This window comes from Aegilops tauschii, chromosome 6 (assembly GCF_002575655.3).
Source record: "Aegilops tauschii subsp. strangulata cultivar AL8/78 chromosome 6, Aet v6.0, whole genome shotgun sequence".
Taxonomy (NCBI): Eukaryota; Viridiplantae; Streptophyta; class Magnoliopsida; order Poales; family Poaceae; genus Aegilops; species Aegilops tauschii.
Genome location: NC_053040.3, coordinates 76,327,843 through 76,399,931, shown reverse-complemented (window position 1 = coordinate 76,399,931; position 72,089 = coordinate 76,327,843). Strand labels below are relative to the sequence as shown.

Sequence of the window (72,089 nt, the reverse complement as noted above, 5' to 3'; positions counted from 1 at the left end):
TATGATCCAAGAAGAGAAAGTATGTTAGCTTATGCCTCTCCCTCATATGAAATTGCAATGACGACTACTGGTCTTGTTAACAATTGCCTAGGACAATTCCGCACAGCGATCCATCATTATTCCACACTCGCTATTTATAATATTTAGTAGTATATTCTAACTTTATGATAACAGCAACTACTTTTATATTTTAGCTCTCCGATATCACGCAAAGTTATCCTCTTCATACCCACAACATAGTTTTATTTCTCGTTTCTAGTTGGAAGCAAACGTTCGGTGTACGTAGAGTCGTATAAGTGGCAGATAGGGCTTGAGAGAATATTGATCTTACCTTTAGCTCCTTGTGGGTTTGACACTCCATACTTATCACTTTCACCTTTGGAAATTGCTATGATGATTCCCTACACTTGGGGATTATCACACCCCTCGACGGGCTACTTTTCATCTATCCATCCACCGGCTACTGCTCAACTAGCCCTCCACGGGGTCTTGTTCATCCACCCCCAACCGGCTCGATCGGGGTCCTGTTCATCCAGCGGCAACGACCTCTACTACCACGGGGTCCTGTTCATCCACCCCCCACAAGGAACTGTTCATCCACCCCCCCCCCCCCAACAACACTCACTGTTCATCAAGAGGCAGCATCGATCGGCTTCAGTTAGCAGGAGTAGCAAAGGTATCACTCGAGTTCAGTTAACAGCAAGGGATCGATCGGGGTTCAGTAACGTAGCTAGTGCAATCGCTCGGGTTCAGTTAGGGCCCAACGCCTCGCTCGTGTTCAGTTAGAGCACAACGGCTCGCACACATGCGCGCACATGTACGAGAGAAACACGCAAACCCCTGTGCATCGCCCGGCCCCGACCACCCACCGTAACCGGGAAGTCCCTGATATTTTCCTCGCCCTCGCTTTTACCATGGTTTTTTCATCATGGACGGCCCAGAGAATGTCATGCAGCTGCGTCTCTGGCCCGCCCAGGACGAAAAGCCCATTTTCTGTCATGTTTTTTTGTCGTAGAAGTAGGAGCCCACCACATCTATGATGATACCGGGTTTTGTCGCAATTATCGTCATAGAAGTGTCATAAGAATGACAGAAAAAAATCGGCCCAAAATGTCACGGATGTATCTTTTTTTTGTAGTGAGGCGTTGTTTTCAAGCATTGAAATATCATTTGTGCTCCGTTTTATCACTTGCTACCTGGATGTTTTTTATATATTCAGATTACAAAAACCTATATCTACTATCCATACTACACTTGTATCACCATCTCTTCGCCGAACTAGTGCACCTATACAATTTACCATTGTATTGGGTGTGTTGGGGACATAAGAGATTCCTTGTATTCAATTGCTGGGTTGTTTGAGAGAGACCATCTTCATCCTATGGCTTCGACAGATTGATTAACCTTAGGTCCTCCACTTGAGAGAAAATTTCTACTATCCTACAAAACACTACGCTTGGAGGCCCAACACGAGTCTACAAGAATAAGTTGTGTAGTAGATATCAGAGGCCGATCTTGGATGCAACCCCCTAGCCGCGTCCATGCACACATGTGTAGTATATTCTAATGAACCATAGTAGGCCCATTACCTAGTGTGAATCTAACTCCTCCCTAGGCTATAGTTACACCATACGAGATAAGTCTTCCTGGAAGAGACATTTTCTATTTCCACGTGGTTTACACTCTTACGTTTCCTGGTCTCATGCAATTTATGCTCGTACATTTTTTCATTTCTCATGATTTATACTCCTTTTATCAGTCTAAGTAGAGTGGCGACACAAATTTATGTGTTGATCCGTAGCGTAATTTATGCATCAACCAACCCAAAAAGACTGCTCCGAAGTTACTTTTTGCCATTGTTAGCTAGGATACAATGTGGTAAACCACCTAATATGTTAAAATTTCTTAGATGTTATTAATTTTTTCTATGTATGGTTTAAAGAATCTTTATGTTGTTTGAGTATAAAAGGCCCAGTTGAAGATTTTGTGTGCAAATTCAATGGTTTGGTCAAGGGTTGTTGCTTCCTTCATGCATCGGCCACCCACATCCTCTCAAAAAAGAAACAAAGCTTGTCTCAAATTATTTCTTCTCGGTGTCAAGTAAGACAGGCAAAGTCGTGATGCAAAGTTGCCAAGTTAGTTTACATTTCTTTTAAATCTTTATATACAGGGTTAGATCATGGACACATTATAAAAAGTTGCAATGTTCATCTGAATTCATAAGCTAACCGTATAATAATGATAATGATTGCACATATGATACATCTCCAAAGTATCTATAATTTTTTATTGTTCCATGCTATTATATTATCGGTTTTGGATGTTTTATATGCATTAATATGCTATTTTATGCTATTTTTGGGACTAACTTGTTAACCTAGAGCCCAGTGCCAGTTTTAGTTTTTTCCTTGTTTTAGAGTTTGGCAGAAAAGGAATACCAAGCGGAGTCCAAACGGAATGAAACCTTCGCGATGCTTTTTCTTGGACCAGAAGACACCCAGGAGACTTCGAGATCAAGTCGGAGGAGCCATGAGGCGGCCACAAGGGTGGAGGGCGCACCCAGGGAGTAGGGCGCCCCTGTCTTGTGCCCCCCCCCCATGACTCCCCTGACCTAATTCCTTCGCCTATATATTCACATATATTTTTCCCAAACCACCACAAGTATCCACGAAAACACTTTTCCACCACCGCAACCTTCTATACCCATGAGATCCCATCTAGGGGCCTTTTCCGGCACCCTGCTGGAGGGGGATCCGATCACGGAGGGCTTCTACATCAACTCTATTGCCCTTCCAATGAAGCGTGAGTAGTTTACTGATACGTCTCCAACGTATCTATAATTTTTGATTGCTCCATGCTATATTATCTTCTGTTTGGAAATTATTAGGCTTTATTATTCACTTTTATATTATTTTTGGGACTAACCTATTAACCGGAGGCCCAGCCCAGAATTGCTGTTTTTTGCCTATTTCAGAGTTTCGCAGAAAAAGAATATCAAACGGAGTCCACACGGAATGAAACCTTCGGGAACGTGATTTTCGGAACGAACATGATCCAGAGGACTTGGACCCTACGTCAAGAAAGCTACCAGGAAGCCACGAGGTAGGGAGCGCGCCTACCCCCCTGGGCGGCCCTCCACCCTCGTGGGCCCCATGTTGCTCCACCGACGTACTCCTTCCTCCTATATATACCTACGTACCCCAAACGATCAGATACGGAGCCAAAAACCTAATTCCACCGCCGCAACCTTCTGTACCCACGAGATCCCATCTTGGGGCCTGTTCCGGAGCTCCGCCGGAGGGGGCATCGATCACGGAGGGCTTCTACATCAACACCATAGCTTCTCCGATGAAGTGTGAGTAGTTTACCTCAGACCTTCGGGTCCATAGTTATTATCTAGATGGCTTCCTCTCGCTTTTTGGATCTCAATACAAAGTTCTCCCCCTCTCTTGTGGAGATCTATTCGATGTAATCTCCATTTGCGGTGTGTTTGTTGAGACCGATGAATTGTGGGTTTATGATCAAGTTTATCTATGAACAATATTTGAATCTTCTGAATTCTTTTATGTATGATTGGTTATCTTTGCAAGTCTCTTCGAATTATCAGTTTGGTTTGGCCTAGTAGATTGATCTTTCTTGCAATGGGAGAAGTGCTTAGCTTTGGGTTCAATCTTGCGGTGTCCTTTCCCAGTGACAGTATGGGCAGCAAGACACGTATTGTATTGTTGCCATCGAGGATAACAAGATGGGTTTTTTTTATCATATTGCATGAATTTATCCCTCTACATCATGTCATCTTGCTTAAAGCATTACTCTATTCTTATGAACTTAATACTCTAGATGCATGCTGGATAGCGGTCGATGTGTGGAGTAATAGTAGTAGATGCAGGCAGGAGTCGGTCTACTTGTCTCGGACGTGATGCCTATATACATGATCATACCTAGATATTCTCATAACTATGCTCAATTCTGTCAATTGCTCAACAGTTATTTGTTCACCCACCGTAAAATACTTATGCTCTTGAGAGAAGCCACTAGTGAAACCTATGGCCCCCGGGTCTATTTTCCATCATATTAATCTTCCAACACTTAGTTATTTCTGTTGCTTTTATTTTACTTTGCATCTTTATCATAAAAATACCAAAAATATTATCTTATCATATCTATCAGATCTCACTCTCGTAAGTGACCGTGTAGGGACTGACAACCCCTTATCGCGTTGGTTGCGAGGATTTATTTGTTTGTGTAGGTGTGAGGGACTCGCGCGTAGCCTCCTACTGGATTGATACCTTGTTTCTCAAAAAATGAGGGAAATACTTATGCTACTTTGTTGCATCACCCTTTCCTCTTCTAGGGAAAACCAACGCAGTGCTCAAGAGGTAGCAAGAAGGATTTTTGGCGCCATTGCCGGGGAGTCTACACAAAAGTCAACATACCAAGTACCCATCACAAACCCTTATCTCCCGCATTTACATTATTTTCCATTTGCCTCTCGTGCTCCTCTCCCCCACTTCACCCTTGTCGTTTTATTCGCCCTTTTTCCGTTCGTCTTTTCGTTTGCCTTGATGTCTTTCTTGGCTCGTTTGCTCGCTTGGCTGAAATAGTTGAGTATTTATTCCTAAACAGAGAAGCTAAGATCTATGGATCCTCATCCGCTTCCTAATATTTTTAAGAGATCCAATTATGATGAACCAATTGCTAGTGAGTTTTGTGCACTAGATTATCTTTATGAAGTTTTGCTTGAAATTTGTGAATCTGAAAATTGTGATGAAGAAATTTATGAAGAGATTCACGATAGCTCCTTGAATAAAAAGCATGATTGCAATAATTTTATTATAAATTCTCTTGATATCAATTGTGCTAATAATATGCAAAACCCTAAGCTTGGGGATGCTAGTCTTGCTATGTCTACTACTTGTTGCAATGATCATGATTGGGGTGATTCTTCTTATAATCTTGAAAATTTATCTGGGCCCCATGATGAATATGAGATTGATAATAATGTTTGCAATGATATTGAAAGTGGGTTTGTGTGACGCCCCTGATTGTTACTTTGTGGCGGAGCGACAGGGCAGGTTGAGACCACCTAGGAGAGAGGTGGGCCTGGCCCTGGTCGGCGTTCGCGGATACTTAACACGCTTAACGAGATCTTGGTATTTGATCTGAGTCTCGCCATTTGGTCTATACGCACTAACCAACTACGCGGGAACAGTTATGGGCACTCGACGTCGTGGGATCAGCCGAAGCCTTCGTGACGTCAGTGACGGAGCGGCGCGCGCCGGATTGGACTGGAACGCCTACTAGGCTAGGTCTGCTTCCGGCCGCGTACGCAACGTGCAGGTGTGCAATGGGCAATGGGCCCAGACCCCTGCGCGCATAGGATTTAGACCGGCGTGCTGACCTCTCTGTTGAGCCCAGGTGGGGCTGCGACGTGTTGATCTTCCGAGGCCGGGCATGACCCAGGAAAGTGTGTCCGGCCAAAGGGGATCGAGCGTGTTGGGTTATGTGGTGCACCCCTGCAGGGAAGTTTATCTATTCGAATAGCCATGTCCCTCGGTAAAAGCACGACCCGGAGTTGTACCTTGACCTTATGACAACTAGAACTGGATACTTAATAAAACACACCCTTCCAAGTGGGAGATATAACCCGGTGATCGCTCTCTAACAGGGCGACGAGGAGGGGATCGCCGGGTAGGATTATGCTATACGATGCTACTTGGTGAACTTACCATCTACTCTCTCCTACATGCTGCAAGATGGAGGTGGCCAGAAGCGTAGTCTTCGACAGGATTAGCTATCCCCCTCTTATTCTGGCATTCTGCAGTTCAGTCCACCGATATGGCCCTTTACACATATACCCATGCATATGTAGCGTAGCTCCTTGCTTGCGAGTACTTTGGATGAGTACTCACGGTTGCTTTTCTCCCTCTTTTCCCCCTTTCCCTTCTACCTGGTTGCCGCAACCAGATGCCGGAGCCCAGGAGCCAGACGCCACCGTCGATGAAGACTCCTACTACACCGGAGGTGCCTACTACTACGTGCAGCCCGCTGACGGTGACCAGGAGTAGTTAGGAGGATCCCAGGCAGGAGGCATGCGCGTCTTTCGATCTGTATCCCAGTTTGTGCTAGCCTTCTTGAGGCAAACTTGTTTAACTTATGTCTGTACTCAGATTTTGTTGCTTCCGCTGACTCGTCTATGATCGAGCACTTGTATTCGAGCCCTCGAGGCCCCTGGCTTGTATTATGATGCTTGTATGACTTATTTATGTTTTAGAGTTGTGTTGTGATATCTTCCCGTGAGTCCCTGATCTTGATCGTACACGTTTGCGTGCATGATTAGTGTACGAATTAATCGGGGGCGTCACAAGTTGGTATCAGAGCCGACTGCCTGTAGGAATCCCCCTTTCCAACTCCTTGGCCGAAGTCAAGTCTAATCATTGAAAAAAATTTACTAACATGGTTGTGTGGCTTACGGGCCCACGTCGCCATTGGGTGGTATGAGGATCTTTTACTCCTTGTCTATACTCTGGGACTATGATCTCTCTTCTATTCGGGTTAAACGAATTTTGCTAATTCTAACATTAGGATCTCGTTATCACTTTCACCCGGAGAGCCCCTTATTACTCATGATCATCTACTGCACGTGAGGACCCTGAAGACACTCTCCGCTGTTAACCCTAGAACTTGTGTTCATCGCTTTTGCAATTCCCTTCCATCGATAAAATCCTATGGATAACCACGTATACTCGCCATTCATACAATGTTTCCCAGTTGATCTTGTTATTTCAAGATACCCCGAAATTCTCTCTGTTGTTCCGAGAATCCTTTGAGCTTACTACCTTGCTGTTCTTTGTCACCTGAATACCCCTATGGATAATTCTCGCACTTACCGAGTATCCGCTCACCCCCAGTTGATTCAAGTATTTCACAAAAGTGTTCAAAATACCATTCGATCTTTCAAAAATCCTGAACAGCATGTTGCTCTTGAAATTCTTGCTTGCTTGCATTATGGTTAATCCCATAAGTCTCGTAATCTTATTGGCATCCCTTGTCTTTATCATTTTAAGTCCGTTGATTCAATATGTTGAGGATGCTCGCATTCCTCAGTCGAATCCTAGAATTCACCCTTCCAACTCAGATGTCATTTTGAACAGGAGCTGGTTCTCAACTAATCAAATTGCCGTCGATTGTACCCCTAAGGCTATTCAACTTATCCATCCCTAATCAGAGCATTGCTTCTGATCCCTTGATTTGGAAATAATAATTCCTTTGCATTTGAGCTTTGAATTACTCAGTTGTTTTTAAAGACCGATGCACTTTCGTTCCTTCTTCCTATGATAGAGTACCGATACTCGCATCAGCTCCGTTGTAGACCACAAGACCCCTTGTTTGGTTATTATCCGACAGTGACCTTTATATTCAATAACCTTGTGATCATTTCCATGGATATATAATGCCTTTGGTAATTGGTATCCTCTGCTTGATAACCATACTCTACTTTTGAGCTAGTGATTTTACTCTTGAAGTTTGAGGTATATGTTTCTAAGATGCCCCGATGGATTGAACCTATACCTTCCCTAAAACCCGTATGAACCCGAAGGTTTTCACAAGCCATACCCTTCTGGTATTTTACCAAATAATTTTCTACCATACAACTTCATCGAATGCAAGAAGTGAATGAAAGGTTATGCATTGGAGAAGTGGGAGTCGACCTTGAAATTTGTGTTCATGCCCATGGACACGATGTAGATCTTATCATTAAAGCTTCTCTTAAATTAATTATTCCCTGGGTATAAGTTCATCTTATATCTGGGATCTGGCCTTTTTCAATCGTGGTTCTGACCATGTGCTCCTTTAAATACCATTTCTCGTGCAAGTTTAAGCACTTGTCCTTTGCAGAGCAATACCCCCGTCCAACCTCTACTTTGGTCTGTCGTCGAGTATTACCCCCCTGGTATCTCGAGAATGCCAAGGAACTACTTAACTTCTTATGAGTTCTTCATCAACTAATATTCTTGCCGATTCCATTTTTCCAACGGGTTCTGAGTTGTTAGAACCCCTCAAGGACACCGATAAGTGAATCAATTCCGCACTCCGATTCAATAACTCTAAGTAATTTTTGTTGCTTACGAGTTTAATAATCCTTCAAGTCATTCCTAGCCTGCTCGGCTATGTCATTATCGTGCCGATTTTAACTGTGCTACCTGGACCTTCCCAGCACACAAATTTTGACAGTGAGCTAATCTTGCGTCGATCTTCCTCGTCATATCACTTCTCCTTGAACAGCAAACTTGATTTCGAGTTTGTGTCCTACCCGTGGTTCCAATAACCTTTCGCTTTCATCATTCCTTTGACTTGATGTCATCGTCGATCAATTACATCTTCTTGAAAACCTCTCGACAAATTTGTCGTGATCATTGTCAACAATTTGACTTCTTCCAAGTTGTGTGTCAAAATTCAGGATGAGAAATACCATCCTTGCCCCTCGATGAATTGTGTTATCATCGACAACATTCTTGCGTCCCCCCAACACAAACTTGTTCATATTTTGTGTTGTATCTTGATTTCCCTGCTATCCAACTTAAGTTATGTTCTACCATGGAGTATTACCATCTTTGATGTCAAGAATGTCGTGAGCATTACTCCACCTCTTAAGAATTCTTGGTACAGTGATACTTCTCACCATCACCATTCTTTCTTGGTCCCCGTGTTGTTTCTAACCGAAATACCGACAAATGGTCTGTGATGTGTAAATTCTACACTCCTAGCAACCCTATTGCTTTGAAGTTATTGGTCTATAGTTTCATTCTACGTCTATGGCTTATTGAATCATCATTCGAACATTGATCGTGCTACCTAGCCCATATTTCGGGTGCACATTTCAACCAATGTTTAACTGTGTATGTTTTCCTCGAGCATACATCATTCACTACTGGAATCAGCTAATTTGCCATCTGCCGGCTCTTTGCCGTCTGCTAGCTGACGGCAAAGAAGCTCTTTGCCATCAGCTACCCAAAAGCAGACGGCAAAGAAACGGCAGACGGCAAAGAAGCTCTTTGCCATCTGCGAGCTCTTTGCCGTCAGCCAGCGGACGGCAAAGAATCTTTGCCGTCCGCTGGCAGACGGCAAAGAGTGAGGTGGCCCCCACCCCCCGCCCGTTTGGAAAAAACTTAACGGCCCACCTCTTTGCCGTCCGCCAGCAGACGGCAAAGAGGCAAAAAGGGCGGACGGCAAAGATAGGCGGACGGCAAAGAGGGCACTACCTAACGGACCGTACCCCCCCCCCCGCCCGTTACTCACTTCTTCTCTCCTCGCCGTTCTCTCCTCCCACCCCGCCGCCGCCGCCGCCGCCCGCCCCGCCCCGGCCCGACCTCCACCGCACCCTCGCCGCCTCGACCTCCACCGCACCCTCGCCGCCTCTTCCACATCGCCCCGCCCACACCAGCCCGTGCCGCCGCCGCCGACCCCGTCCGGCGTAGCCGGCCTCCCCGCCGCCCCGCACCCCTCCCCAACCTCCATCGCGGCCCCGCCGCTCCTTCCACATCGGCCAGCCGCGCCGTGGCCGTCCAGGCCCCGTACCGCCGCGCCCGTCCCCGCCCCCGACGCCCGACCAACCGCCGCTGCCGCTGCAGCGGCGGGTCGACCGCCCCCCGAGGAGCGCCGCCCATCGCTGCCCCTCCCCTCCCCATCGCTGCGCCGCCTTGCTGCCGCCCCATCGCCGCCCCCTCCCCGACCCGTCGCCGCCCCCCACGGTGAGCTCCTGCCGCCCCCCTGTGTCCTATTTTTTTCTGTTTTTTTGTTTTTCTTTTCTGTTTAGATAAGGTTTTTTAGTTTAAGTTTTTTCAGTTTAGAATTAATTAGTTTAGGTTATTTAGTTTAATTAGTTTAGGTTTAATTAGTTTAAATAGTTTAGTTTTAATTAGTTTAGGTTTTTAGTTTAGGTTTAGGTTATATAGTTAGCTAGATTAGATTAATTAGATTGGATTATATTAGACTAGTGTTAGGTTTTAGTTAAATAGTCATAATTAAAGGAAGTGAAAAAAGATGAAAAAAGAAGACGAAAAGTAGAATAAGTAGAAGGGGGAAGAAGAAGAAGAAGAAGAGGAGGAGGGGGAGGAGGAGGAGGAGGAGAAAGAAGAAGAAGAAGAAGAAGAAGAAGAAGAAGAAGAAGAAGAAAAGAAGTAGAAGACGGGGGATGAGAAGAAGTAGAAGAATGAGAAGAAGTAGAAGTAGTAGAAGAATGAGAAGACCCCCTGACCCCCCAACCCCGACACCACACCCCGACACCCGACCCCGACTCCACCCCGACACCCGTCCCCCTAACCCCCTAACCCCGACACGACACCCCGACCCCCCGACCCCGAAACAGCACCCCGACCCCGACACGGCACCCCGACACCGACACGACACCCCGACCCCCGACACGACACCCCCGACACCCCGACCCCGAGACCCCGACCCCGACCACGACCCCGACCCCGACACCCCGACACCGACACGGCACCCCGACCCTGACCCGGCACCCCGACCCGACACCCCGACCCCGAGACCCCGACCCCGACCCCGACCCCGACCCCGACACCCCGACCCCGACACCGACACGGCACCCCGACCCCGACCCGACACCCCGACCCCGAGACCCCGACCCCGACACGGCACCCCGACACCGACACGACACCCCGACCCCCGACACCTCCCGAAAAGGTGTTCTTTGGCCTTCCAGAGGCCGACGGGGTCATATATTTGTGAATTATTAGTTAGGTCATATATTTTTCAATTTTGTTATGAAAAACATCATATATAATTGTGTTGATCGGGTAGTTTTAAATGTGCAGTTGTTTCATCGCTGCGAGGTTTGGTGTTCGACGACCTCGCCGTGCGTTTGACGAGCTCTGCCCCTTCGTTCGTGGGTGAGCACAAATGACATGTCCTCCTCCCCCATTAATTATCTGATCTATTCCGATGAAACTTGATAGCTAGCTATATATGTGTCTTGAATCATCAGTATGCGTAACCAATATGTGTCTCCCGTAAAAAAGCGTCATAGTTATAAATATGCATGCATTTGCATATTTATAACCTTGATTCTTTTGAATTGTCCAACGCTATCCATGGACAGCCCGAGTATGTTTAGATTGGGTTCATTTTCCCATATGCTTCGCTCCGGATCCGACGCATAAATTTCGTCAGTGCCTCCCCTGTTGTTCTCCGGGTACACACGCTCTCTGTTTATTGCAGAGACGTGTATCAGGAGAAGAGCGGGGAGGTGCTGCCGAAATTTTGCGTAGGATCCGGAGCATAGCATGGGAAAATGAACCCAGTCTAAACATACTCGGGTGGGATTAGGACCTATCATTACCTATTAGAGTGTAGGTTGCATGGACGTAATAAAATTGACAAAGTAGATCAACTGATGAAAATATACATGCTGAATTATATATATATATATATATATTTGTTGTGTGTCTAGTAGCTCTGAAAGTCAAGATGAGTGATCGTGCGTGGATGTACACCGGTCACACTGGTCAGAACAAATGGAGCACTGAATGGTTCACAAAAACCAAGGGGTTTGTGCGAGCCGCATTTGCAAATGGCCAGAGGAAAACCTGGTGCCCCTGTTTACGGTGCGGCAATTGGGAAAAGAGGACAGAGGCTGAAATGGGCAAACACCTGCAGAAGAGTGGTTTTACGCCCGATTATACGGTGTGGACATTTCATGGTGAGTCTGCCCAACGTGACCGAGCTGAGGTGGATCGTCGTCGCACCGACGAGCATGGTACCGGGATGGAAAACATGGTGCAAGACTTTGATGATGCTCGGGATTCGGACGAGGAGATGGAGGAATCTGCAAAGGCCTTCAATGAAATGTTGGAGTCTTCAAAACGTACGCTCCATGAGCACACTGAGCTTTGTCAGTTGGATGCCATCTCACAAGTAATGGCTCTGAAGGCTCAGTTCAACTTGGGCAGAGAATGCTACGATGCAATGATGACATTATTTGGACGCTTTCTACCCAAAGGCCATGTAATGCTTGCAAACCTGTACCAGTCGGACAAAATCCTCCGTGCACTGAAGATGCCCTATGATAAGATACATGCCTGTGAGAAAGGATGTGTCTTGTTTAGGCTTGACTATGTGGACTTGAACTATTGTCCCATTTGCAAGTCTTCCAGGTATGTTGTGGTAGACAACGGTATGGGTGAGAAGACACAGACCAAAATCCCCGTTAGTGTTCTTCGGCATATGCCAATCGTACCAAGACTTCAACGTCTTTTCATGGTCGAAGAGACGGCCAGATAGATGACATGGCACAAAATGGGCAAAAGAACCAAACTAGATGCAGATGGGAATCTGATGATTGTACACACATCGGATGGTGTTGCGTGGAAAAAGTTTGATGAATTACATGGTGACAAAGCGGCAGATCCGAGGCATCCTCGAGTCGGCATCAGCACGGATGGGTTCAGTGTGTTTGGTATGACGGCAGCCCAATACAGTTGTTGGCCCGTATTTGTCTTTCCACTCAATCTCCCCCCGGACAGATTATGCGAAGAAAGAACATTTTCCTGACGTTGATAATTCCAGGGCCCAACTATCCGGGGAAAAATATGAATGTGTACATGCAACCGCTTAAGGACGAATTGCAAGAAGCCTGGGATAATGGGTTCAAGACATACGATGCCTATAGCAAACGGAACTTCATAATGCGTGTCTGGTACATGTACTCGACGCATGACTTGCCGGCGTATGCGCTATTCGTTGGCTGGTGTGTGCATGGAAGGTTCCCGTGCCCCACATGCAAGGGAGCTCTTGAGTTTCGTTGGCTTCAGGCCGGTCGCAAGTTTTCTTGCTTCGACATGCATAGACAGTTCCTGAATCCTCGCCATAAGTTCAGGAAAGACAAGAAGAACTTCATCAGAGGTAGAGTTGTCAAAAACTCTGCACCACCTGCATTGACAGGCCAACAGACCCTGGATCAGTTAAACGCTCTCGAGCCAGATCCAGAGCGTCCAGGGTACTTCAAGGGGTATAATTCTAAGCACGCCTGGACTCACAAAACATGCTTATGGGATCTGCCTTACTTCAAAGACCTCCTTTGCCCACACAACATCGACATGATGCACACTGAGAAGAATATCGCCGAGGCACTTTTTGGTACATTGTTCGGCATAGATGGGAAGTCAAAGGATAATACTAAGGCTAGAGTCGATCTGGAGGCGCTATGTGATAGGCCGTTACAAAACATGAAAGAACCGAAAGGAAAGCAGAACTGGACGAAGCCAAAGGCATGGTTCAATCTTGGAAGGCCAGCTATCAGGGAAATTATCTTGTGGGTGAAAATGCAGTTGATGTTCCCCGATGGGTATGCAGCGAATCTAAAGAGGGGAGCCAGTCTTGATAAATTGAAGATATTTGGTCTCAAGAGTCATGATTGGCACATATGGATTGAGCGGGTAATGCCGGTGATGTTGCGTGGCTTCATCCCTGAGGATGAATGGCTAGTACTGGCAGAACTCAGCTATTTCTTCCGTGTTCTTTATGCGAAAGAACTATCGCCTGCCGTGCTAGAAGAAATGGAAGAGTTGGCGCCGGAGTTGATCTGCAAGTTAGAGAAGATCTTTCCACCGGGCTTCTTTAATCCAATGCAACATTTGATTTTGCATCTCCCGACCGAGGCAAGATTGGGGGGCCCGTGCAAAATCGTTGGTGCTACCCAACTGAGAGGATGCAGAAGACGCTTCGACAAAAATGTAAAAATAAACGTAGAATTGAAGCATCGATGGCTGAGGCATTCATCACTGAGGAGGCGGCAAACTTCGTGACAGCACACTACGAAGCCAAAAATCGTCATTTGCATAATCCGAAGCCTCGGTACAATGCTGACGACCCTAAAAAGGGTGGATCTAACCTCAGCCTATTCAAAGGAAATCTCGCACCAGCTAGTGTTTCAAATCCAGTATCTTTGGATAACGAACAATGGCGGACCATTTCGTTGTATATCTTCAACAACCTGATAGAAGTGCGGCCGTACATCGAGTAAGTTCTCGGTACATAATTTCGCAACTTCTATTTCCTTTGAACTGCTCTTATTCCTGGATATTTCATACAGTCGATACGTCGCCTTATTCTCGTATGGAGCGGTGATCCAAAAGGATTCTGTCGAAGAGTATGAGCTTCTCGCAAAGCAAGGAGGCGGCTATCCCGGTTTCATCTCTTGGTTCAAACAAACGGTAATTTCTATTAGACTTGTAGGCTAATTTGTAGGCGGCTATCCCGGTTTCATTCACTAATTTGTGCCTAATGCAACAATCCTTTCATATTAAACTTGTAGGCTAATTCAGAGTCTATGGACGGCGAATTGAGACAAGTCGCTAATGGTTTTGACTATAAGGTCCGTTCATTTGACAAATACGACATCAACGGGTATCACTTTCGTACCTATGGCAAAGAGCTATCTATGGCCGACCGAAAGTCTACAAATTGTTGTGTATCTGCTATCGGCGAAGGAGGTACCGAGTATTATGGGAGAGTTGAAGCAATTTATGAACTTCTATTCTATGGTGAAAACCCACCCAATGTCGTAGTCTTCAAATGTTATTGGTTTCAGCCGAAGGAGACTAGAAGGACTCATGAACATATAGGGCTAGTTGAAATCAACCAAAGCACCCATTTAGATGTTCCTGATGTCTATATTACGGCTCAACAGGCGACCCAAGTATTCTATCTACCATGGGCCTGCCAAACTAATCCAAATCTGAAAGGTTGGGATGTCGTTTATGAAGTGCCGCCACGTGCTAGACTATCTCCCCCAAAGGAAGAGGATTATGAACCTCACATTAACCCAGACACATATGAAGGAGAATTCTTCCAAGAGACACGTCTTTCCAAAAAGCGTTTCAAGAACCGCTATACTTCACCCCAAAACATTGAAGTACACAGCGACAGTGAATCCGACATCACCCCAGAGGAGGAACAAGAAGAGCCGGAACAAGAAGAGGTTACTGCTGCGGATGACCTGTCATTGCTTGACCGATTACGTCAAGGTGGCCTTCCACATGTTGATGCCACTGAACCCTATGAGCCCGTCATTGATTATAGTGATGATGATGATTATGCATTTATTGATGATACTGATCGAGATTATTAGTAGTGTCAGGTATTAAATTTTTTAATGTTGTACTTGATGATGATACACTTAAGTGATACACATATTATTATTCATGTCGGTCTTTTTTTTATGTTGTACTAATTTCGTTTACTGTTTGTCATGGCAGGTGTTGAAAGATGGTGGGCGCTGGTCGAGAGCGCGCCAAGGCCCCTTCTTCGTCGGCGCGTGGTCTGAGGTCTTCGATTCCAGACGCACCTCTCCGCCGAGCGTTGCTGGACAGTATGTCCACACCGCCGGGCCCTTCTTCGTCGACCGCGGTGCCCAGCAGGGGACGAGGTAGGAAGAGAGGAGGTGGGGCACGTGGTCGCGGGAGAGGAGGTAGGGTGACTGCTACGGCGCCTTCCTCGCCGCCACCCCCAGCTGTTTCACCCGAGCACGTGACTGCTAGGGTGGACTCGTCCGAGGAGGAGGCTACACGGACTCCGGTCCACGAGCCTCCGGTCCACGGGTCTTGGGCCCACGAGCCTCGGGTCGACTGGCCTTCGGCCCACGAGAGTTCGGCCCACGAGACCCCGGAGGAGCACACGTCCGGATGGGGTACCTGGCCGGATCAGCCCGAGGAGCCGAGTGGCCATGCTGATGATGGCGGGGAGCCGACTGATCTTGAAGAGGAGGGTGGCACCGTCTACCAGCGTGGTACTACACGGCTCCCGTCCGTGCCGGCGACCCGCGAGCAGAGGTGGTTGATTTTCCCTGATGGGGAGAGGTACGTAAGTGCATTTAATATTTTTGTACCTTCTGCATTCACGTTTCTTCAAATAACTAATGCGTTGGCATTGTCATGCTGCAGGGGTTGGGACCACCATCATAGTGTCCGCCGGCCCAACTCCGTCCTTGGAGTTCTTTGCCGGCAAAACTTCCCGGGGTTTGTCACGTTGCCTGGTGAGGGTAGGCTTCCAGAGCTTGGATTGAGCTGGGAGCACTACATGGCTGCCCCGGCCCCGCCGGATGAGATTATCGATGGTGTCGTGTGCGACACGAGGGCAGACATGGTGATCAGAAAGTTCTGGGTAATTTCTCCTTTACACATTTAAAAATCTTCAACTAGCTAGTTATTAATTGTACTAATCAATATTGTCTCATTTGATTGCAGACATTCTACAGGTGTGAGGAGGGATACGAGGAGGACGCGGCACATGTTATCGAGAACGTCTGCAACCGCCGACTCCAGAACTTACGGCACGAGGCTCGGGTGCAGGCTGTTCGAGACTACTACGCCTTGCGTGGTATCAAGAAGACCAAGCCGGCGTGCCGCGATAAGTTCCTGAGTAAGGAGCAGTACATGAAGGTAATTCTTAAGGCCTTCTACTTAAGTTCCTTCATTTAGTAATTCTTAGCCGTAGCGCTCAATTTTCTATTTGCTAACTTAGGCGCCTCCGAAATGGTGTGCGGATCGGATGGATTGTTGGGAGGTGTTGGTCGATGAGTGGTGCTCAAAAGAATGGTTAGCCCTCCACAACGAGGCCAAGGACAAACGTGCCCAAATGGAAGGTGTGCCACACCATCAAGGCAGCTCCAACTTATATCAGTTCGGGCGCAACTGGGTATGTGGTTTGCTTCATGATTCATGCAATTCATTCATCATGCTAGCTTGAGCCCTTTAATTACTAATTTTCATTGTTTCTCTCTTTCAGGCACGCTACAATAAGGCGGATAAGGTGCCAGAGGTGTACGACCTGTATGCCATGGCCCACACTGCCTCTTTCAAGAAAGTCAAGGCTTTCTCTCAGTCTGACCTCGATGACGCAAACAAATTCACCAACATCTCCTCCCACAACAAGCTCGTGAGATATAGAGATGAGGGGAAGGCGAGGAAAGGGGAGGACTTTAACCCGAGCCAGGGTCCCATTGATCCAGAGCTGGTGATGATATCTGGTGGCGGGAGGTCCCATGGCTCCATAGCCATTGGAGATGGACTTATCCGTTGTCCTAGCACTCTCCTGGAGATCAAGGCGCGCCAGTCGAGCTCCGCTCCTGAGATAAGGCCTCGTGAACGGCCAGTGCAACTCGCCATCAAGGTTAGTGATACGTACTCAGTTATCTTTCTCCATTACATTGTGTGTGCTTCCATCAATGATTACAAATGGTCATGTGAGTGGTGTTGCAGGCTGCTATACAGACTAAGAGAGATAGAACGGAGAAACTTCTGGCGGAGGCGGCGGAGAGGCAGCGGGAGATGGAGGAGAGGACGAGAAAGATGATGGAGGAGGAGAGGGCACGGTATGACATGCAGGCAAGGGCCATGTACGAGCTCCTTGTGGTAAGTTTCTTCTGCAGATTACTTGCTAGTCTTAACATTTGAGTCTCATTACTGACTAGTATGACTCTGTTGTGAAAACCAAATGTGCAGTCTGTGTGCGAGAAGTCCGGTCAGCCCGCTCCACCAATGCCAGTGATTACTCCTGGGAGCACGGTGAGTTTAATTTGAATGGAAATTACTTGCTAGTCTTAACATTTGAGTGTCATAATGCTAACGAGACATTGGAAATGATCTTTGGTGCAGCTTAACTCCAGAAACGCATCGCACAATCCTTCTCCAGGTAGCGGCACTAGCCACCCCGCTCCTACACCTCCCTGATCACGGTAAGTTTCTCTACTGTTTTGCTTAACAAATGCATAAAGACCTAGACTTAGCTTTATTTCCTCCAATATGCTTACCATAATAACCTAGAGTTAGCTTCTTTTCCTCCAAAATGACCCATTTTACCTAGGTTAGCTTATAAATGATGCAGTTCATCCAAGTTAGCTCAAAAATGACCCATTTTACCTAGATTAGCTCCTAAATGATCCATTTTACCTACGTTAGCTTTAAAATGGCCCATTTCACGTAGGTTAACTCCAAAATGACCCATCTTACCTAGGTTATCTCATAAATGATCCATTTCAACTAATTTAGCTCATAAATGATCCATTTGACCTAAGTGAGCTAAAAACGATCCATTTCACCTAAATTAGCTCTTAAATGATCCATTTCACCTAAGTTAGCTCAAAAAGATCCATTTCAACTAAATTAGCTCATAAATGATCCATTTCAACAAAGTTAGCTCAAAAACAATCCATTTCAACTAAGTTAGCTCATAAATGATCCATTTGACCTAAGGGAGCTAAAAACGATCCATTTCACCTTAGTTACCTCCAAAACGATCCATTTGACCTTAGTTAGCTCATAAATGACCCATTTCAACTTAGTTAGCTCATATATGATCCATTTCACGTAAGTTAGCCCATAAATGACATACTCTTCTTGTTCTAGTCTTCTTCTTGTTCTAGTCACCTATTTCTAACTTTCTTATTTTTCATTTTGCAGATTTCATTCACTTGACGAAAGTTTGCATAGATGGAGTGCTCCTTATCCCTTTCTCTGTTTCTTTTGTATCTTTGAACTATGCATGTATCTTGGTAGTTGGATGAACTATGCTATGTATGATGGAACTTGGTAGTTGGATGGAACATATGTGATGGAACTATGTATGATGGAACTATGTATGATGGAACTCTGCATGTTGGATATCTATGTGATGGAACTATGTCATATATATCATATATATCTTATATGTTTGCTGTGAAATATATCTGTATATGTCATATATATTTGTGATGAAAATTGTTGGATTTAATAAAAAACAGAAAAAAGAGCCAATATGCAGGCTCTTTGCCGTCTGCCACCGACGGCAACGGGCTCTTCGCCGTCTGCCACGGACGGCAAAGAGGCCACGTGGCATCCAGCTGTGCTTCCTGGGAGCTGACCAATTTGGTCAATTTGCCTACAGTGGCAGACGGCAAAGAGTAAAAGAGTTTGCCGTCAGCGGCGGACGGCAAAGGCCTGCCATGTGGTGACGTGTAGATGACATCATACGGCGGACGGCGACACTACAAAGTTTGCAGAAAATTTGCCGTCCGCTGGCGGACGGCAAAGGCCTGCCGTTAGCCACTTAACGGACTGAGAGCACAATTTTTGCCGTCCGCTCTCTTTGCCGTCCGCTGCAGACGGCAAAGGGGCTTTGCCGTCAGCCGCCAGGAAGCAGACGGCAAAGTAGCTGTTTACCGTAGCCTACTTTGCCGGAGCCTTTTGCCGTCCGCGGCTGACGGCAAAGGCCTTTGCCGTCCGCGGCTGACAGCAAAGGCCTTTGCCGTCCGCCGTTCGTGCCTTTGCCATCCGCCGTGGCGGACGGAAAAATAGTTGTTTCCTGTAGTGATTAAGTCATTCGATCTAGATAATGTTATCTCCCTGTTCACATAGTTGTGGAAATCCATCTTTTGGAAATCTCAATGGATTGTCGCTGAGTCAATCAGTCACCTCCTCACCTCTCCTTGATTTAATGACGAACCCTTGTCTCAGAACTTGCTTCCATAGTTCGTTTCCCGAGAATCTTACAATGTCATCTCGTCAATTGGTGTTGCGCCTTTCCTTCTCACGCATCATGAGTCTGAGGTATCCTGGCCCCAATCAGAACTGAATCTCGGTCAGATATGATGGTTGGGGCATTTTCCAAAAGTCGTAACATTGGTCTTTATGTGACCCGGTAAGGTGATGTCATGCCTAGCACACCTGGCCGGAGGACCTATTGTTATAGTTTCCTTATTAGCAAGGTTATCCATTCTTCCATGAGGAAATTGTATGACTTATTCTACAAGTTATTCCTGATGGATCCTTCCTGTATCCAAACTCTGACCTTTGCTTGAAGGCCATGTCAATGCTATCTCGAAGCATGTCTGTGGTAATCCGATTTTCAATAAGAGCATTTGAAGCACAATGCTAAATTTTATTTATCATTTATCCTAACACCGTTGTATGGGTAATATCATGAGATTCCTCCCCCTTACCTAAATGGTTTTCTACTTTCTATCCTGTCATGGATATCATGCTCCGCTTGTCCTTGGGAAGGATATACCCTGAAATATGTGTTTAAACACATTTTACTTTCCATTGTTCTGTTTAGTCTGATGATCACCTTTTCCTTTCCATTGTTTTGTTTAACCTTTCTGGTGTTCTATATGATCTAAGCAGTAATATTCTTCTGCTTATGTAAACACCTAGGTGTACAACTCTGTCAGTGAGACCCTGTTTCTACTGTTGATGACATTCCGGTAGCCACCGATGGACGAGAACTTTGCCTATTAGTCCGCCTCGTTCAACGAGCAGGAAAATGGTTCTCTTCGTCCCTCGCCCTTGGTATCGACGTTGTTGCCGACATAATCGACAGGCTACCCTCTGGCATGCCTTGCTTGCATGATCATGCAAGACGTCTCCGCCCTTCCTACTCTTAACCCACATGGTGGGACCATAACCCACAGTTCCACAGGATCGAAACCTGACTCTCCTCTACAACCCTGTTTCTAATGGTTATTCCCCATGCTTGGCTTCGTATTTAATTCATGGGCCACCTTCCTAGTGATCTGTTCCGGTATCAGATGCAATACTTAAACTTGATGCTTTGAACCCCTTTCACACTTTGTTCAGGCATCGAACAATTGTCTACCCGCTTAACCTTCTCATGGTACCTTCTTACTGGCTCTCGATATCTTCTTAAGTTCAATTCGACGGTTACTTTCCACCACCATCCCCGATGTTATCGACCAGATAGTCGACCTTGCAGAGGTCTGTTCTCCCGGAATACCCAGCCTTTATTCTTTCGTAAGTACGATGGAAATCCCGAAGGAATGATGGCGACTTCATCATGATGACCTAAAGCGGAGAAATGAAGACCACAACGTAATGGATCGACCTCTTCGAGAAGAGCAACCAAGACCGAGAAGATCCGTTAGAATTTCGTAATCAATTCCTTCCCCTTACTCCACCTCTTAAATCTCGGGACGAGATTTCTTGTAGTGGAGGAGAATTGTGACGCCCGGGTAATCAAGCTACAGTAACCCTCTGGTAATGATGCCATGTCACCTCGATTACTGTTGATAATCTCGCGTTAGTTTAGAACCGATCCAAATTCGAGTTTGAATCAAAGTCAAAACAATTAAAGTTTTCAAAAGTCAAAACTAAATTGTTCCTAATGTGTCAAATAATCCATAATAAATGTTGGTGAAGAAATCATCTTTTAATAAAATACTTAAATGCACTAAATAAACTAAAACAACGATAAAACAATTATCTAAAGTCCTTTTAGAGTAATAAGCAAATGCAAAATACTTTATTTAAAGTGCCAAAGTATTTGGGGCTGTGACCTATTTAGTAACACCAAATTAGTTGTCGCTTTTAAATATTATAAAACAAAAATAAAAGAAAACAGAAATGAAATAGAATAATAATGAAAAAAGAGAAAACAAACAAAAAAAGGGGAAAAGAAACCCCCCCCCGGGGGGGCTCCGGCCAAGCAGGCCATTGGGCCAACCCACCTGGCAGGCCCACCCCGCACCCTATAACCTCCCCCACTCCCCCACTCACCCACCGACACCCCCACACCCTCCCCCCCCGAAATATCTTCCCCCCCTCTCTCTCCCGATTGGATCGGGATCGAGAGGAGGAGGCCGCCGACGCCGCCCGGTGCCGCGACGCCGCCGCCTTCACCTCGTCGTCTACCCCGCCGTTCTGCCTCCTGCTCCGCTGCGTCGTCCCCGTCGACCACCCCGACCCCCACTGCCCCGTCCCTACTCCCCGCCGTGAGCCGCGCCCCTCCTCTCCTTCCCCTGTTCCTACTCGCCGTCCCCCGCCCGCGCTCACCGCGTCGTGGCCATGACCGTCCGTGTCCGAGCTTCGGCCACCGCGTCGCCCATCCCCGTCGTCGACTCTGGGCGTCCCCGGCCAAGCCACCGCCACCAGTCGACGTGCGGCAACGCCTGCGTCCGATCCCGACCAGCCGCGCGCCCCACCTTGCCTGCCTGCGCCCGCCGCCCCTGCTGTCCCTGTCCCTGCCCTGTGCGCACGCCCGCGCCCGGCCCGCACTCGCTGCGCCGCTCGAGACTGCGCCCGCACCGGCGCCTCGCTAGTGCCCAGCGCCCGTGGCGACCGCACCCTTCTCTGCACGCGCTCGCCTACTCTCCCTCCCGTTCGCCGCTGTCCGCTCGTCGCCAGCTTCCCCCCCCCCCCCCCCCGCTTCGCCCAGCCGAGCCCGCGGCCACACCCCTCCGTCGACGCCCCATCTCCGGCCGCTGCGGCCTGGGTCTCCCCTGACCAGCGCCGTGGCCGCCGGCGCACTGCTGCGTTGGGGTCGTGGCCTCCGCCCGTTAACGGGCGCCCGAAGCGCCCACGCACCCGTAGCGCCCGCACCCGCTAAGGACCAATGGCCCTATGACAAAGGGGCCCCACCCCCAAAATGTTTACAAAAGATATAAAAAAATTAAAAATATAAAAATATTAATTAATTAATTAATTAATTAACTAAATTAAATAACTTAATTAATTGAGTTTAATTAACCTAATCAATTAACTAAACTAATTAAACCTGCTTAGTTAGTCTTAGACAATGACAGTGGGACCCACATGTCAGTTTGACTAGGTCAACTGACTACTTGACTACTGACATCACCCTGACATCATGCTGACGTCATAATTGCATTTTCTAATTAAATTAATTCTGTTAATTCTAAAAATGAATTAAATATTTAAAAATTAATATAAAATAATCCATAGCTCAGATGAAAATACTTTGTACAAGAAAGTTGCTCAGAACGATGAGACGAATCCGAATACGTAGTCCGTTTGTCAGCCACACGTCCCTAGCATAGCGAACATGGAACTTTTCCCCTCCGGTCCGTCTGTCCGAAAATGTCAAACACTGGGAATACTTTCCCGGATGTTTTCCCCCTTCACCGGTATCACCTACTACCGCGTTAGGGCATACCTAGCACCGTGTATTGCCTCGTTATGTTTTGTGATGCTTTGTTTGCTTCGTATTTCCTGTTTCTTCCCCCTCTTCTTCTCCGGTAGACCCCGAGACCGGTGCTGATGCCACCGAGTATGACTACGTCACCGACGACCCTTCTTCCTGTACAACAGAGCTTCCAGGAAAGCCCCCCCCCTTGATCACCAGATATCGCCTATTCTTCTCTATACTGCTTGCATTAGAGTAGTGTAGCATGTTACTGATTTCGGTTAATCCTATTATGTTGCATAACCTGTCATTGTTACTACAGTTGTTACCCTTACCTGCTATCCTACTTCTTAGTATAGGATGCTAGTGTTCCATCAGTGGCCCAACACTCTTGTCCGTCTGCCATGCTATACTACTGGGCCGTGATCACTTTGGGAGGTGATCACGGGTATATACTATATACTTTATATACATGACACATGTGGTGACTAAAGTCGGGCCGGCTCGTCGAGTACCCGCAAGTGATTCTGATGAGGGGGCTGAAAGGACAGGTGGCTCCATCCCGGTAGAGGTGGGCCTGGGTTCCTGACGGCCCCCGACTGTTACTTTGTGGCGGAGCGATAGGGCAGGTTGAGACCACCTAGGAGAGAGGTGGGCCTGGCCCTGGTCAGCATTCGCGGATACTTAACACGCTTAACGAGATCTTGGTATTTGTTCTGAGTCTGGCCATTTGGTCTATACGCACTAACCAACTATGCGGGAACAGTTATGGGCACTCGACGTCGTGGTATCAGCCGAAGCCTTCGTGATGTCAGCGACGGAGCGGCGCGCGCCGGATTGGACTGGAACGCCTGCTAGGCTAGGTCTGCTTCCGGCCGCGTACGCAATGTGCAGGTGTGCAATGGGCGATGGGCCCAGACCCCTGCGCGCATAGGATTTAGACCGGCGTGCTGACCTCTCTATTGAGCCTAGGTGGGGCTGCGACGTGTTGATCTTCCGAGGCCGGGCATGACCCAGGAAAGTGTGTCCGGCCAAAGGGGATCGAGCGTGTTGGGTTATGTGGTGCACCCCTGCAGGGAAGTTTATCTATTCGAATAGCCGTGTCCCTCGGTAAAAGGACGACCCGGAGTTGTACCTTGACCTTATGACAACTAGAACTGGATACTTAATAAAACACACCCTTCCAAGTGCCAGATATAACCCGGTGATCACTCTCTAACAGGGCGACGAGGAGGGGATTGCCGGGTAGGATTATGCTATACGATGCTACTTGGTGAACTTACCATCTACTCTCTCCTACATGCCGCAAGATGGAGGTGGCCAGAAGTGTAGTCTTCGACAGGATTAGCTATCCCCCTCTTATTCTGGCATTCTGCAGTTCAGTCCACCGATATGGCCCTTTACACATATACCCATGCATATGTAGCGTAGCTCCTTGCTTGCGAGTACTTTGGATGAGTACCCACGGTTGCTTTTCTCCCTCTTTTCCCCTTTCCCTTCTACCTGGTTGTCGCAACCAGATGCCGGAGCCCAGGAGCCAGACGCCACCATCGACGAAGACTCCTACTACACCGGAGGTGCCTACTACTACGTGCAGCCCGCTGACGACGACCAGGAGTAGTTAGGAGGATCCCAGGAAGGAGGCCTGCGCCTCTTTCGATCTGTATCCCAGTTTGTGCTAGCCTTCTTAAGGCAAACTTGTTTAACTTATGTCTGTACTCAGATTTTGTTGCTTCCGCTGACTCGTCTATGATCGAGCACTTGTATTCGAGCCCTCGAGGCCCCTGGCTTGTATTATGATGCTTGTATGACCTATTTGTGTTTTAGAGTTGTGTTTTTGACAGATTCTGTTTTTCGTGTGTTGTTTGCTTATTTTGATGAATCTATGGCTAGTAAAAGAGTTTATAAACCATAGAGAAGTTGGAATACATTAGGTTTAACACCAATATAAATAAATAATGAGTTCATTACAGTACCTTGAATTGGTCTTTTGTTTTCTTTCGCTAACGGAGCTCACGAGATTTTCTGCTAAGTTTTGTGTGGTGAAGTTTTCAAGTTTTGGGTGAAAGATTTGATGGATTATGGAACAAGGAGTGGCAAGAGCCTAAGCTTGGGGATGCCCATGGCACCCCAAGATAATCTAAGGACACCAAAAAGCCAAAGCTTGGGGATGCCCCGGAAGGCATCCCCTCTTTCGTCTACTTCCATCGGTAACTTTACTTGGAGCTATATTTTTATTCACCACATGATATGTGTTTTGCTTGGAGCGTCTTGTATGATTTGAGTCTTTTCTTTTTATTTTACTACAATCATCCTTGCTGTACACACCTTTTGAGAGAGACACACATGATTCGGGAATTATTAGAATACTCTATGTGCTTCACTTATATCTTTTGAGTTATATAGTTTTTGCTCTAGTACTTCACTTATTTCTTTTAGAGCACGGTGGTGGATTTGTTTTATAGAAACTATTGATCTCTCATGCTTCACTTAGATTATTTTGAGATTCTTAAATAGCATGGTAATTTTCTTAAATAATCCTAATATGCTAGGTATTCAAGATTAGTAAAAACTTTCTTATGAGTGTGTTGAATACTAAGAGAAGTTTGAGGCTTGATGATTGTTTTGAGATATGGAGGTAGTGATATCAAAGTTGTGCTAGTTGAGTAGTTGTGAATTTGAGAAAAACTTGTGTTGAAGTTTGCAGGTCCCGTAGCATGCACGTATGGTAAACGTTATGTAACAAATTTGAAACATGAGGTGTTCTTTGATTGTCCTCCTTATGAGTGGTGGTCGGGGACGAGCGATGGTCTTTTCCTACCAATCTATCCCCCTAGGAGCATGCGCGTAGTGCTTTATTTTTGATGACTTGTAGATTTTTGCAATAAGTATGTGAGTTCTTTATGACTAATGTTGAGTCCATGGATTATACGCACTGTCACCTTTCTATCATTGCTAGCCTCTTCGGTACCATGCATTGCCCTTTCTCACATTGAGAGTTGGTGCAAACTTCGCCGGTGCATCCAAACCCCGTGATATGATATGCTCTTTCACACATAAACCTCCTTATATCTTCCTCAAAACAGCCATCATACCTACCTATTATGGCATTTCCATAGCCATTCCGAGATATATTGCCATGCAACTTTCCACCATTCCGTTTATAATGACACGTTCATCATTGTCACATTGCTTTGCATGATCATGTAGTTGACATAGTATTTGTGGCAAAGCCACCGTTCATAATTCTTTCATACATGTCACTCTTGGTTCATTGCATATCCCGGTACACCGCCGGAGGCATTCATATAGAGTCATACTTTGTTCTAGTATCGAGTTGTAATCATTGAGTTGTAAATAAATAGAAGTGTGACGATCATCATTTTCTAGAGCATTGTCCCAAGTGAGGAATAAAAAAAGATAAAGGCCATTAAAAAAAGAGAAGGCCCAAAAAAATGAGAGAAAAAGAGAGAAGGGACAATGTTACTATCCTTTTACCACACTTGTGCTTCAAAGTAGCACCATAATCTTCATGATAGAGAGTCTCTTGTTTGGCCACTTTCATATACTAGTGGGAATTTTTCATTATAGAAGTTGGCTTGTATATTCCAACAATGCGCCTCCTCAAGTGCCCTAGGTCTTCATGAGCAAGCAAGTTGGATGCACACCCACTTAGTTTCTTTTGTTGAGCTTTCATATATTTATAGCTCTAGTGCATCCGTTGCATGGCAATCCCAACTCCTTGCATTAACATCAATCGATGGGTATCTCCATAGCTCATTGATTAGCCTCGTTGATGTGAGACTTTCTCCTTTTTTATCTTCTCCACATAACCCCCATCATCATATTCTATTCCACCCATAGTGCTATATCCATGGCTCACGCTCATGTATTGCGTGAAGGTTGAAAAAGTTTGAGATTACTAAAGTATGAAACAATTGCTTGGCTTGTCATCGGGGTTTTGCATGATGAGAGCATTCTTTTGTGACGAAAATGGAGCATGACTAAACTATATGATTTTGTAGGGATGAACTTTCTTTGGCCATGTTATTTTGAGAGGACATAATTGCTTAGTTAGTATGCTTGAAGTATTATTATTTTTATGTCAATATTGAACTTTTATCTTGAATATTTTGGATCTGAATATTCATACCACAATTAAGAAGAATTACATTGAAATTATGCCAAGTAGCAATCCACATCAAAAATTCTGTTTTTATCATTTACCTACTCGAGGACGAGCAGGAATTAAGCTTGGGGATGCTTGATACGTCTCCAACGTATCTATAATTTTTGATTGCTCCATGCTATATTATCTTCTATTTTGGACATTATTGGGCTTTATTATTCACTTTTATATTATTTTTGGGACTAACCTATTAACCGGAGGCCCAGCCCAGAATTGTTGTTTTTTGCCTATTTCAGAGTTTCGCAGAAAAAGAATATCAAACGGAGTCCAAACGGAATGAAACCTTCGGGAACGTGATTTTCGGGACGAACATGATCCAGAGGACTTGGACCCTACGTCAAGAGAGCTACCAGGAAGCCACGAGGTAGGGGGCGCGCCTACCCCCCTGGGCGCGCCCTCCACCCTCGTGGGCCCCACATTGCTCCACCGACGTACTCCTTCCTCCTATATATACCTACGTACCCCCAAACGATCAGATACGGAGCCAAAAACCTAATTCCACCGCCACAACCTTCTGTACCCACGAGATCCCATCTTGGGGCCTGTTCCGAAGCTCCGCCGGAGGGGGCATCGATCACGGAGGGCTTCTACATCAACACCATAGCCTCTCCGATGAAGTGTGAGTAGTTTACCTCAGACCTTCGGGTCCATAGTTATTAGCTACATGGCTTCCACTCTCTTTTTGGATCTCAATACAATGTTCTCCCCCTCTCTGGTGGAGATCTATTCGATGTAATCTTCTTTTGCGGTGTGTTTGTTGAGACTGATGAATTGTGGGTTTATGATCAAGTTTATCTATGAACAATATTTGAATCTTCTGAATTCTTTTATGTATGATTGGTTATCTTTTCAAGTCTCTTCGAATTATCAGTTTGGTTTGGCCTACTAGATTGATCTTTCTTGCAATGGGAGAAGTGCTTAGCTTTGGGTTCAATCTTGCGGTGTCCTTTCCCAGTGACAGTAGGGGCAGCAAGGCACGTATTGTATTGTTGCCATCGAGGATAACAAGATGGGGTTTTTATCATATTGCATGAATTTATCCCTCTACATCATGTCATCTTGCTTAAAGCGTTACTCTGTTCTTATGAACTTAATACTCTAGATGCATGCTGGATAGCGGTCGATGTGTGGAGTAATAGTAGTAGATGCAGGCAGGAGTTGGTCTACTTGTCTCGGACGTGATGCCTATATACATGATCATACCTAGATATTCTCATAACTATGCTCAATTCTGTCAATTGCTCAACAGTAATTTGTTCACCCACCGTAAAATACTTATGCTCTTGAGAGAAGCCACTAGTGAAACCTATGGCCCCCGGGTCTATTTTCCATCATATTAATCCTCCAACACTTAGTTATTTCCGTTGCTTTTATTTTACTTTGCATCTTTATCACAAAAATACCAAAAATATTATCTTATCATATCTATCAGATCTCATTCTCGTAAGTAACCGTGTAGGGATTGACAACCCCTTATCACGTTGGTTGCGAGGATTTATTTGTTTGTGTAGGTGCGAGGGACTCGCGCGTAGCCTCCTACTGGATTGATACCTTGGTTCTCAAAAACTGAGGGAAATACTTACGCTACTTTGCTGCATCACCCTTTCCTCTTCAAGGGAAACCAACGCAGTGCTCAAGAGGTAGCATTTACCACAAACCTATGGGTCCATAGCTAGTAGCTAGATGCCTTCTTATCTCTCTTTGATTCTCAATACGATGTTCTGCTTGGTGTTCTTGGAGATATATCCGATGTAATCTTCTTTTGCGGTGTGTTTGTCGAGATCCGATGAATTGTGGATTTATGATCAGCTTATCTATGAATATTATTTGAATCTTCTCTAAATTCTTTCATGCATGATTTGATATCTTTGTAATTCTCTTCGAACTATCGGTTTGATTTGGCCAACTAGATTGGTTTTCCTTGCAATGCGATAAGTGCTTAGCTTTGGGTTCAATCTTGCAGTGTCCTTTCCTAGTGATAGTAGGGGCAACAAGGCACAAATTGTATTGTTGCCATCGAGGATAAAAAGATGGGGTTTACATCATATTACTTGAGTTTATTCCTCTCCATCATGTCATCTTACTTAATGAGTTACTCTGTTCTTCATGAACTTAATACTCTAGATGCAGGTAGGAGTCGGTCGAAGTGTGGAGTAATAGTAGTAGATGTAGAATCGCTTCGGTCTACTTGACACGGACGTGATGCCTATATTCATGATCATTGCCTTAGACATCGTCATAACTTTGCGCTTTTCTATCAATTGCTCGACAGTAATTTGTTCACCCACCGTATTATTTGCTATCATGAGAGAAGTCTCTAGGGAAACCTATGGCCCCCGGGTCTATTTTCCATCATATAAGTTTCCAATCTACTATTTTCCATCATATTAGTTTCCGATCTACTGTTTTGCAATCTTTTATTTTCCGATCTATAAACCAAAAATACCAAAAATATTTACTTTACCTTTTGTTTAGTTTCATCTATCTCTATCAGATCTCAATTTTGCAAGTAACCGTGAAGGGATTGACAACCCCTTTATCGTGTTGGGTGCAAGTTGTTTGATTGTTTGTCCAGGTATTACGTGATTTGTGCGTTGTCTCCTACTGGATTGATACCTTGGTTTTCAAACTGAGGGAAATACTTCTCTCTACTTTGCTGCATCACCCTTTCCTCTTCAAGGGAAAAACCAACGCAAGCTCAAGAAGTAGCAGGAATAATTTCTGGCGCCGTTGTCGGGGAGATCTAGGCAAGTCAAGACATACCAAGTACCCATCATAAAATCTCATCTCTTGCATTACATTATTCGCCATTCTCCTCTCATTTTCCTCTCCCCCACTTCTAAAACAATTTTCGAAAAGATTTGCCTTTTCTTCACCCCTCTTCCGTTCGTCTTCTTCGTTTGCTTTTTGTGTGCTCATGTGTTGGATTTCTTGCTTTGTCACGATGGCTCAACAGAATACCAAATTGTGTGACTTTTCCAACACTAATAACAATCATTTTATTAGTACTCCGATTGCTCCCGCCACTAGTGCAGAATCTTATGAAATTAATGCCGCTCTGCTGAATCTTGTTATGAAAGATTAATTTTCCGGCATTCCTAGTGAAGATGTTGCATCCCGTCTTAATAATTTCGTTGAGTTGGGTGATATGCAAAAGAAAAAAGATGTGGATAATGATATTGTTAAATTGATCTATTTCCGTTCTCACTTTGAGAATGTGCTAAAACTTGGTTTTCATTTTGCCTAAAAATAGTATTGATTCATGGAATAAGTGTAAAGATGCTTTTATTTCCAAGTATTTTCTTCTCGCTAAGATCATCTCCCTTAGGAACGATATTATGAATTTTAAGCAACTTGATCATGAACATGTTGCACCATCTTGGGAGAGGATGAAATTGATGATACGAAATTTCCCTACTCATGGTTTGAATTTGTGGATGATTATACAAATTTTTTATGCCGGATTGAATTTTGCTTCTAGAAATCATTTAGATTCAGCCGCGGGAGGTACTTTTGTGGAAATTACTTTGGGAGAAGCTACTAAACTCTTAGATAATATTCTAGTTAATTATTCTCAATGGCATTCCGAAAGATCTTCCACTAGTTAAAAAGTGCATGCGATTGAAGAGTTTAATGTGAGTGGAAAGATGGATGAACTTATGAAATTATTTGCTAGCAAGAGTGCTTCTATTGATCCTAATGATATGCCTTTGTCTACTTTGATTTAAAATAATAATGAATCTACGGATGTGAATTTTGTTGGTAGGAACAATTTTGGTAATAACGCGTATAGATATAAATTTAATCCTAGGCCGTTTTCTAGTAATTCCTCTAATAATTATGGTAATTCCTACAAGAATTTTTATGGAAATTAGAATAAGATGCCCTCTAATTTTGAGAGTAGTGTTAAACAATTTCTGAGTTCGCAAAAGAGTTTTAATGCTTTGGTTGAAGAAAAATTGCTTAAGATTGATGATCTGGCTAGGAACATGGATATAATTTCTCTTGATGTTGATTCTTTGAAACTTAGATCTATTCCACCCAAGCATGATATTAATTAGTCTCTCAAAGCTATGATAATTTCCATTGATGAGTGCAAAGAAAGAACAGCTAAGATGCGTGCTAAGCGAGATTGGTTTGTGAAAAGTGTTCTTCTAGTTTCCGTGAAAATAATGAAGATCTTAAAGTGATTGATGTCACTCCTATTTAATCTTTGTTTTCCAATATAAATCTTGATAAAGATGGGAATGGAGATGACTCAACTTTAGTTAAAAGGCGTCCCAATGATTCGGAGTTTTTAGGTCTTGATGCAAAAATTGATAAAAGTGGGATTGGGGAGGTCAAAACTTGAAGTACCAATAAACCCACTCTTCTAGATTTCAAGGAATTTAATTATGATAATTGTTCTTTAATAGATTGTATTTCCTTGTTGCAATCCATGTTGAATTCTCCTCATGCTTATAATCAAAACAAAGCTTTTACTAAACATATTGTCGATGCTATGATGCAATCTTTTGAAGAAAAGCTTGAATTGGAAGTTTCTATCCCTAGAAAACTTTATGATGATTTGGAACCTACTATTAATATTAAGATTAAAGATTATGAGTGCCATGTTTTGTGTGATTTGGGTGCTAGCGTTTCCATGATTCTAAAACTTTTATGTGATGTGTTTGGTTTCCGTGAATTTGATGATTGTTCTTTAAATTTGCATCTTGCGGATTCCACTATTAAGAAACCTATGGGAAGGATTAATGTTTTTATTATTATTGCAAATAGGAATTATGTTCCTATAGATTTCATTGTTCTTGATATAGATTGCAATCCTACATGTCCTATTATTCTTGGTAGACCTTTCCTTACAACGATTGGTGCAATTATTGATATGAAAGAAGGAAACATTAGATTTCAATTTAGGTTAAGGAAGGGCATGGAACATTTTCCAAGAAATAAAATTAAATTTCCATATGAATCTATTATGAGAGCTACTTATGGATTGCATACCAAAGATGACAATGCCTAGCTAAGGGCGTTACACAATAGCGCTTGTTGGGAGGCAACCCAATTTTATTTCAGTTCTTTGATTTTTGCTTCTGTTTTGCAATAAATAATTCATCTAGCCTCTGGTTAGATGTAATTTTGTGTTTTAATTAGTGTTTGTGCCAAGTAAGACCTTTGGCATGGCTTACAGCGATACTTGATTTGATCTTGCTGAAAAATAGAAACTTTTGCGCTCACGAAAACAATTCTCATTTTTAACAGAAGCGTGACAAAATATTGATTCTTTTTGCAGAAGATTAATAAACAAATTGCCTAGGTTGTCCTAATTTGTTAGAAGTTTTTGAGTTGCAGATGTATTCGAGAGCTATAGATTACTACAGACTGTTCTGTTTTTGACAGATTCTATTTTCTATGTGGTGTTTGCTTATTTTGATGAATCTATGGGTATTATCAGGGGGTGTGAACCATGGAGAAGTTGGAATATAGTAGATATTTGTCGGCGCAACAAAACCTGGGTCTGTTGCCCAACTGTGCACAGGCACAAGATCAAGATTGGAGCACTAGCCTAGGTCAGAGATTGAAGGACCAAGAGATTTGAAGAACCAACATGCAGCTCAAAGAGACCAAGACCAAGCCAGAGAAGGAGGGCATCGACAAGAGAAAGGCCTCCCTTGCTGGGCAGGCGAGCCCGGTAAGGGGCGAGGCCACCACCAGAAGTGAGCGACCAAGGCGCCCCCCCCCCGGCAGAGCCTGCCGGGGCTCACGGGGGCGGAACCACCCCGCCAACCACTCAACCACGACTCACATCGTCAATCAGTTCGGTGTCAAGCCGCAAGATGACTAAGTGGCAGCCATTCGCCACATGGCAGCCCTTTCCAACAGAAGAAACCCACAGATGACACCTGTCCTGCGACGTGTCAAGAGAACAGGTGCGGAGCTGGCGAGACAGCCCGGCATGCCTTGCCGGGCGACCAGTTATGTGATGTCTACCACACAACCTTCTTCTTGTACACGTTGGTGGGCCTCCAAGTGCAGAGGTTTGTAGGACAGTAGCAAATTTCCCTCAAGTGGATGACCTAAGGTTTATCAATCAGTGGGAGGCGTAGGATGAAGATGGTCTCTCTCAAACAACCCTGCAACCAAATAACAAAGAGTCTCTTGTGTCCCCAACACACCCAATACAATGGTAAATTGTATAGGTGCACTAGTTCGGCGAAGAGATGGTGATACAAGTGCAATATGGATGGTAGATATAGGTTTTTGTAATCTGAAAATATAAAAACAGCAAGGTAACAAGTAATAAAAGTGGGCATAAACGGTATTGCAATGCTTGGAAACAAGGCCTAGGGTTCATACTTTCAGTAGTGCAAGTTCTCTCAACAATAATAACATAATTGGATCATATAACTATCCCTCAACATGCAACAAAGAATCACCCCAAAGTCACTAATAGCGGAGAACAAACGAAGAGATTATTGTAGGGTACGAAACCACCTCAAAGTTATTCTTTCGGATCGATCTATCATAGAGTTCGTACTAGAATAACACCTTAAGACACAAATCAACCAAAACCCTAATGTCACCTAGATACTCTAATGTCACCACGAGTATCCGTGGGTATGAGAGCTAAAACTCGGATGGGCACTATCATACACTTTTTTCATGAATGCAAATGACACTAACATATAGGTGATGTTTTTTCGAACATTTTGGTATCTTATCTGCATTTTTATGATTTAGTATGAATTAGTTATGAAGTTTTCAAACTGGCGGTCAAACGGGCAAAGGGCAAAAGCTTAAGAGGAGCGAAGTGACTTGGACAGAAGCGGTGACTTTTTGAAATTAGGGGTAAAACAGCCGAGTGGGACACAACTAGGGGCATAAATCTAATTATCCCTTTTGATAAAGTAGCAGCAACAATAGTAACGGTAACAGTGACAACAGTAGTTTTGTAGCAAGTGTTGCAGTAATGATAGCAGTAGTAACTTAGCAAGAACAATATAAGATAAATTTGTACGCATTGGATCAGTAATTTGTTGGATGATATTCATCATGTGACAGTCATAACCTAGGGTGATACGGCACTAGCTCCAGTTCATAAATATAATGTAGGTATGTATTCCGTAAATAGTCATACGTTCTTATGGAAAGAACTTGCATGACATCTTTTGTCCTACCCTCCCGTGGCAGCGGGGTCCAATTGGAAACTAAGGGATATTAAGGCCTCCTTTTAATAGAGAACCGGAACAAAGCATTAACACATAGTGAATACATGAACTCCTCAAACTACGGTCATCACCAGGAGTGGTCCCAACTATTGTCACTCCGGGGTTGACGGATCATAACACGTAGTAGGTGACTATAACTTGCAAGATCGGATCTAGAACATGGATATAATGGTGATAACATAAACGGTTCAGATCTGAAATCATGGCACCCAGGCCCAAAGTGACAAGCATTAAGCATGGCAAACTCATAGCAACATCAATCTCAGAACATAGTGGATACTAGGGATCATGCCCTAACAAAACTAACTAGATTACATGATGAATCTCATCCAACTCCTTACCGACCAGCGAGCCTACGAAGGAATTACTCACTCCCAGTGGGGAGCATCATGGAATTGGCGATGGAGAAGGGTTGGTGATGACGAAGATCGAAGATCTTCCTCTCCGGAGCCCCAAACGGACTCCAGACCTGGCCTCCCGATGAAGAACAGGAGGTGGCGGCGGCTTCGTCTCGTGGAACGCGATAATTCTTTCTCCCTCAATTTTTTCTGAAAAAATAGGATTTTATAGCGTCGGTTTAAGGGTCTGCGGGGCCACCAGGTGGGGACAACCCACCTGGACGCGCCCTGGTGGGTTGTGCCCACCCATGTGCCCCCCTCCGGTGGTTCTCAGCTCTAGAAATTTTTTTTTATTGTACAAATAATCCTCGCAAAGTTTCGTTCCATTCCGATAACTTCTATTTCTGCAAAAAAAACAAGACCATGGTAGTTCTGCTGAAAACAGCATCAGTCCGGGGTTAGTTTCATTCAAATCATGCAAATTAGAGTCCAAAACAAGAGGAAAAGTAGATACATTGGAGACGTATCAACTCCCACAAGCTTAAACATTTGCTTGTCCTCAAGCAATTCTTGATAAACTGAAAGTGCAAAAAGAAAAACTTTTACGAACTCGTTTGCTCTTGTTTGCATAAATAAGCTTAAACGGCACCCAGTTTTTCACCCAACATTATAACTAACCATGCCGATAATAACTCTTAAAAATTATATTAACTTATATCAATGACATAATCAGCTAGCGAGCAATAATAAGATATCTCAAACAGCAACACGTTATCAAAACAATCATGATATAATATGACAATAGTGGTATCTCGTTAGCCCTTTCTGAGACCGCAAAACATAAATGCAGAGCACCTCAAAAGTTCAAGCAGCGACTTAACATCTATCTATTATATTATTAAGACGATAGAAAAGAAACGGCTAAGATTAACCATTGCAATGTTAAGATGCATCAATGGCTGAGATTAATCACCATGGACTCACGTTGGCTAGGCCAGATTTCGGATGGCATGCATAGCTACTGGATCGGGATAGGAGTCCTAAGCATATACGTAAGCAATCTAGACCTATTTTTTTGTTTTGATTTGAGATAGCCGGACTTGCAGTCCTGCGTAAAATAGAAGCGGATTCATGCAATTTCTGATGGACCCCTTCCGACCAGGCAGTACTGACCTACTAGGCCACCTTGATTAAACTAGATAAAGCACTGGCATACACAGTATCATATATGTATACGTGCCCACCCATTAAATTAAGACTGGAAAAATCTACAGCGATTGTATAGAAGATTGATTAGTAGTTTTATAAAGGAAAAAACTGAAGTACTAAATAATATAATTATGTCCGGGCTACACAAAAGAGAAAAATCTGTCCCACATACAACAAAGCGTCCATTTTAATCTATGTATTTGTCTTCTACACAATTTATGACTATATGTGTTTATCAAATTTCACACGTATATAATATAACACATATATTTATGCATATAATTGTTTCAGATTTTATTGAGCTGCAGGACAAGTATATATCTATTATTCCTTCAAAGTTAAGTTATGTCCAACGGTCGAGATTCATCCACATAATACGATCAGAATCCCTGATCCCGAGCCGACAGAGGCCCCACCTCGCTCGGTCGCGGCCTCTCCTAGCGCGCCCTCCGACCGCATGCACCGCGCCGATCCCGAGCCTGTGGCGGGCCAATCCTGCATGGACATGGTGCTGCATGCTGCTCCCAACGGGCCGGTCGATGACAGGTCGGCCCCATCGCCCATGCAGCCCATGCAAACCGCGGACGTTACCGCGCCCGACGTGGATCTTTCCTCCTTCGTCGAGGCCATCTCGGTCAGGGCGTCTTCGCTGCTTCCGGCGCCGAAGCCTCGCCGTCGTAGGAAGGAACTGCCGGCCAACTTCACTCCTCGCCGAAGTTTCCGCATTGCGCGCGTGGACCAAGGGCTCAACTCCGAGATGAAGGCCAAGCGGGTTTTGCTTCGCCGTCTCGGCCTCATCTCAAGCGATGATGCGCCAATCTCCGACGAGGTGCTCGGCAAATACGCCCTCCTCTTCGAGCAACCATTGGCGTTAGATGTGCTAAAAGCTTTCGCGGATTTCTTTGGGTGGCAACTACCCAGCTCGCTGCCTCCTACTCCGGGGCAGCTCATTGTAGCCTAAGGGGCTGACTCCGCGTCATCTCTAACGTGCCCCCTCCTCCCCTATGGATTGTAACCTAAAGATAATTTTTTGGAATGTCCGAGGCCTTAACTCCGGCGCTAAGCGCACCGCCGTCCGCAGCGTGATCTCCGCTGCCGTGCCTACCATAGTGTGTCTCCAAGAGACAAAGCTCACGCATGTCTCCGACGCCATAGTTTTGGAAACGCTCGGTCCGTCCTTTGAGGACTTTTACTTCCTCCCCGCGGATGGCACACGCGGTGGCATCCTCCTTGCTTGGCAACGAGCTACCATCTCCCTCTCCAATCCCCTCATCGGTGAGCATCACATGACGGCCTTGGTCTCCTCCTTGGCCGGCGAGGGCCATTGGTGGCTCACCGGGGTGTATGGGCCTCAAGATGATGACGCCAAGCTTGAGTTCCTTGCCGAGTTACACGACGTGCGCGAGTCCCGCGTCGGCCCATGGCTTATTGGTGGAGATTTCAACATGATCACCTCGGCCTCGGAGAAGAACAACTCTAACATCAACCGTCGCTCGATGAGCAGATTTAGGCGCTTCATCGCCGATGAGGAGCTTCGAGATCTCTATATGCACGGCCGACGATATACTTGGTCCAACGAGCGCGACGCCCCTACTCTAGTGCGTAATGACCGCATTCTTTGCACCTCCGGTTGGGAGATCGCCCACCCACACTGCCTACTCCGCTGCCTCTCCTCCGCGGCCTCCGATCACTGCCCGCTCCTTGTCGACTGCGTGGCCCGCCCTCCGGGAGCACGACGTTTCCACTTTGAGAGATTTTGGCCAAAATTGGAGGGTTTTCACCAGGTGGTTACTGAGGCTTGGGCCTCTACTCCGCCGGACGCCGATCCCTTGACGGATCGTGACACGTCTCAAGGCGACGGCCAGGAGGCTGCAAAGCTGGAGCGCACGCACGATCGGCAACGTGTCCTTTCAGCTTACGGTGTCCCGCGAGCTCATTGCGAGACTTGACGCTGCTCAAGATCTACGTCCGCTTTCCCCCCTCGAGACCTGGTTTTGCCGGAAGCTCAAGGCGTCCTACCTTGGCCTTGCATCCCTCGAGCGATCCATCGCTAGGCAGCGCGTGCGCCTCTCTTGGCTCCGGAGCGACGACGCAGCGGTTTCCTACCTCAAAGTGCACGCGGCCCACCGCAAGCAGAGGAACCTTATGACGAGTTTGCGCGTCGACACCCAAACCGTCACCGACCACGATGAGATGACCGAGGCCGCCTTCACCCACTTCTCAAACGCCCTTGGCAGCACCTCCGATCGCGACATCACGCTTGATCTTCATGCCCTTCGGGTGCCGCAGTTCGATCTTCTTGCGCTTGACGCGCCTTTCACCGAGGAGGAGATTTGGAACGCCGTCAAAAGCATGCCGACGGGAAAGGCGCCCGGTCCCGATGGATTCACCGCCGAGTTCTTGGTTGCCTGCTGGGAAACGATCAAGCCCGACTTTCTCGTGGCTTTCGACAAGTTCCACGCCATGAATGGTCGCGGCCTGCAGAAGCTCAATGAGGCCCTTCTTCTGCTGCTGCCCAAGCGTGCTGATGCGCACTCCCTCTTCGACTATAGACCCATCAGTCTCATACACATCTTCGCCAAGCTGGTCGCGAAGCTTCTTTCTCTCCGTCTCGCTCCTCGGCTGAATACCAAGGTCTCCACCAACCAGAGCGCGTTTATTGCGGGGCGATGCATCCACGACAACTTTCTGCTCGTGCAGCAGACGGCTCGTCTCTTGCACAACCTGAAGGCGCCACGCATGCTTCTCAAGTTGGACATAGCTCGTGCGTTCGACAGTGTTTCTTGGCCCTTCCTCCTGCAACTTCTGCAGCACCTGGGGTTTGGCCCGCGTTGGCGTGAGTGGATTTCCATGCTTCTCTCCACGGCTTCCACGAGAGTTCTCATCAACGGCCACCCAGGGCCTCCGATCGACCACGCTCACGGCCTTTGTCAAGGCGGCCCGGTCTCGCCCATGCTCTTCACCTTGGTCATCGACGTGCTGAACTCCATGTTGCTGCGTGCGGTTGACCTTGGCCTCCTCCATCGCTTGACCAACCGTCACGCAGCTTCGAGCATATCCCTTTATGCCGACGATGTGGTCATCTTTTGCCACCCGGACCCTCACGACCTCGCCACGATTCGCAGGCTCCTCCACGTCTTTGGCCTCGCTTCTGGGCTGCACACCAACTTTGACAAGTGCTCGGCCACTCCTATTCAATGCACTGAGGATCACACTGCTGCTATAGCCGTGGAGTTGCAATGCCCCGTCACTCACTTTCCCATCACCTACCTCGGGCTGCCCCTCTCAGTCCGCAAGGCCTCTTCGACAAGCTTGGAGCCGATCATTGACAAGCTTTGGCGCAAGCTCTCTACATGGTGGGCATCTATGCTATCCAAGGGAGACCGCCTATCCCTTGTGCGCCACGTCCTTAGTGCCATCCCCACGCACTTCCTCATGGCCATCGCCTTCAGCAGCACTGCCATTAAGAAGGTGAACCGGATCATCCGCGGATTCTTATGGGCTGGATCGGATAAGGCCAATGGGGGCCAGTGCCTCGTCAACTAGCAGCGTGTATGCCGGCCGATCTCCCTCGGTGGCCTCGGCATCTGAGACATCCAGCGTACGGGCATCTCTCTCCGCGTTCGCTGGCTATGGCTGCAACGTACCGATGCTACTCGCCCGTGGAGCCACCTTCACATCCCCCACGATGCGGACATGAGTGCAATTTTCAGAGCCTCCACGACTTGGCAACTGGGAGCTGGAGATTCTTGCAGATTCTGGACCGACCATTGGATCACTGGCGGGTCCGTGGCCGAGATTGCCCCTCTCGTTCTAACTCTTGTCCCAAGACGCCTTCGGAAGGAGAGATGCGTGCGTGATGGGCTGCAGCAGCGCTCTTGGGTACAGGATATCCGAGGTGCGCTCGGGCCGGCGGCCATGGTGCAGTACGTCGAGCTATGGCGTTCGGTGCGGCACATTGCGCTCTCTAGCGAGCCGGACACGCTACGCTGGCGTTGGACCTCCTCTGCTACGTACACGGCAAGCTCCTGCTACAAGGCCCTATTCTTTGGAGCCTGTGAAGACCCTTTCTGGCGGCTCACTTGGCGGCCTTGGGCTCCTCTCCGCGTCAAATTCTTCCTGTGGCTGGCCATGCAAAACCGTTGTTGGACCGCGGAGCGCCTGGCTCGCCGCGGACTGCCCCACAACGACGCCTGCGTCTTGTGTGACCAGGAGGATGAGACCATGCACCACCTTCTTGCCGGATGCTCTTTCTCTCGCCAAGTTTGGCACGAGATCCTCGGCTGGGCCCGCGTGCCCATTAGCCTCCCGGACCACGACACGCCATTCCAATTGTGGTGGCAATCCTCTCTCGACCTCGCGCCCACTTCCATGCGCAAGGGCCTAGCCTCCCTCATCATCCTCTCAGCCTGGTGGATTTGGAAGCAACGAAATGCCTGTATCTTTGACGGAGCGACGCCATCGATTACCTTCACATCCGACACCATCAAGGACGAGGCGCGTCTATGGGCCAAGGCGGGCGCTACCGGACTGCAAAACATTATCCCCGGCGCGTAGTCTCTAGTTTCTAGCCGTGGGGCTGAGCACACCCCTATCTGTTGTGCTCCTTCGCTTGTTCACCATGCCTAGTGCGCACATGGCATTGTAAGCGTTGTAATCCCATGCTTGTACTCTCCTTCTATCAATACAAAGATACGCAGCTTGCGTATTTGCGAAAAAAGAATCCTTGAACTTAGTCAATGTGGATGTAAGGAGACGTACACAATCATGCATCCATAGATTGATTGACTCCTGGCATGAACGTGCATACGCAAGTAGAGAACTACTAGTAAGATGCCCGTGCTACACTACGGAATGACAAAATATCGGGTGGAACATTATTTACTCAGTGTCATGAGTCTAGTAAACAATAAAAGATGTACCAAAACATTGATCAAAGTGATGATGCCATATTGTTGACAGGTACATCGAGCAAAATGAAACATAAGGTTTCCAACATAAACCCCCCTCAATTTTCACCTTGCAGAAGACTTTGGTTCTCCCTACCCAATTTTCTCATGGTTCTCCCATATTAAGGGGACAAAGAGCATATGACAAATAGAAAATCTGTCCACATAGCAGTTTGTTCATACAGTGCAAATATCTGACAGAGGCAACAACTGAGCTCCAAGACAGTTTTTTCTTAAGCCTAACAGCAGAGCTATTGATTTCATTGATAGGAGCGAGTAATGTACAAACACATGTAAAGCAAATGAGAAAACACAAAATTGAGAGGGGCCACTAAGCTAGATTAGTATCACAAAATGATGTGTGGTGTGTCAGCCTCCTTCCAACATTGGCTTCGTCAACGACAAGGCATGTAAGCATAGCAGCCGACGAATCCAAATTGTGAAAAGTGCGGCAATTGCGCTCACGCCAAATCTCCCAAATCACCGGCACGGCCTGCGTTCTCCGGGTACATACTATCATGTACAACCTTAAAAGAACTATTGCAACAGAACTGTTGTTTTCCTTGGAACAACTGTAGAAAATAAAACAATATATATTGTTACCTTTATCCAAGGATTCAACAATGCTGATTTCGCAGTATATTAGGCAAACAAGACTTAAATGTGAAGACAAATGGCAGGAATTAATAAAGTAAACGATGATTCCTATTTTTGCGGGTAGTAAAAGATGATTCTGAAACATATGATGGATGTGGGGAACCATGCTTATGACATCTAGAGAGAAAGTATAGATATGGATACATAGATAAAGTTGTACCTCTCAAGATCATGGTCAAAAAACAGAGTCATCTCCACTTGTGTCGTACAGTGGAAGCCCAAGTCTATTAGACCATGAAATCATGTGTGTCAAGCATACCTTAGGCATGTGTGTCAAGCATACCTTACGCATGACTCATACAGTTAGTTCCAATTACTTAGTTACATACCTTAGGCATCTATCAGGCCACGGAATCATGTGTGTCAAGCATAGTATACCCTTCTTTTAGTTGTTTGCCCAAAACATCTCTGCTAACAATGTTGGCCTTCGAGCTCTGGCTCCATCCATCTTCTCACCTAAAAGGACATCAGGTAATCAGTACTGCATATATATGATGGTCTGTAGTATATTTAGACAAAGGAAAAAAACAAGGACCTTATAGAGGATATGTACTCTGTACTGTATTTAGGCAAAGGAAAAAACAATGGACAACACTTAGTACATTTTATACAGAACAAAGAAAAAAATGTAAAGTAAAAGATGTTTTTGAATCATATGTATATAGAAGGGGTGAGTGCACATGTATGTACATAAAAAAATATTAGTACTGTGGACTACTTGTAACTTTCTTACATCAACCAGGCTTCTGCAAAGAAAAAAACATGTTGATAACAGACATAGGGGAAACAAATATTCAGGGTGTGGCCTGAAAATTGGATGAGGAGCTATCAAGCAAAGGAAATGCACTGATGACAAAGCAACCTGCTGTCAGTGTTGTCCGAATTTTTTGAACAGAGGGAGTAACAAAGACAAATGTTATGCACATGTATGGTAGCCAAAAAGTACAAATCAGAACATAGTAGTATACAGAAGTGATCAAGTATGAAAATTTCACAGCATTTTCTAAGAACCTATCACAATAAATTCCAAGCATGTCTAATAATAAGCTTCACAACTTGCAATCTACAGCAAGAAAAGAAAATACGTTCACAGCAACATGCACAAAACTGTGAAGTATGAAGCATGTTGCACTTCTTATAAATCTCTAGCACAACCACCAATCTTTAAATAAGTGCACATACTCTATATTCAACCTAACACAACCAGTATGCCCTGACCTTGTGGTTCTTCAGTCTCACACCAAAATCCAAGGGTTTTTCCTGACAACTTTTAATTTCTGTTAGTATCTTTTGGACCTGCCATGTGGATCAAATCAGTAATTTGGTGAGAAATAAATCTATTTCTAGTTGGAGCTGCCACTAAGTATTGATGTGCATACTTGATTATTTGGTACCAATGCATATTTGGTCAACTTAAGCAACTCCTTCAAAATTTCAACTGTAAGCAATATCGCAATGCATATATAATGTGGTACCACAAAAGTATAAGATCTAGTGACAAGAATGTGACTATATGCAGTCCAGCAATCTACGTCAATAGATGAATAAAAGATCAGACTACTATTATATTCGCTAATTATCAGTGTAGCAATCATATTAGCATAGAAGTAGGCTAGCATAGCAAATCTAACCACAGTAAACTATTCCTCTAATTACATCAGTTATTTCTGTCAAAGCACATATCTGCAATTGCACAAGTAAGAAGATTCACCCATACCAGAAGGCGAAGTCCTCACAATCCATTCAATCTGAAGATTGGCGTGACCAGCGTCTGGCTTCTCTGGGTGCAGCAGCGTTAGTCCCATAGGCCTGCCCATTTGCTTTATATTTGTCTGCAAGAGTAGTTTCTAGACAGCTCCACATTGGCGCACGGATTTGAACTCTGGATGACAGAAAATTTGATATATATTGGCCTGGAAGAGTGTTTCTACTTTCTAGACAGTTCCGCCGGCGTACCTATGGCAGTCTGCGTTGCAGGATAAGGGTAAGGGCGGACGAGACATCAACGAGGGGAAGGTGGTGGCAATAGTGGGCGGTGGTTGGTGGGAACTCTGCGGCAGAAAAAGAGGCAGAAGAAGCGTCGGCGGCGGACCTGCGTCGATCAGGGTCGGAGGAGACAAGGGAGCGGGCGGAGCAGACGGCGACGAGGATGGGATCGTGGTGGCGGTGGGCGGTGGGGCTGAGAGAAGGCATAAGAGAGGCTGGGATTGTACGGCGCAGGCAGCGGCCACATCGCCGGATCGATTCCACCTCTGCCGGCGGTGGTTCTCACGGTGCCGCCATTTTCCTTTTCTTTGGAGATGGCTGGATAAGGTGGGGAAGAGAGAGTAGAACGGGACAGATGGGCTGGGGTCGTGGTGGCGGTGGACATCGCCGGCAGCGGCCACCGCGCCAGATGGACTCCGATGCTGTCGGCCGGTGGTTGCACGGCGCCCCTTTTCAGATGGCTGGATGAGTCGGGGGCAGTGATGAGGCTGAGTGGGAGAGATGAGGCTGGAGGGGTTGTCTGCAAATGTTGATGGAGTGACGGGCGGTTTTCTGCAAAATTGCCACAGATCGCTTCTTGTGCGTTCGATGAAGATCCGACGACTATAAGTAGAGAATGGCAGGCACATCATCATCATCAACTCAAACTTTTATAGAAGTAGAGATATAGACACGTACATGTAGCTCTACACGAACTACTATGCAAACACTTGCGATGTCAAGGACAAATGAAACCTCCTCCGGTTTGCACTCAAATGCCCAGCGGAGCGCACAACAGCCTTTATGTTCGGCGGATCGAAGCAGGCATGAGACCATACAGCCACAGATCTTTGTCGGAAGAAAAATATAGCCATAGATGGATTGATTCCGGCCTTCCGGGAAAAAACGTGCATAGGTAAGTACAGTACCGCATGGACACGTGCCTTTAGCTCTAAACGAACTAGACAACAAGGACGCCCGAAACGTCCTCCACTACTCACTCGGCCGACCGACAGGAGCACAACAGCGGCCATGACGTTTGTCGGATTAAAGCAGGACGCCCGAAACGTCCTCCACTACTCACTCGGCCGACCGACAGGAGCACAACAGCGGCCATGACGTTTGTCGGATTAAAGCATGCGCGAGACTGTGCATCCATAAATGGATTGATTCCTGGCTAAAATGTGCATGCGCAAGTAGAGAACAACATGGAAGCTCTACACGAACCACTATGCAAAATACTCAAGACATCAAGGACGCACGAAAGGTCCTCCAGTACGTCTTCAGAAGCCCGGCGAGAGCAAGACAGCGCCATGATGCTCGGTGGATCGAAGCAAGCACAAAGGTCCTCCAATACGCACTTGGATGCCGAGGGGCACGACATCGGCCATGATGCTCGGCAGATTGAAGCAGGCAAAACACAGGCCGTCAGGGCATATTAGGTACTCACGGCGCTCGGATACCCAAAGAATACAAGGTAGAACAGCGGTGAAGCAACGGATCGATGAAAGGCACGACAGGTGACAGCAAAGCCAACAACTTTTGGTACTAGCGGCGTACACTCTTGATAGCTTCCTTTACGTACAACATAGCTTTTTTAGAGTTACGAACAACATAATTAACATCTTCCTTGTGTAAAACCAGTTTCCGAATGGCATATGGAGTCTAATAAAGAAGTAACAACATAAGAAATCAACCATGGGTCGTGGGGATGCATATGAACCAATACATACGTACATGTCTCTTCCCTTAAGGTCTCTTCCCATGGGTCACTTTTTTTAGGGTACTTAAGGTTGCATATGAACCAATAGCATCAACGGAAAGGCCAATTTGTCATGTGGATAGAATAAACTGACATAGGAGCTTCTAACTATGATATATTTTCGATCATTTGTAGACATCAAACTTTTTTCTGTACACCAGTTAACGAGTTGTGTATATATAAAGTTAGATTTTTTGTTAGTTTTGTTGATATACCATCACTGAATATTTGCATATCTCAGATACCTCAAATATCACTGTAATAATAATGGTCATAATTAATGATGATGATGAAATTCAAGGAAATGTACAAGTTTCGCAAAATGTTACTTCCTGCATTCATTTCTAACTCATATTACTTTGTATTTTAATGACATTTATCAGTTTTACATTAATTAATTCTATCAATAAACGGGATGAAGGTGAGCATCCTTGCAAGTTTTGTCCAAAAGATGGAAAAGGACTTCAAAATGACGTGATTTAATAAAATTCAGACAACCTGGGAATAAAAAAAATCCATGAATTCACGCTTTACTGTGTCCAAGAAAATTCTCTTTTGTCTTCACAGCTTCACTAACTTCAAGAAATTACTGTATGTCTAAGTGATTACATGCACATGCTTGAGCTCAGTAAAAGCCACCCACGGGTCGATCATAAATATAAATCCAACATGGTGATCTGGATGTTCGATTATAAAAATTGATTTAATAGTAGCAAGCAAATCTGTTGTTGAACAGTAGCTAGGATACAACTTAGAATAACAACACTAAAGAAGCCACCATGTTAAGAGTTAAGACACGCATGCTAAAATATCCCCATCATAGATCATATTTTGGGTCAATATTGTAGCAATGTAGCTAAATTCATAGATTATATGAATAAATAGTAAAAACAGCAATTATTGTGTGGGCAAAGGCACTACTACTCTGTTTTAGAAATTCATAGGCGAGAAAAAACTATGTCAAATATAAAGGATGCAACTCTATTAGGTGGATAGAGAATATGCATCTTTTCCTCTATTTGTCCAAAATTTGGAAATAATAAACAAGAAGTTGATTTAGAAAGGAAATCCAACGTGAAACATTAAATGCATACATGATTATGCTGTCATAAGTCATGAGGTGAGTCGTGACACAATGAGTAGAAAAAAATCATGCTTCAAGTAAGATTTTCTGCAAATCTTCTGGTGGTAGTTGTGAGATGTGACAATGCGGGGATGGTCATATTCGGAGAAGTAGAGCACTTTATTAAGAGATGGTGAAAGACCATTTGGATTTCGAAATCCCATGGCAACATAGACTGATGGAAACGTATGTCATTTCAATAATCATAAAATCATAGGAAAAGGGGGAGAAATGCTTTAGAGGCATATGATGTTAGGATATGATATATTTCGTCAAGGGTGGAATTGAGAATGATGAGCATGCGACTTGCCATTCTCACTGACAACAGGAGCGATCGATAGAGGTGCAAAGGTATGGATAGAAAGGTGTATTAAAAATAGACAATGTTCGATGAGAGGTGACATACAAAATATTAGTGTAACAAATACTGCTATCAAATAGCATCATGTTTAAGAAAAACATATATTTGGATTTAATGTAACCTCTATGATGATTTGTATATAAAAGGCCAAAGTTGACGTGAAATATAGTCCAACATAATTTAACAATTGGTGAATGGCAAGAAAAAGATATCAACTATGACAACATGTAATATGTCTAGCGCGCAAATGCGCGGGTTGCCCCGCTAGTTGTAATTTATGGTAGAAAAGATTCAGTCATGATGCACCCAACATTAGCTACACACAATGCATCGGCATGACAGTAGTGCTCTCAGGTTCTGGCGCTCATTTTAGAAGGTGATGACACAGCATAAAAGCAAATGGAAAGTCCCTTCGCAGAGGGAACAGTGATTTGCAGTGGTGCCAGAGCTCAAGTTTTTAAAACAGTGGTAAATGATATTCTGAGACATGCACCCTTCTTATTTACTTCACGACCATCAGTTATCAATATCTTCCATGCTAAGCTCGCTAGTGGCGGTTCCCAGGCGATAAAAGTAAGGGTTTACTCCCCTTCCACCAACAACCACACTCCACGGCTTGTCCAAAACAGCAGGTGTCGTCCATACCAACAATAGTCCTGGGGGAGTTTTGTGTAATTATTTGCCTTTTTGAGTTCAGGACTAGGAATCCCTATTACCGCCCTTTTCTCGAAGATGGTGAGTGAATAAACACTCATCCTGAGAATAACCCGCTTAGCATGGAAGATACCGGCTACCTCCTGTCGTTCCATGAACGATCCAGGCAGACAAAAAGGATATTTATTTGAAGTTTTTTTTAGAGATGGCACATGCAAATTTACTTAGGACGGCAGGGTAATACCGCATATAGGTAGGTATGATGGACTCATCTGGAATAACTTGGGTTCAAGGTTTTTGATGTACAAGTAGAATTCCCACTTAGTACGGGCGAAGGCTAGCAATTAGGTTGAGAAGCGTCCAGCTAGAGAGCAACAACTGTCATGAACATGCATTATGCATAAGTAACATTGAACACTAGCATGAGTAGGATATGAACACCATGAACATAAATATCATAGAGGCTATATTGCTTTTGATTCAACTACATGCATGAACATGTGCCAAGACAAGCCACTCGAACATTCAGAAGAGGATACCATATCATCACATCTTAGTGTATGTCCGCCTCAACGTCTATATAAAGGATTACGTATGGGCAATATGGAAACTTTACTTTCCAGTAGTATCGCTGCTATTTTTTTTTGCAGCTTTCGTAGTTGCTAGAACTATGTGGTATGGGTCAGCAACGACCCCAATCGAATTTGGGCCTACTCGTTATCAGTGGGATCAAGATACTTTCAGCAAGAAATATATCGAAGAGTTAGCAATGGTTTAGCCGAAAATCTTAGTTTATCAGAAGCTTGGTTTAAAATCCCCAAAAAAATAGCCTTTTATGATTATATTGGTAATAATCTGGCAAAAGGGGGATTACTCGGAGCAGGCTCAATGGTACTACATCACAGTCATTTTAACGCAATGTTGATATCCAAGATAAATCATTATGCACCCCTAGCTACTTATGCATGGCATGAGAAACTATAATATCTAATTGTCATTGCAAACATGTTTAATCATAATGAGCTGAATCATGGATACTGGTTTAAACATATTTACAAAACAGAACAAGTCGAGTTCATACCCGTTTCTCTCTGCCACGACCAGTTCATCGAATATCATCATTATTGCCTTTCACTTGCACGACCGAATGATATGAGAATAATAATAGTGCAAGAGTGACGTGGACTAAGCTGGAATATGTAAACATTTTATTCAACAGGAGAAGACAAGGTAATATAGGCTCTTTGTTAGATCAACAATTATGCATATGAGAGCCACTCAACATTTTCATCGTGGTCTTCTCCTCGGTACGACTCGAATAAAAAGAAAAGAAATTCAGAGAAACACACTGAAATATTTTTGGAGTTTTTGATTTTCTTGAACAAGCAAATAAAAGGGAAAAGCGAAAACGAGAAAAACTATTTACACAGGAAAGCTCCCAACAAGCAAAAAAAGAACAAGAAAATGTTTTTGGGTTTTCTTTTTAATGCTACAGCTAACTATTCTAGAAAGAAAAAACAAAAAGAAGCAGGAAATATTTTTATATTTTCTCAAAGTTTTTCAAACACGCTAGAAGAAAGCGAGAAAATAAATTTAACATGGATAATACAATGGAAAAAGTGTGGACACCGACAACTGGAATGAAATGTGTGAACATGAATGAAATTTCGGTGGTAATACGTACTCCGCCAAGCTTAGGCTTTTGGCCTAACTTGGTAATCAGTCAGTAGTCGAACTGCTAAGGAGCGGGCACCCAAGGATCCCACTGTTGAGGCTCCTCCTCTGCTGTAGCCTGGTTGTCCCGGTAGGCGATGATATCTGCAGCCATAATCCTGTATCCGCCCCTGGCAACAGGATCAAACAAAGCAGGTGTAGGCAATGGAATAATATCACGAGTTCTCACACTGAAAACCAGGATATATGGAATAGGGATGTTAGGGTAATCGGTAGCAATAAACTCATGGTGTTCCATGGCCGCGCGATCTAGGTAAACCTTGGGCAAAGGATAATCATGCAGGCGTATCTCAACATTAAAGCGAGCTGCCAAAATGAGTAGCGCAAATACCCCCCATGTATTTTACCCTTGGATTTATTAATGTGAAGGCGGCGTGCCACAATAGCTCCCAAGCTATAAGTGTTGTCGCCCTCAAGTGCATGACGTAAAACAGCAAGGTATGGGGCACTGAGTGCACCCATCTTCTCTCTAGCAAGGAAGCATTTTGCAATGAAAAGAGTGAAATAATGAACAGCAGGAAAATGCATGCCAGCGGAGGTGATACTCGACACCCCTCTCTCATCACCCACTGTCAGAGTACGATAGAAACCCTCAAACTCCATAGGCCTAGTCTCTACTAAACCACCATCAGAAGGAAGCAGGCATATTTCACTGAACTCAGTAAGCGGTATCTGTTGGGGCTCAGCGTATAAATTAAATTGCACCTCAGGAGGATTATTCCTAGGAAGGAAATTAAAACTTTGAACAAAGGTGTTTGTGAGGAGATGATACTATTCACATTCAGCTACGATGAAGTCGGTGAGGCCGGCATTAGCAGCATATTGTGCGAACTCTTGAAGGATTCCAGCCCCTTCCAAGAACGGGGTATGCGGCCATTCACATGGCCGTACTTCCACCAACCACCGGGTATGGAGATCACTGTGAGACGACTCCCCGATCACTCCCTTGGAGTTCTTCTTGGAAGCAAACTTCCTAAAGATATTCATCTTTTTTCTATGAACAAAAATTCTGAAATTTTTAGTCCACAAAATTTTCTCAACAAAACTTTATAAGATTGATAGCAGCTACTCATAGGAATACATAGAGGCCATAGCAAGCATTCAAACTACTTAGAACTCTAAGAATTCAACATGCAAGCTCATCTACAGCAGCACCAAGATAGCTAATTATTCAAAATATAAACCACTAAAGCAAAAACTAATTGGACAAACGGAGGAGTCACATACCAAGCAACAATCCCCCGAAACAGTTTTGGAAAAGGAGCTTTGAGCAAAGAGATCGAAATCCGCGGGTTTGACAGGAAGAACACGAGAGGGGGAGAGAGAGAGAGAGAGAGAGAGAGAGAGGGCGCGCCCAGGTGGGTTGTGCCCACCTGGTGCACCTCCCTCTGATATTATTTGCAAAAAATCTTAAATATTCAGAAAAAGATCGTATTAAATTTTCAGAGCATTCTGAGAACTTTTATTTTTTGGTCATTTTTTATTGCACGGGAAATTCAGAAAACAGACAAAACATGGCATTTTATTTTATTTAACTAATAAAAACATAAAACAAAAGGTAGGGACAGAGGGTAGTGCCTACTAGATTCATCAACTTCATACCTCTCAAAAATGATCCATTAATAAGGTTGATCAAGTCTTATTAACAACCACTTTTGATTAGCATGAATTTGAAGAACTTCCGTAAATCACTAAGTTACCTCAACGGGGATATGAATGTCCCCAACAATAAGCATTTCATATTTATTTTTAATAGTAAGTAGGGGTAGTTGAAAACTTCCAATAGTGATTGTTGGAGATGTTTCAATAACATTAATACCATTCACTTCGAATTGTTTCTTCGGAAAGTGCACCGTATGCTCATTACCATTGATATGAAAAGTGACCTTTCTTTTATTGCAATCAATAACAGCCCCTGCAATATTCAAGAAGGGTCTACCAAGGATAATCAACATGTTGTCGTCCTCGGGCATCTCAAGTATAACAAAGTCAGTCAAAATAGTAACATTAGCAACAACAATGGGCACATCCTCACAGATACCGACAGGTATGGCAGTTGATTTGTCAGCCATTTGCAAAGATATTTTAGTAGGTGTGAGTTTATTCAAATCAAGTCTTTTATATAAACAGAAAGGCATAACACTAACACCAGCTCCTAAATCACATAAAGCAGTTTTCACATAATTTCTTTTGATGGAGCAAGGTATAGTTGGTATTCCCGGATCTCCAAGTTTTCTAGGCACTCCATCTTTAAAAGTATAGTTAGCAAGCATGGTGGAGATTTCATCTTCTGGTATTTTCTCTTATTGGTGATGATGTCTTTCATGTACTTTGCATAAGGAGGCATTTTAAGGATATCAGTCAAGCAAGTACGCAAAAAGACTGGCCTCAGCATTTCAGCAAAGCGTTCAAATTCTTCATCATCTTTATTTTTAGTTGACTTAGGTGGAAAGGGCATAGGTTTTTGAACCCACGGTTCTCTTTCTTTACCGTGTTTTCTAGCAATAAAGTCTCTTTTATCATATCGTGTATTTTTGGGTTGTGGGTTATCAAGATCAACTGCAGGTTCTATCTCAACATCATTGTCTGGTTCTTTGTTATTCGTTTGAGTATCTTCATGAACCTCATCATTATATTTTTCATTATCAAAAGGTGAGTGTTCATTACCAGACTGTGTTTCAGCATCAGAGATAGAAACTTCATTACTATTATCAGGAGGTTTTTCTACTTTAGGTTCACTAGAGGCATGCAAAGTCCTATCATTTTTCTTCTTCTTTTTCTTTTTAGAGGGACTACGTGCATCAGTGTTAACTCTTTGAGAGTCTTGTTCAATTCTTTTCGGGTGTCCCTCAGGATAGAGTGGTTCCTGAGTCATTTTACCTCCTCTAGTTGCTACTCTAACAGCAAAGTCACTTATATTATTATTCATTTCATCAAGCAACTCTCTTTGAGATTTAGCACCTTGTTCTAACTAAGTTTGAACCATATAAGCATGCTTTCTCACACCTCTAACATCATTTGAGACTCTAAATCACAAGTCACTCAAGCGAGCAATAATATCAGAATTGTATTTCAATTGTTTCATAACATTTGCATTGAAGTGATCTTGTTTTCTAATGTAGTTTTCAAACTCATAAAGGCATTGGCTAGGGTGCATATTGTGAGGATTGTCATTAACATTGAATTTCATTAGAGAATTTACCTCTACCACCTTAGGTGGTGATGGTGTATCAAGCCCATTCTTTAATAGGAGGTAAATTTTTGACATCCTCAGCTTTAATACCTTTTTCCTTAATGGATTTATTTGCCTCTTGCATATCTTCAGGAATGAGATATACTATACTCCTCTTCTTCGGAGTGGGTTTAACCAGTGGTTTAGGAAGAGTCCAATCACCATAATTTTTCAATATGTTATTCAATAATTCTTCAGCTTGCCCAATAGTTCGTTCCCTGAAAACACAACCAGCCCAACTATCTAGGAAATCCCTAGAAGCATCGGTCAGTCATTATAGAAGATATCAAGTATTTCATTTTTCTTAAGAGGATGATTAGGCAAAGCATTAAGAAATTGGCAAAGCCTCCCCCAAGCTTGTGGGAGACTCTCTTCTTCAATTTGCACAAAGTTAAATATTTCTTGTAAGGCAACTTGTTTCTTATGAGCAGGGAAATATTTTTCAGAGAAGTAATAAATCATATCCTAGGCACTACGCACACAACGAGGAGCAAGAGTATTGTACCAAGCTTTAGCATCACCCTTTAATGAGAACGGATATAATTTGAGAATATAGTAATAGCGAGTTTTCTCATCATGAGTAAAAAGGGTGGCTATGTCATTCAACTTAGTAAGATGTGCCACAACAGTTTCAGTTTCATAACCATGGAAAGGATCAGGTTCAACCAAATTAATTAACTTTGGGTTGACAGAGAATACATAATCCTTATCATCAAAAAGATAGGTGAAGTAGCAAACTTAGGATCGTATTGCATTCTAGCATTCAAGGATTTTTCTTTATACCTGCATAATAATTTCTCTAGATCATCTATATCCTTACAAGCAAGAATGTCTTTAGTTGTCTCCTCATTCATAACATAACGTTCTGATACCTTTGGCAATTCATATCTAGGATGGCTATTTCTAGTAGGTGTTTCAAGATTTTCAGTTTCAAGCTCATCATCAGTTAAGACAACATCATGTTTTCTTAATTTAGCAATTTGTTCATCAAGAAAGTCACCTAATGGCACATCATCATCATCAAGCAAGGTACTAGCATCATCATAAGTATCATTCATAGTAGAAGTAGCATCATCAATAACTTGCGACATATCAGGATTAATAGCATGTGGTGGTGTCACAAGTTTACTAATAACAGAAGGTGAATTTAAAGCAGAGCTAGATGGCAGTTCCTTACCTCCCCTCGTCTTAGAGGGATAAATCTTAGTCTTCGCATCCTTCAGATTCTTCATAGTGATAAATTGATAATAATCCTAAGTAACTCAACGAATATAGCTATGCTCCCCGGCAAAGGCACCAGAAAAAGGTCTTGATAACCCACAAGTATAGGGGATCGCAACAGTTTTCGAGGGTAGATTATTGAACCCAAATTTATAGATTCGACACAAGGGGAGCCAAAGAATATTTGCAAGTATTAACAGCTGAATTGTCCATTCAACCACACCTAAAGATTAATTATCTGCAGCAAAGTGATCGGTAGCAAAGTAGTATGATAGTTTTGATAATAGTAGCAGCAGCAATAGTAACGGTAAGGAGAGAAAAAAACAATGGGACGCCAGATGCTATTATGCAGCACAAGGGCGATAAATAAATATGGGCCGTACGTACAGTTTTTTTTATTAGAAACAGAAAGGAAAACTGTATAACGAAAACAAAAATAAAATTGTACATAGGCATATTATATATCAAAATTTTCAAAAAAAGATTTCCTATAGCGTGAGCATTTTTCTAGAATTAAATGAAATCCACAAAAATTCAAATAAATCAAAGAGTGCTACTGCTCTACTAAAATCCAATAAAAATCATTTTCAAAATACCAAAATTAATTCAAATTTATTTCTCTCCAATTTTCTGTTGTAGGGAATCATGTTACCCTATTTTCCATATATTTTTATTTTGGAGAAAAATAATTTGAATAAAACCCAAATACTCCAAATTGAAAATAATTTCCAAAAGGACTTTAAATTAGATCCTTTTAAACTTCCAAATCATATTTCATATGTTTTGAAGAAGTCATTTTATCTTCTCTCATGAAAATCATTGAGTTGCTTGATGTTTCTGAATTGGAAATATTTTCAAATGATATTCAAATATTTTCAACACCCCTTTTCATTTAAATAAATGGAAGAAGTCATGTCATCTTCTCTCGAGGGTTTTGTGATGAAAAAAATTTGAATTCATGGAGATCATAAAAGCAAAATGAAAGTTTGGGAAAGTCCTTTTATTCCCTCTCATTTAACTTTCAAAAGATTTCGAATTTCACTCACTTTTAGTCAATCAATCACACAACAATCCAACAAACAGTCAAATCTATCTATTTATTATAACATTCCAAAATTTAGAATTTTGGGATGTTACACTCGGAATCACCTGAAACTTCATGAAGAATATTTTTGGAACAAATAAAAAATATTGGCGAAAGAATCGACCGAAGGGGACCCACCACCTGTCCACAAGGGTGGAGGGCGCGCCCCCCTGTCTTGTGGGTCCCACGAGGCTCCACCGACCTCAACTCCAACTCCATATATTCACGTTCGAGGAGAACAAAATCAGAGAGAAGGATTCATCGCGTTTTACGATACAGAGCCACCGCCACCTCCTGTTCTTCTTCGGGAGGGAAGATCTGGAGTCCGTTTTGGGCTCCGGAGAGGGGAAATCGTCGCCATCGTCATCATCAACCATCCTCCATCACCAATTTCATGATACTCACCGCATGCGTGAGTGGTATGTCTCCAATGTATCTACTTTTCCTAACGTTTTCCTCTTGTTTTGGACTCTAATTTGCATGATTTGAATGAAACTAACCTTCGACTGACGTTGTTTTCAGCAGAACTACCATGGTGTTGTTTTTGTGTAGAATAAAAGTTCTCGGAATGAAACAAAACTTTGCGAGGATTTTTTATACAATAAAAGAGAATTTCTGGAGCTGAGAACCACCGGAGGGGGGCACCTGGGTGGGCACAACCCACGAGGGCGCGCCTGGCCCCCCAGGGGTGCCCAGGTGGGTTGTCCCCACCTGGTGGCTCCATAGACCCTAAAACTGACGCTATAAAATCCTATTTTTCCAGAAAAAATCGAGGGAGAAAGAATTATCGCGTTCCACGAGACAGAGCCGCCGTCACCTCCTGTTCTTCATCGGGAGGCCAGATCTGGAGTCCGTTTGGGGCACCGGAGAGGGGGATCTTTGATCTTCTTCATCACCAACCCGTCTCCATCGCCAATTCCATGATGCACCCCACCGGGAGTGAGTAATTCCTTTGTAGGATCACTGGTTGGTGAGGAGTTGGATGAGATTCATCATGTAATCTAGTTAGTTTTGTTAGGGCCTGATCCCTAGTATCCGCTATTTTCTGAGATTGATGTTGCTTAGACTTTTCCATGCTTAATGCTTGTCACTTTGGGCCTGGGTGCCATGATTTCAGATCTGAACCGTTTATGTTATCACCATTATATCCATGTTCTAGATCCGATCTTCCAAGTTATAGTCACCTACTACATGCTATGATCGGGCAACCCCAGAGTGACAACAGTCGGGACCACTCCCGGTGATGACTGTAGTTTGAGCAGTTCAGGTATTCACCGTGTGTTAATGCTTTGTTCCGGTTCTCTATTAAAAGGAGGTCTTAATATCCCTTAGTTTCCAATTGGACCCCGCTGCCACGGGAGGGTAGGGCAAAAGATGTCATGCAAGTTCTTTCCATAAGCACATATGACTATTTACGGAATACATGACTACATTATATTTATGAACTGGAGCTAGTACCGTATCGCCCTAGGTTATGACTGTCACATGATGAATATCATCCAACGAATTACCGATCCAATGCCTACGAATTTATCTTATATTGTTCTTGCTAAGTTACTACTGCCATCGTTACTGCTGCACTTGCTACAAAACTAGTGCTATCACTGTTACCGTTAGGGCCAGGCCCAGCCGGCCATAATGCTTCCCCATTTTTTTTTCTCTCCATAGTTTTTCTTTTCTTTTTTTCAATTTCAAAAAAGAAAGAAAAGAAACTGCAGCGCCATGTACGTACGCGCGCAGCCGGCCCGTGGTCTTTTAGCCCATGCGGTTCCCCGTTTATTTTAATTGTTCGTCTATGTTTAGTCCCACATTGCCTAGCCTTTAACCCCTAAACCTCTTTTCCACCTATAAATATAGACCCATAGAGCCTCCAAAAATTATCCATTGCGGGTTAAATCAATATTTTGGTTTGACTAGCTAAAAATATATTTCTCCTCTCCGGCGGGACTTTTGGAAGTTGTCTCCACACTCCGAAGTCGTCTTTTCTATACCTTATAAAGGTATATTTATTCGGTCTCTGTATTTATACCTTAGATCTAGAATTCTTTTATCTGTAGCTATTTTTTTTCTTCTGCAAAACAGCTTGGCCCTGATTTTTCAAATAGCCATAACTTTTTACTCGTTCATCCAAATTAGATGAAACCAGCGCCTATAGTTTCGTCTTGTTTTCACCTATCCAGTTAATCTGTCACGTCAACTTTTTGAAATTTTCAAATTTCGAAATTTGTTCAAATTCATATTCAAACTTCTTTTGTTCATAATTTAAGTTCCGTAACTCCGTTTGAGTTGATTCTTTTTGCAAAGCAAAGCTCTTGACCTAAACTTTCTGATAAGGCCAAATTCACGTAATTTTGGTGCTGTTAGAAATTGTTTTATGTCGCAAGAGTTATTTTCTTGGTTTTGAAGTTTTCTGAATTGTTTTCTTTGTTCTTCTTGATCTTTTGAGTGATTGCTTATGTGTGGTTACTATTGCTTGCTCTCGATAGATTGACCGGAGTGTGACGAGTAGATCTATCAAGAGTTTTGAGTGCGAATCATCTTCATCAACATTGCAGGCAAGTTCACACTTTGATCATATCCCTTCATACCCAGTTTTTATGCATTAGATTCAACCCTCAAACATTGCATGAGTAGGATTGATAACATGTGGGTATTGGGAGGTAGTTGATGAGGTAGGAACCTATTGCCCTGTTTATTATCAAACCTTTGGGGAGTTACTTCTACGTTTGCCTATATTGCTATGCTATGCTCGTAGACGTGGATTGGGTTTGAGTGAATTTCCATGACAGATGTGAGGTTGTTAATTAGTGGTTCAACTTAAGGTGGCTACTTAAATAAACATCTGGGTGGATTGAGGCACCTGGAGAACCCAGTGTTGCCTGTATTTTTGGATATCCCGGAGTACCCGTGTGATCATCCTATGGACCGCCACCCAGACTCAAAGGGATCATAAGATTATTCATGCTAGAAACTTCCGTGTGCAGCCACAAGCCATTATGGGCTCTGGCATAGTTGAGTAAGTTGTGTGAGCTCTTGAAGAGGTGGACTAGCAGATGTAGGGGGATTGTAGGTGTAACGGTCTGCCCGGAGTAGAGAGTAAATGCTTCTGAAAGACTGTGTCTCGATCATCCGTTTCTCAAACACCATGAAGTGCGAGAAATCCAACGGAGGAGATCGAGTCTTGTGGGGAAAAGTGCGCAAACCTCTGCAGAGTGTACAAACTAATCATGATTAGCCGTGTCCCCGGTTATGGACATCTTGAGTATCTAGTTCTTGGATTATCCCGTTGATCTCATCATGTTACTTTAATTAATCTTGTTGGGTTAATGATGATACTTAATTGGGATTGAGATGTTGTCAACCATCTCAATGTTTCACACCCACAATGATAGTTAAATAAAATTTATTCCTTTGCAGTAGGGAAAAATTGGCTTTTCGCAAAAACATTATAACCATAGAGCTTTTCCACCAGCCATATATGCATGTAGTGATAGCCTTTGTTCATCATTTTCCCTATGGTGTGAATTTTCCAGCATATTCCATGTGCTGACCCGTTTTCGGGCTGCAACGTTTCATGTTGCAGGATATCTTACGACGAGTAAGTGATTCGTTAGGGTTACGATTTCTACACTCAACTTTGCCGTTGTGTTGATGGGAATCCACAACCTTGTTACTTCCGCTATTTGGATTGAGGTAATAGTATTTACGTTACTTTATACATGTGATTTACCTCTGTTATAAATCCTCGAGTACTGTGTGTGTCAGCATACCGATCCAGGGATGACACTTAAGCACAGAGACTTGATCCATTCGGGTCGGGTCGCTACACCGAGAACTTTTATTTCTGCACAAAAATAACACCATGGCAATTCTGCTGAAAACAGCGTCAGTCCGGGTTAGTTCCATTCAAATCATGCAAATTAGAGTCCAAAACAAGGGCAAAAGAGTTTGGAAAAGTAGATACGATGGAGATGTATCGACTCCCCCAAGCTTAACCTATTGCTTGTCCTCAAGAAATTCAGTTGACAAACTGAAAGTGATAAAGAAAAACTTCTACAAACTCTGTTTGATCTTGTTGTTGCAAATATGTAAAGCCAGCATTCAAGTTTTCAGCAAAGATTATGAACTAACCATATTCACAATAACATTTAGGTCTCACATTGACTCACATCAATGGCATAATCAACTAGCGAGCAATAATAATAAATGTCGTATTACAACACTTTTTCAAAACAATCATGATATGATATAACAAAATGGTATCTCGCTAACCCTTTCTGAGACCGCAAAACATAAATGCAGAGCACCCCCGAAGATCAAGGACTGACTAGATATTGTAATTCATGGCAAAAGAGCTCCAGTCACAGTCATACTCAATATAAATTAATAACAATGCATACAAATTACAATGGTGCTCTCTAACTGGTGCTTTTTATAAAAGGATGATGACTCGGCAATAAAAGTAAATAGATAGGCCCTTCGCAGAGGGAAGCAGGGATTTGCAGAGGTGCTAGAGCTCGAGTTTTTGAAACAGATATAATGTATCTAGTATGGAAGATACAGAGATCTCTTGGTTGTTATGCTTTCATTGTCAACATAACAACCAAGAGATCTCTGTATCTTCCATACTAGATACATTATAGGCGGTTCCCAAACAGAATGGTAAAGTTTATACTCCCCCACCACCAACAAGCACATTCCACGGCTGGTCAGAAACAACGGGTACCGTCCAACTAACAACAGTCCTGGGGGATTTTTGTTTGCAATTATATTTTGATTTGATTTGAGCATGGGGCTGGGCATCCCGGTTACCAGTCATTTTCTCGTGAATTATGAGCGAAGTCCACTCATCGTGAGAATAACCCACCTAGCATGGAAGATACTAACAGCCCCCAGTCGCCACATGAGCGATTCGGGCATACAAAATAGATTATCATTCGAAGGTTTAGAGTTTGGCACATGCAAATTTACTTGGGACGGCAGGTAAATACCGCATATAGGTAGGTATGGTGGACTCATATGGAACAACTTTAGGTTTATGGAAGTGGATGCACAAGTAGTATTCCCGCTTAGTACAGTGAAGGCTAGCAAGAGATCGAGAAGCGACCAACTAGAGAGCGACAACAGTCATAAACATGCATTGTGACTAACCAACATTGAGTGCAAGCATGAGTAGGATATAAATCACCATGAACATAAATATCGTGGAGGCTATGTTGATTTTGTTTCAACTACATATGTGAACATGTGCCAAGTCAAGCCACTCGAATCATTCAAAGGAGGATACCATCCTATCATACTACATCACAACCATTTTAAAAGCATGTTTGCATGCAAGGTAAACCATTATAAACTCCTAGCTAATTAAGCATGGCATGAGTAACTATAATCTCTAATTGTCATTGCAAACATGTTTCATTCATAATGGGCTGAATCAGGAACAATGAACTTATCATATTTACAAAAACAAGATAGGTCGAGTTCATACCAGCTTTTCCTCATCTCAATCATTTCATCATATATCGTGATTATTGCCTTTCACTTGCATGACCGAATGGTGTGGATAATAATAATAGTGCATGTGCATTGAACTAAGCTGGAATCTGCAAACATTTATTCAAAGGATAAGACAAAGTAATATGGGCTCTTTGTTAGATCAACAATAATGCATATGAGAGCCACTCAACATTTTCATCGTGGTCTTCTCCTCTCGACCCCCAAAGAAAAGAAAAGAATTTCAAAGAAACAAACTGAAATGTTTTTGGAGTTTTTGTTTTTCTGAAGAAAGAAAAACAATACTGAGAAAAACTATTTACACGGGAAAGCTCCCAACAAGCAAAAGAAGAACGAGAAATCTTTTTGGTTTTTCTTTTAATACTACAATTAAGCATGGAAAGTAAACTAAACTACACCTAATTTTTTTTATTTTCTCTTAAGGTTTTTAAACACACAAGAAGAAAGCAGAAAAAAAGAAATAAACTAACATGGATAATACAATGAAAAAGTATGAACACTGACAACTAGAATGAGTGTGTGAACATGAATGTAATGTCGGTGAGAACTACGTACTCCCCCAAGCTTAGGCTTTTGGCCTAAGTTGGTCTACACCCATGGATCAAAGTGGTCCTCTCTGGTGTATTGAGGAGGATCCTGAGGGTTCCACTGGTTAGCGAGCTCCTGCGGCTCCCACTGGTAAACAGGCTCCTGATATGGATCAGGTGATGGCTCTGGCTCATGAACTAGGGATCGCGTCCGCTCCCAGTATGCATAAATGTCCGTGGGCATGATGAGGTACGTGCCTGAATGAATATTAAACAAACAAGGTGCAGACAAGGTAATAATCTGACAAGTCTTTTCGCTAAATACCAGGTTGTAAATGAGTCTCTTTTCCTTATCATAGCGAATAAAATCATGTGCTACCATACTGTTATAGTCTAAATATGAAGTGGGTAGTAGCATCTCCTCTTTCTCCTCATGCCTAATAGGTATCTCAAAACCTCTAGCAAGGCGGGAAGCATAGATACCTCCAAGGATAGGACCCTTCGTAAGGTTTAAACTCAACAGCCTAGCAACCATGGAGCCTAAACTGAAAGTTCTATCACGAAGTAAATCATGGCGCAAAATGGCAAGGTCAGGAGCACTAAGGCCTCCACTGTCCCCACGACCAATTAAACATCTCCCAGAAAATAATGAGTAGTAGTGCAGAACAGGAAAATGTAAACTAGACACTCTCGCTTCCGACACCTTTCTCCTTTCCCCAACGGTAACTCTATCAATAAAATCTTCCACATCTCTAGGACGTGGTTCCTCGACATTGCCCTCAAAAGGTAATTTGCAAACCTCACAAAAATCATAAAGCGTCATTTCCTTATACTCATCATATAATAAAAATCTACCATGGGTGGTGATCTCCTAGCATGAAAATGAAAATTTTGCACGAAAGTATTAGTGAGTAGGAGGTACTGATCACACTGGTTGTGGAGGAAGTCGGTGATGCTTGCATTCTCAGCCAAGTAATAGAAATCCTCATAAATTCCGGCCGCGTCCAAGAATGCATCACATGGCCATTCACACAGCCGAATCTCCGCGGTGCAAGGAAGATTGTACTTGGACTTTTCTTTTTCCTTCTCTTCATTTTCTTTTTCCTTCGAACCCCGACTCAAGGAGCCTCTCAACAATCGCCTCATCATTTTCTTTCTCTGAAAACTTCTGAAATTTTTAGTGACTCGAAATAAAAGTGAACCAAACTGAACAAGATTGATAGCAACTACTCCTACAAGTGTCTAAAAGCTAAATCATGCATCAAAACTACTTTGGACCATATAAATTTGACATGCAAGCTCAAGAACAAGATCACCACATCAGAAAAAAAAATTGCAATAAATAAAGCACTACAACAAAAACTAATTGGATCAATGGAGGAGTCACATACCGAAGAAAAATCCCCCAAAACAGTTTTGCAAATGGAGCTTTGCACAAGGAGATCGAAAATGGCAGCAAGATGAGCAAGAACATGGGTTTGCGCTACGGGGTGATTTTTTCTAGAGGAAGACGAAGTGGATGGGTGCTGGAATAAGTGGAGGGGACCCACGTGGGACCCATAAGGCAGGGACATGCCCAGGGGGTAGGGCGCGTCCTCCACCCTTGTGGCCCACTGGTGAAACCCCCTAGTGTGTTCTCAGTGCCAGAAATTCTCAAATATTCTATAAAAATCATACTAAATTTTCACGGCATTTGGAGAACTTTTATTTTCGGGACATTTTTTATTGGACGGATAATTCAGAAAATGGACGGATAATACTATTTTTGCTTTATTTATTCTAAATAACAGAGAGTAAAAGATAGGTACAGAAACTTGTGCCCTCTATATTCATCCATCTCATGCTCATCAAAAGGAATCCATTAACAAGGTTGATCAAGTCTTATTAACAAAATTCTTCCGAATGACATGAAACCAGAGAAATTTCGAATAACACTAGGTTACCTCAACGGGGATATGCATGTCCCCAACAATAAGAATATCATATTTCTTTTTGACAGTACGAAGAGGGAATTCAAAACCTCCAATAGTAATAGTTGAAATTTTTCCAATAGAATTGATACTATGAACTTGAGGTTGTTTCTTCAGAAAGTGTACCGTATGCTCATTACCATTAACATGAAAAGTGACATTTCCCTTGTTGCAATCAATAACAGTCCTTGCAGTATTCAAAAAGGGTCTACCAAGGATGATCGACATACTGTCGTCCTCGGGAATATCAAGAATAACAAAGTCCGTCAAGATAGTAATGTTTGCAGCCACCACAGGCACATCCTCACAAATACCGATGGGTATAGCAGTTGATTTATCAGCCATTTGCAAGGAAATTTCAGTAGGTGTCTATTGGAACACGCGGTACGCTACACTAGCGCCAAATAAAATTTTCTACCGCTCAACCAAGATCATGCTGCTGGAAATAGATTACGAGATCGGGTTTACCACTAGACGTGCAGTCACTGCAGCGGAAGTAGAGTTGGTGATGCGTGTAGTCGATCTCTCAGCCCGTCTCCCCTTCGCGTTCCCGATCTCCCGCGAACAGCGAAGACCCGTGAACGGTGATCTCCCGCAAACGGCGAAGACCCACGAATGGTGATCTCCCATGAAAGGCACCTCGCGGTTCCCTCGAACGGTTCGTCCAAGCACCGCAGATGCGATGCCTCCAAGGTATCCACACGTACGGGGGGCAGCGTCGAGCAGTGGACTGCTAGGACCGGTCGCGCGGCATGGGCGTGGGGAGTGGCGGTGGCTAACAAGGGTTCGAAAGATCAACCCTAAGTGGTGCGCCCACTCCCCTTTATATAGACCTCCGAGGTGGGCTCAACACTTGAGCCCACTAGGAGTCCACATCCATTTTCCACTCGGATCCAATCCGAATGGGCTGGAGCCCCTTAAGTGTGCGACCCTATAGGTTCACGCACGCATGGACACGACCAAGTCGGTAGTTGGTAGCGGCTCCTAGCAGAACGTGCCAACTCCCATGTGTGTGTAAAGTCGTTTGACGAACCTCGACAATGGGTCGTATGCAACATTCCTTTTTCCTTGCGATATTTGTTGTCGATCTCAAGGCGAGTACTTGTCACCCTTGTGATAGCTCGACCTCTCTTCTCGAAACCGTGATACAGATTCCCGAACTAGGTTAACGCTTAACCCAAGTCGCATGGCCATGCTTTCTGAATCTGATCACTCGAGAGGGCCCAGAGAATATCTCTCCAAATAGGAGGGGCAAATCCCATCTTGGTCAACCATGTCTCGCGGCATGTCTCGTGACTCACCCGAAAGCTACCTTTATAACTACCCAGTTACGAAGTAGCGTTTGATAGACCCTAAGTGAGTCGATCCTCATCCCGAGAACATGTGAGGACCTCAGGTCTAGGACATGGCATAGACATTGTACTTGAGACTAACAAATGACAATCTCTCACTGCGTCTCAAAGTGGGTCTGTCCGACTCAGTGATCTCCATCCCCGAGTCCATACTATCGATCTAGCATCTCCATGCACATGACTTGTGAAACATAGTCATCAACCGAGTCATATACTAGTCAAGGATATGTGTCTGCATAACCTTATCAACTAGGGACCATTAAAACAATCATCATACAATACATAGTTCCACAAACAAGTCACATACTTATTAATATATATCATTGATGATGTTCAAGGACAATACAAAGGACTCATGAATACATATGGAAATATCATCATCACATGATTACCTCTGGGGCATATCTCCAACAATGTCAACTTATTCAATTCAAGTCTACGATATAAAGAGAAAGGCATAACACTAACACCGGCTCCAAGATCACATAAAGCAGTTTTAACATAGTTTCTTTTAATGGAGCATGGTATAGTTGGTACTCCTGGAGCTCCTAGTTTCTTTGGTATTCCACCCTTAAAAGTGTAATAGCAAGCATGGTGGAAATCTCAGCTTCCGGTATCTTTCTTTTATTTGTAACAATATCTTTCATATACTTAGCATAAGGAGACATTTTCAGCATATCAGTCAAACGCATACGCAAAAAGATAAGTCTAATCATTTCAGCAAAGCGCTCAAAATCCTCATCATCCTTTTTCTTGGATGGCTTAGGAGGAAAGGGCATGGGTTTCTGAACCCATGGTTCTCTTTCTTTACCATGTTTCCTAGTAACGAAGTCTCTCTTATCATAACGTTGATTCTTTGACTGTGGGTTATCAAGATCAACATTAGGTTCAATCTCTACATCATTATTATTACTAGGTTGAGCATCAACATGAACATCATCATTAACATTATCACTAGGGTCATGTTCATTACCAGATTGTGTCTCAGCATCAGAAATGGAAATATCGTTGGGATTCTCAAATGTATCTATAACAGGTTCACTAGAAGCATGCAAAGTCCTATCCGTTTTCTTTTTTCTTTTTATTAATAGGACTAGGTGCATCACTATTAACTCTCTGAGAATCTTGCTCAACTCTCTTAGGATGGCCCTCAGGATACAAAGGTTCCTGAGTCATCTTACCACCTCTAGTCATAACCTAAACAACATTATCATTATTCTTACTATTCAACTCATTAAGAAAATCATCCTTCGCCTTAAGTACTTGTTCTACTTGAGTTGTAACCATGGAAGCATGTTTACTAATAAGCTTAAGATCATTAATAGTTCTACACATATAATCACCCAAGTAGTCAAGCATGTAAGCATTACGTTTCAATTGTCTACTAACATAACCATTGAAGTTTTCTTGTTTAACAATAAATTTGTCAAACCCGTCCAAACATTGACTAGCAGACTTATTATGAGGAATATCACCTGTTGGGGAACGTAGTAATTTCAAAAAAATTCCAACGCACACGCAAGATTAAGGTGATGCATAGCAACGAGAGGGGAGAGTGTTGTCCACGTACCCTCGTAGACCGAAAGCGGAAGCGTTAGCACAACGCGGTTGATGTAGTCGTACGTCTTCACGATCCGACCGATCAAGTACCGAACGCACGGCACCTCCGAGTTCAGCACACGTTCAGCCCGATGATGTCCCTCGAACTCCGATCCAGCCGAGTGTTGAGGGAGAGTTTCGTCAGCACAGCGGCGTGGTGACGATGATGATGTTCTACCAACGCAGGGCTTCTCCTAAGCACTGCTACAGTATTATCGAGGTGGACTATGGTGGAGGGGGGCACCGCACACGGCTAAAAGATCAAACGATCAATTGTTGTGTCTCTAGGGTGCCCCCCTGCCCCCGTATATAAAGGAGCAAGGGGGGAGGTGCGGCCGGCCAGGAGGGGGCGCGCCAGGAGGAGTCATACTCCCACCAGGAGTAGGACTCCCTCCCTTTTCCTTGTTGGATTAGGAGAAGAGGGGGAAAGAGGTGGAGGAGAAGAAGGAAAGGGGGGCGCCGCCCCCCTCTCCTTGTCCTATTCGGACTAGGGGGAGGGGTGCGCGGCCCTTGCCCTGGCCGCCTCTCCTCTTCTCCACTAAGGCCCACTATGGCCCATTAACCCCCGGGGGGTTTCGGTAACCCCTCCGGTACTCCGGTAAAATCCCGATTTCACCCGGAACACTTCCCATATCCAAACATAGGCTTCCAATATATCAATCTTCATGTCTCGACCATTTCGAGACTCCTCGTCATGTCCGTGATCACATCCGGGACTCCGAACAACCTTCGGTACATCAAAACATATAAACTCATAATATAACTGTCATCGAAACTTTAAGCGTGCGGACCCAACGGGTTCGAGAACTATGTAGACATGACCGAGACACGTCTCCGGTCAATAACCAATAGTTGAACCTGGATGCTCATATTGGCTCCCACATATTCTACGAAGATCTTTATCGGTCAGACCGCATAACAATATAGGTTGTTCCCTTTGTCATCGGTATGTTACTTGCCCGAGATTCGATCGTCGGTATCTCAATACCTAGTTCAATCTCGTTACCGGCAAGTCTCTTTACTCGTTCCATAATACATCATCCCGCAACTAACTCATTAGTTGCAATGCTTGCAAGCTTAAGTGAGGTGCATTACCGAGTGGGCCCAGAAATACCTCTCCGACAATCGGAGTGACAAATCCTAATCTCGAAATACGCCAACCCAACAAGTACCTTCGGAGACACCTGTAGAGCACCTTTATAATCACCCAGTTACGTTGTGAGGTTTGGTAGCACACAAAGTGTTCCTCCGATAAACGGGAGTTGCATAATCTCATAGTCATAGGAACATGTATAAGTCATGAAGAAAGCAATAGCAACATACTAAACGATCGAGTGCTAAGCTAACGGAATGGGTCAAGTCAATCACATCATTCTCCTAATGATGTGATCCCGTTAATCAAATGACAACCCATGTCAATGGCTAGGAAACTTAACCATCTTTGATTAACGAGCTAGTCAAGTAGAGGCATACTAGTGACACTCTGTTTGTCTATGTATTCACACATGTATTATGTTTCCGGTTAATACAATTCTAGCATGAATAATAAGCGTTTATCATGATATAAGGAAATAAATAATAACTTTATTATTGCCTCTAGGGCATATTTCCTTCATCACCTTCATCAAATCTATAAAGAGAGTTTACCTCTACTACCTGTGTCGGGTTATCAAGACCATGTATTTCTTCAATAGGCGGTAGATTTTTAACATCTTCAGCTTTAATACCTTTTTCTTTCATAGATTTCTTTGCCTCTTGCATTTCTTCAGGACTGAGAAATAGAATACCCCTTTTCTTCGGAATTGGCTTCGGAGTTGGTTCAGGAAGTGTCCAATCATTATCATTACTCAGTATATTATTCAACAACAATTCAGCTTGCTCAACAGTTCTTTTCCCTGAAAACACAATCAGCACAACTATCCAGGTGGTGTCTGGAAGCATTGGTTAGTCCATTATAAAAGATATCAAGTATTTCATTTTTCTTGAGAGGATGATCAGGCAAAGCATTAAGTAATTGGAGAAGCCTCCCCCAAGCTTGTGGGAGACTCTCTTCTTCAAATTGCACAAAGTTAGATATTTCCTTTAAAGCAGCTTGTTTCTTATGAGCAGGGAAATATTTTTCAGAGAAGTAGTAAATCATATCCTGCGGACTACGCACACAACCAGGAGCAAGAGAATTAAACCATAACTTAGAATCACCCTTTAATGAGAAAGGAAACAATTTAAGAATATAGTAATAGCGAATTTTTTCCTCATGAGCAAATAGGGTGGCTATATCATTCAATTTAGTAAGATGTGTCACAACAGTTTCAGATTCATAACCATAGAAAGGATCAGATTCAACCAAAGTAATTAACTCAGGATCGATAGAGAATTCATAATCCTTATCAGTAACAAAGATAGGTGAAGTAGCAAACTTAGGATCATATTGCATTCTAGCATTCAAAGACCTTTCTTCCAGCTTAGCTAACAGTTTATTAAGATCATCTCTATCTTTGCAAGCAAAGAAGTCTCTAGCAGTTTCTTCATCCATAATATAACCCTCATGTACAACAGGCAATTCATATCTAGGGGGAGAATATAATCCTCAGTTTCAATAATATCATCAGTTTCAGTTATTTCATTCTCTCTAACCCTAGCAAGTTGTTCATCAAGAAATTCACCTAGTGGCACAGTATTATCAAGCAGATAAGTAGTATCGTCATAAGCATCATGCATAGCACAAGTGGCATCATCAATAACATGCGACATATCAGAATCAATAGCAGGTGTAGGTGTCGCAATAAAACAGAAGGTGAATCAAGTGCAGAGCTAGATGGCAGTTCCTTGCCTCCCCTCATAGTTGATGGAAAAATCTTGGTTATTTGATCTTTCAAATTCCTCATAGTGATCAACAGATATAAATCCCAAGTGACTCAGAGAATAGAGCTATGCTCCCCGGCACCGGGGCCAGAAAAAGGTCTTGATAACCCACAAGTATAGGGGATCGCAACAGTTTTCTAGGGTAGAGTATTCAACCCAAAATTATTGATTCGACACAAGGGGAGACAAAGAATATTCTCACATATTAGCAGCTGAGTTGTCAATTCAACCACACCTGAGAGATCTAATATCTGCAGCAAAATATTTAGTAGCAAAGTAGTATGGAAGTAACGGTAATAGTGGCAAAAGTAACAGTAGCAGTTTTGTAGCAATCGTAATAGTGGCAACGGAAAAGTAACTTAGCAAAGATCAATATGAAATGAACTCATAGGCAATGGATCAATGATGGATAATTATGTTGGATGGCATTCATCATGCAACAGTTATAACCTAGGGTGACATAGAACTAGCTCCAATTCATCAATATAATGTGGGCATGTATTCTGAATATAGTCATGCGTGCTTATGGAAAAGAACTTGCATGACATCTTTTGTCCTACCCTCCTGTGGCAGCGGGGTCCTAATGGAAACTAAGGGATATTATGGCCTCCTTTTAATAGAGAACCGGACCAAAGCATTAGCACTTAGTGAATACATGAACTCCTCAAACTACGGTCATCACCGGGAAGTGTCCCGACTATTGTCACTCCGGAGTTGCCAGATCATAACGCGTAGTAGGTGACTATAACTTGCAAGATAGGATCAAGAACACAAATATATTCATTAAAACATAATAGGTTCAGATCTGAAATCATGGCACTCGGGCCCTAGTGACAAGCATTAAGCATAGCAAAGTCATAGCAACATCAATCTTAGAACATAGTGGATACTAGGGATCAGGCCCTAACAAAACTAACTCGATTACATGGTAAATCTCATCCAACCCATCACCGTCCAGCAAGCCTACGATGGGATTACTCATGCACGGTAGTGAGCGTCATGAAATTGGTGATGGAGGATGGTTGATGATGGCGATGGCGATGATTTCCCTCTTTGGAGCCCAAAACGGACTCCGGATCTGCCCTCCCGAGGAAGAACAGGAGGTGGCGGCGGCTCCGTATCGTAAAACGCGACGAATCCTTCTCTCTAAAAATTTTCTCCCCGAACGTGAATATATGGAGTTGGAGTTGAGGTCGGTGGAGCCTCGTGGGACCCACAAGACAGGGGTCGCGCCCTCCACCCTTGTGGATAGGCGGTGGGTCCCCTTCAGTCAATTCTTTTGCCAATATTTTTTATTCCAAAAGTATCCTCCTTGAAGTTTCAGGTCATTACGAGAACTTTTATATCTGCACAAAAATAACACCATGGCAATTCTGCTGAAAACAGCGTCAGCCCGGGTTAGTTCCATTCAAATCATGCAAATTAGAGTCCAAAACAAGGGCAAAAGAGTTTGGAAAAGTCATAATAGTAACTCGACAGGGGTAGGTAAATAAGTGTGACGGTGTCCTGGACTAGGGGTACCAACCCATACTGCCCACAGTCCATGGGTCGAGCTTACGGCCCACCGATCTTCAAGGAAGAACTCCAGAAGCTACGAATCCTAACGTGATCAAGATGGAAACCACCGAAGACTTGGTGTATACTTCAAGGATAACTCTAATAGTTGTTATGTTTATTCCTAGTTGGCAACCGACCATATGTAACCCTAGGTACCCCCGGTGCCTATATAAGCCAAGGGGTCTAGTCCATAGAGGCACAATTACAAGCCTTAGGGTTAGAACACAACATACGATCTCGAGGTATATCATCATGTACTCGATACTCCATCACGTCAATATAATCAAAGGGGGACGTAGGGTTTTACCTCATCGATAGGGCCCGGACCTAGGTAAATATCGTCTCCCTTGTCTCCTATTGTCCATCGTTCCCGGGTCCACAGCTCGAGACCCCCTATCCGAGATCAGCCGATTTTAATACCGACAATGTGTGGTTTACAAAGATCATAGAGTTACATAGTCATTTATAAGGAGATATTGGTTGAATTTTAAGTAAGGTCGATGCCATGGTAGTTTAAAAGAAATGCTAGATCTCCATATACATGGTTAGATCAAGAATGTGATGAGAACGTTGTAATTCTAACTTATAATTCACATAACTACCATATAACAATGCAAATGATTGCACACGAAGTACATGCTAGTAACTAAATGGAGCAACTTTCCTTTTCACTAAGAACAATGGAGTAAGTAACTATGAGTAACTTATAAGAATCATAGAGTTACAACAATCATTTAATAGAAGATATTGGTCAAACATTTGGTGGGATGAACCCATCCAATAAACATAGACAGAGGGAGTATGACAGTAATGATACGTAAATACTAGAGGTGCACAATACAATCTTGAGCTAATAAATGAAGTAAATAGCTGTGAGTTATTTTCAAGGATCTTAGAATTACACACGATCATTTATGAGAAGATGTTGTTTAAAAGTTTGGTTGGATGAATCCGTGCATTAAACCCAGACGGGAGGAGTACGATAGTAGTAGTACAGTCTTATATAGGTCTGCAGTACAATCTTGAGCTAATAAATGGTGTAACTAGCTATGAGTGATTCGCAAAAATCTTTGCATTACGCATAATCATTTATAAGAAGATTTTTGGTTAAATGTTCGATTGGATGAACCCATCCGGTAAACCCGGACGGAGAGTGTACGACAGTAGTAGTACAGTCGTACTACAGCTTTGTAGTACAACAATTAATCTTGAGCTAATAAATGTTTGCTTGCCTCCAAAGAAAGAAAGTGAAATGTACATTCATCCATTAATTCCCCAAGGACAATACCAGAAATATCGCTTCTCCCAAGGGGCCAACGCGCAAGATTTTCCTGAGTAGAAACGCTCGTTCGGAACCTTCCTCATGCCTTCCACCGGCCGTGTGGCCCCTCGCTGGCGCATTGGACCCACCGCAAGCCCCCTCCTGCCTTCACATGGACATCGTGTATATAGGGACTCGCCTCGCACCCACTTGCCAAACCACACCTTCTACCCCGCTTCATTAATTTTTTTACCAATTTACCAATTCCGGCGACCCCCCCCCCCCCCCGCGCCCCTGACGACGGCTTCGGCAAGGTACCAGCGGCCATCATGTGTGGTGGAGCGCCCCTCGCGGACGTCAAGGTTCCCACGGTGACGCGGAAAGTGACGAAGGCGGCTCTATGGCCCGAGAAGAAGAAGCCCCGGCATGGCAGCAACGAGGGCCGACGCTTCACGGGGCTCGGCGGGCGTAGGGGACACGGCGTGGACGACAACGAGGAGGATTTTGAGGCCGAAATGGAAGACTTCGAGGTCGAGTCCGGGGACTCCGACGTGGAGCTCAGGCGCACTAGGGTGGATGAGAAGGATGACCACAACGAGGTCGTCGAGATCAAGTCCTTTGCTGCCGCCAAGAGTTCCCTCTCCCAAGGTATCAGACCTGGGTCGCTTGGACTAGTTTTTAATCTACGTATCATTACCTTTTAGTGATTGATTATCGTACCAAGAGATTGTGTGATTGGTTCGGAAAAGGTTTGATCATTTGATTTGGTAGGAAGTGAAAATGTGTAGGGGTTGCTGTTGGAAGGCTATGT

The 72,089-nt window shown here is 43.9% G+C and overlaps 2 protein-coding genes across 2 annotated transcripts in view; both read left to right on the top strand.

Annotated features, from left to right (window-relative positions):
* Positions 1–36,898: 36,898 nt before the first annotated feature.
* LOC141025836 (uncharacterized) lies at positions 36,899–37,843 on the top strand. The gene has a single exon (XM_073501762.1). It carries the CDS (start codon positions 36,899–36,901, stop codon positions 37,841–37,843), a length of 945 nt encoding a protein of 314 aa, XP_073357863.1.
* Positions 37,844–71,539: 33,696 nt separating this feature from the next.
* Positions 71,540–72,089, top strand: part of LOC109782408 (ethylene-responsive transcription factor 1-like) — a 2,433-nt gene continuing 1,883 nt past the window's right edge. Inside the window, exon 1 of the mRNA XM_040391949.3 lies at positions 71,540–71,926. Coding sequence (XP_040247883.1) covers positions 71,608–71,926 — 319 coding nt within the window. The 5' untranslated portion in view covers positions 71,540–71,607. The remainder of the gene's footprint in view (positions 71,927–72,089) is intronic.

What these genes read in the sequence shown, in the direction of transcription:
- LOC141025836 (XM_073501762.1), top strand. Translation starts at nt 36,899, where the DNA reads ATGGATTGTAACCTAAAGATAATTTTTTGGAATGTCCGAGGCCTTAAC.